At 43.0% G+C, this 72,089-nt stretch overlaps 1 protein-coding gene across 2 annotated transcripts; it reads left to right on the top strand.

Moving 5' to 3' along the window:
- Positions 1 to 45,391: 45,391 nt before the first annotated feature.
- On the top strand, positions 45,392 to 56,477 carry LOC101733552 (fucolectin-4-like). 2 transcript variants are annotated; one of them, XM_031901851.1, is made up of 5 exons: positions 45,392 to 45,672; positions 50,203 to 50,348; positions 52,696 to 52,768; positions 53,564 to 53,864; positions 55,803 to 56,477. In XM_031901851.1, the coding sequence occupies exons 3-5, from the start codon at positions 52,699 to 52,701 to the stop codon at positions 56,002 to 56,004; spliced, it is 573 nt and encodes a 190-aa protein (XP_031757711.1). In that variant the 5' UTR covers positions 45,392 to 45,672; positions 50,203 to 50,348; positions 52,696 to 52,698; the 3' UTR covers positions 56,005 to 56,477. The 2 variants fall into 2 exon arrangements, with proteins under 2 accessions (XP_031757711.1, XP_031757712.1); XM_031901852.1 differs by lacking the exon at positions 45,392 to 45,672 and having other exon boundaries at positions 49,989 to 50,348.
- Positions 56,478 to 72,089: the final 15,612 nt, after the last annotated feature.

Below are 72,089 nucleotides of genomic sequence, written 5' to 3'. Positions count from 1 at the left end.
CCCCCGGTCTGGCCTGTCCTACACTCACTCACCCCCGGTCTGGCCTGTCCTACACTCACTCACCCCCGGTCTGGCCTGTCCTACACTCACTCCCCCCGGTCTGGCCTGTCCTACACTCACTCACCCCCGGTCTGGCCTGTCCTACACTCACTCACCCCCAGTCTGGCCTGTCCTACACTCACTCACCCCCGGTCTGGCCTGTCCTACACTCACTCACCCCCAGTCTGGCCTGTCCTACACTCACTCACCCCCGGTCTGGCCTGTCCTACACTCACTCACCCCCGGTCTGGCCTGTCCTACACTCACTCACCCCCGGTCTGGCCTGTCCTACACTCACTCACCCCCGGTCTGGCCTGTCCTACACTCACTCACCCCCGGTCTGGCCTGTCCTACACTCACTCACCCCCGGTCTGGCCTGTCCTACACTCACTCACTACTTCATTCACAGGTTAAAACCCTAAAAAAATAATTGTTTTTTCTTTAGTAGTCACTACTGGGATCACAAGTAGACAAAATACTAAATATCATTTTTTTTGCACTATTGTAAGTTTTTGTATGAGTTTTCATAAATGGCCTTTAACCCTTTAAGTGCCATGGGACGTAGATTCTACATCCAATGGCACTGTCGGGTTTACAAGCGCTGCGCTCGCTTTTAAAGCAGCGCAGCGCTTGTAAAGCCTTCACAACCCCCTAGGCAACGAGCGAATGAAGACATACTCACCGATCCGGTCGCCCAGCCAATGACAGCAGTGGACACGCATTGATGATGTGTCCACTGCTGTCCCTTTAAATATCGCCGCCCCCGCGTCGCCTCTTCACTCCTGCTGCGCACGTGTGACTGCTGGAGCCCCCCTGCTGCCTTCCTGCTGGATTGGTCGCCCTGATTGCCTGCCTGCATTGTGTAAGCTGAACTACAACTCTCTAACCACTGTTTATTTTGCTTATTTCTATCTCAACTGTCTAAAAAAATTTTTTTTTTCCCATTTCTTCTTCTATCTTTGTCATTATTACACTTTTACACACATACACACTTATTTACAACTTTCCCAAGCACACACAGACACTTACACACACACTTACACTTAGAAAAAAAAAAATCTTTCTTTCTTTTCTTTTCTTTCTTTCTTTGCTTTCTTTGGCAGTCTTTTTTTTCACTAAAACTTTATTTCTGATCTTGCTCTATAATTATCTGATTTATTTGGTTGCATTTTAGTGTTTTTTTTGCATTTTCATAATTGATTTCTGTTTTTGAATTATTCTATTGCACTGTAACTTTTTTATTGCTATTGGGTGCTGAATTTGCAGTGACGTTGGTGGATCCAGGGCTCTGGCCACTGATTTCATTGCAATAATTGTTCTTTTGTTGGTTTGGGTGGTTTTATTTGAATTTACTGATTTTATGGTGTTTTATCTTTGCATTGTTCTTTATTGTGTATTTAGTGCCCCTAAAAGGTTGCTTTTGCAGTGACATTGGTGGATCCAGGGCTCTGACCACCGATTTCATTGTAATTATTGTTCTTTGATTGCTTTTAGTGGTTTTATTCCATTTGGTTTCAGTTGTTCTAGAAAGATCCAGAGGTGCTAAGTTCAGATTGTTCTGGTAGTTTCTATTGCCAAAGGTTAACTCCTGGTCATCCCTTGCTGGCTTGAGTTTATCAAAAGGTTACAGTGAGGTTTTTTTTTTCTAGCTTCTCCTATTACAAGTGTTGTCTTGCTTGCTGCTTTTTTTTTTTTTTTTTTTTTTTGCTTGCTTGTTTTCACTTTGCCTGCTGATTGCTAGATTTACAGTTGTCGGTATATTTCTGGCACAATGGCCAAACGGTTTTACAGCACCGAGGAAGCTGCTAGGTATTGCATGGACTCCAGCTCAGAAGAATTTAGCGATTCTGGGTCTGAGTATGTGCCATCTGACCACTCTACTGAGGAATCAGAGATAGACGATAGTGACACGGTTAGCGCAGAGTTTAGTAGTGGTGGCACGCTTACTGCTGAAGAGGCAGAGGCTGGTGGTAGTGCCCAAGATGTACCCATGGAAGTAGAAGAGGGTGAGGGTAGCACTGATGCAGCAGTTGGAGAGCCTGCGTGGGGGCCTCCCTGTAATTATGTCCCTGAAATTCCCCCTTTCACTGCAGTCCCTGGCATCAGTGTGGACACCACTAATTTTGAAATTATAGATTTTTTTAATCTCTATATTACAGAGGCCATCCTACAGGACATGGTCCGTTACACAAATTTGTATGCTGAGCAGTATCTTGCCAGCAACCCTTTACCGGGTTTTTCAAGAGCCCAGGCATGGTATCCCACAAATATAAACGAAATAAAAAGATTCCTGGCTCTTACATTGGCAATGGGACTCGTAGAACGTAATTCTTTAGCTTCCTACTGGGATACCAATACAGTCCTTTCCATCCCTCTTTTTTCAGCCGTTATGCCAAGAAACCGTTATCAAATTTTATTGCGGTTTCTTCACTTTAACGACAACACAACGGCTGTTGCCCCTAATGAGCCCGGTTATGACAGGCTTTATAAATTGAGGCCCCTTATAGATAGCCTGTCTCAGCGCTTCGCAGAGGTTTACACCCCCTCCCAAAATGTCTGTGTTGATGAGTCCCTTTTGCTCTTCAAAGGGCGCCTAAGATTTCGCCAATATATCCCTAGTAAGCATTCTCGCTATGGGATGAAATTTTACAAACTCTGTGAAAGCAGCACGGGCTACACTAGTTATTTCATGCTGTATGAGGGAAAGGACACTAATTTGGACCCCCCCGGTTGTCCCCCTGACTTGACTACCAGTGGTAAAATTGTTTGGGAGCTCATAACTCCACTGCTGGGCCGAGGTTACCACTTATACGTGGATAACTTTTACACAAGCATCCCTTTATTTAGAGCCCTAAATTCTTTGGACACCCCAGCCTGCGGCACAGTCAACCGTAACCGCAAAGGACTGCCCAGGGAATTGCTGGATAAGAAACTGAAGCGTGGAGAAGTACATGCTCTAAGAAGCAATGAGCTCTTGGCCATAAAATATTCAGACACCAAAGTTGTTTTTATGCTTACTACTATCCACGATGAGACCATGATTGTCCAACACAGAAGTGGCGGTAGGCCCTCAAAAACAAAGCCACTGTGTAGTAAAGAATATAGTAAGCATATGGGTGGTGTTGATAAATCTGACCAAATACAACATTATTATAATGCCACCAGAAAAACCAGGGCCTGATACAAAAAAGCAGCAATTTATATGATCCAAATGGCCCTTTATAATTCTTATGTAGTTTACAAGGCGGCAGTACCAGGCCCCAGATTGTCTTATTACAATTATTTGCTGCAGTTGCTCCCTGCCTTGTTGTTTGGTGATGTAGAGGAGGTTCCTGACATGCCAGGTAATGACAATGTTGCCCGAATGGTGGGTAAGCATTTTATAGCACAAATTCCACCAACACCTAAAAAAACATATGCCCAGAGAAAATGTAAGGTTTGCCGTTCCAAGGGTGTTAGGCGAGATGTCCGGTATTATTGTCCCAAGTGTCCTAGCAAGCCTGCTTTGTGTTTCCACCCATGTTTTGAAGTGTACCATACTGTGGTACACTATGAGAGGACTTGAATTTTGTGTTTTTATAGGTAGGTTATGGTTCTCTGGGTTTGTTGGTGGAATAAGGATTTAGCATATCAGAATAGTGGACTTGGCATGTTCTAGGTTTTTATGCACAAGGTTGCAGGCCTCCAAACTTAGCTGTGCTGGCAAAGTGACGCTGTTTTTTATTTATTGAATTTATCTATTCTGGCAGGTCCGTACTTTACTTATAACTAGGTTATAGATATATGTGATGAAAAGTTTGGTAAGGTGTCATATTATTGGCAAAAGTTTTTTTTTTTTTAGTAAAGTAGGGTTTTATGGTATGTGATTTTGTTTTTTGCACAGGTTGTCAGAAAAACAGTGTGTGCTTGTAGCTTGTGGTTGTTTAGACTTGTTCTTGGGCATTCAGATTTTTGTGTTTGAGCTATGGTTATTCAGGCTAGTTGCAGTGTTTCTTTGGTTATGGGGTAGGACTTGTATTGTGCTGTTGGTATAGCGAACTGAGGTGCTGGGTGACTGACAGGGCGCATGATAAAACTTGTGGTGTGTGATGAATCAATGAGATGTTTTTATCTCTAAAGCTGATGCCACAAGTCCTTTTACTGGCACCTCAAAAGCATGCCTGTCAGCGCAGTTATCTGTGCATAGTTTTGTATATTACTTTGTATTTCTGGGCAGCATTTAACTACTGTAAGTGTAGGCCTTAAGTTTTTTGCAAAGGTTCTTGAGCACAGGATGACAGATACATTACGGTTTTTTGTGCTTGTAGTACAAATTGAATATCTACTGTATGTTCTGGTTAGGTTACACAAGTTGCAGTGGCTCTCTAAATATAAAAACTTTGTGTAATACTGGTGTGCCACTGGTGACTGCTGCACGGCACGTAATTGTGCACATAATTTTATCTCTGATGCTAATGCCCCAAGCTTTATTGTTGGCACCTTTAGTGCAACTTCTAAGGACACTTGCATCATTTATGGGCCAAATTACTATGGATTTTTTTGGCAAATATCCTTCTAAATGTGGTGCAGATTTTGTCATTTCTAAAGTAGTGTAGGAAGAAGCAAAAAACTGGTATCATAACACCACAGGAAAGATGGAACTCAAATCAAAGATGCTCCGCTAAACTGAAATAGGTGAGTAAAGTACAATTTAGGGGTTTATTTGGGGGGGGGTTAAAGTAAAAAAACTGCAAGGGGTGCATAGAGTGCAGCCCCAATATTATGCATTTTCAGGTTTGGCGGCCATGTACTTATGTGCAACCAGACATATGGGGTGTAATTTTATTCAGGGTAACTTGCTAATTGATACTGAGCAAGTTTTTTGATAGTTGCCATTGAGATTTTGGGGAGACATCTAACTTTAGATTTTTTTTCAGACTAAAGTCCAGCTTGTATAGGGAACTGCATCCACAATTTTGCCTGTAGAAAACCAAGAATGGTGTTTCTAAATAGCTGAAGTTGTCTATTTCAATGTATAGTTTATATGGGTTTTTTCACAGGTAAGGGGCAATTTTGTCTGAAAAACTTTGAGATGTGCACATAAATTGCAGCCCCATTATTATGCATTGCCCCTGTTTTGGGGCATTTGGTGGCTGCATCTTTATGTGCACCCATACATATGGCATATCGTTTTATTCAGGGGAACTTGCAGATTGATGTTTAGTAAGTTTTTGGTAGTTGCCATGGAGATTTTGGGGAGAAATCTAGGTTTGTATCTGGTTTTTCCTTGATTTCTGACCAAAGCGCTGACTTCTGCAAGGGACCGCGGCCACAATTTTCCATGTAGAAAGAGGAGAGTGGTGTCTCTGAATAGCTGAAGTTTTCTATTTTTAATCAATGTATAGTTTATATGGGTTTTTTCACAGGTAAGGGGCAATTTTGTCTGAAAAACTTTGAGATGTGCACATAAATTGCAGCCCCATTGTAATGCATTGCCCCTGTTTTGGGGCATTTGGTGGCCACGTCTTTATGTGCACCCATACATATGGGGTATCGTTTTATTCAGGGGAACTAGCAGATTGATGTTTAGTAAGTTTTTGGTAGTTGCCATGGAGATTTTGGGGAGAAATCTAGGTTTGTATCTGGTTTTTCCTTGATTTCTGACCAAAGCGCTGAGTTCTGCAATGGACTGCGGCCAGAATTTTCCATGTAGAAAGAGGAGAGTGGCGTCCCTGAATAGCTGAAGGTGTGCACTTTTCAGAAATATATAGTTTGTGGGGGTTATTTTACAGGTAGGGGGGTTAACACTGAAAAACTGCAGGAAGTGCACATAGAGCGCAGCCCCCAAAATTTCAACTGAAATTGCCCTTATGCATTGCCCCTGTTTTGGGGCATTTGGTGGGCATGTCTTTATGTGCACCCATACATATGGGGTATCGTTTTATTCAGGGGAACTTGCAGATTGATGTTTAGTAAGTTTTTGGTAGTTGCCATGGAGATTTTGGGGAGAAATCTAGGTTTGTATCTGTTTTTTTCTTGATTTCTGACCAAAGCGCTGACTTCTGCAAGGGACTGCGGCCACAATTTTCCATGTAGAAAGAGGAGAGTGGTGTTTCTGAATAGCTGAAGGTGTGCACTTTTCAGAAATATATCGTTTGTGGGGGTTATTTTACAGGTAGGGGGGGTTAACACTGAAAAACTGCAGGAAGTGCACATAGAGCGCAGCCCCCAAAATTTCAACTGAAATTGCCCTTATGCATTGCCCCTGTTTTGGGGCATTTGGTGGCCACGTCTTTATGTGCACCCATACATATGGGGTATCGTTTTATTCAGGGGAACTTGCAGATTGATGTTTAGTAAGTTTTTAGTAGTTGCCATGGAGATTTTGGGGAGAAATCTAGGTTTGTATCTGTTTTTTTCTTGATTTCTGACCAAAGTGCTGACTTCTGCAAGGGACTGCGGCCACAATTTTCCATGTAGAAAGAGGAGAGTGGTGTTTCTGAATAGCTGAAGGTGTGCACTTTTCAGAAATATATAGTTTGTGGGGGTTATTTTACAGGTAGGGGGGGTTAACACTGAAAAACTGCAGGAAGTGCACATAGAGCGCAGCCCCCAAAATTTCAACTGAAATTGCCCTTATGCATTGCCCCTGTTTTGGGGCATTTGGTGGCCACGTCTTTATGTGCACCCATACATATGGGGTATCGTTTTATTCAGGGGAACCTGCAGATTGATGTTTAGTAAGTTTTTGGTAGTTGCCATGGAGATTTTGGGGAGAAATCTAGGTTTGTATCTGTTTTTTTCTTGATTTCTGACCAAAGCGCTGACTTCTGCAAGGGACTGCGGCCACAATTTTCCATGTAGAAAGAGGAGAGTGGTGTTTCTGAATAGCTGAAGGTGTGCACTTTTCAGAAATATATAGTTTGTGGGGGTTATTTTACAGGTAGGGGGGGTTAACACTGAAAAACTGCAGGAAGTGCACATAGAGTGCAGCCCCCAAAATTTCAACTGAAATTGCCCTTATGCATTGCCCCTGTTTTGGGGCATTTGGTGGCCACGTCTTTATGTGCACCCATACATATGGGGTATCGTTTTATTCAGGGGAACTTGCAGATTGATGTTTAGTAAGTTTTTAGTAGTTGCCATGAAGATTTTGGGGAGAAATCTAGGTTTGTATCTGTTTTTTTCTTGATTTCTGACCAAAGCGCTGACTTCTGCAAGGGACTGCGGCCACAATTTTCCATGTAGAAAGAGGAGAGTGGTGTCTCTGAATAGCTGAGGGTGTGCACGTTTCAGAAATATATAGTTTGTGGGGGTTATTTTACAGGTAGGGGGGGTTAACACTGAAAAACTGCAGGAAGTGCACATAGAGTACAGCCCCCAAAATTTCAACTGAAATTGCCCTTATGCATTGCCCCTGTTTTGGGGCATTTGGTGGCCACGTCTTTATGTGCACCCATACATATGGGGTATCGTTTTATTCAGGGGAACTTGCAGATTGATGTTTAGTAAGTTTTTAGTAGTTGCCATGGAGATTTTGGGGAGAAATCTAGGTTTGTATCTGTTTTTTTCTTGATTTCTGACCAAAGCGCTGACTTCTGCAAGGCACTGCGGCCACAATTTTCCATGTAGAAAGAGGAGAGTGGTGTCTCTGAATATCTGAAGGTGTGCACTTTTCAGAAATATATAGATTGTGGGGGTTATTTCACAGGTAGGGGGGGTTAACACTGAAAAACTGCAGGAAGTGCACATAGAGCGCAGCCCCCAAAATTTCAACTGAAATTGCCCTTATGCATTGCCCCTGTTTTGGGGCATTTGGTGGCCACGTCTTTATGTGCACCCATACATATGGGGTATCGTTTTATTCAGGGGAACTTGCAGATTGATGTTTAGTAAGTTTTTGGTAGTTGCCATGGAGATTTTGGGGAGAAATCTAGGTTTGTATCTGTTTTTTTCTTGATTTCTGACCAAAGCGCTGACTTCTGCAAGGGACTGCGGCCACAATTTTCCATGTAGAAAGAGGAGAGTGGTGTCTCTGAATAGCTGAAGGTGTGCACTTTTCAGAAATATATAGATTGTGGGGGTTATTTCACAGGTAGGGGGGTTAACACTGAAAAACTGCAGGAAGTGCACATAGAGCGCAGCCCCCAAAATTTCAACTGAAATTGCCCTTATGCATTGCCCCTGTTTTGGGGCATTTGGTGGCCACGTCTTTATGTGCACCCATACATATGGGGTATCGTTTTATTCAGGGGAACTTGCAGATTGATGTTTAGTAAGTTTTTAGTAGTTGCCATGAAGATTTTGGGGAGAAATCTAGGTTTGTATCTGTTTTTTTCTTGATTTCTGACCAAAGCGCTGAGTTCTGCAAGGGACTGCGGCCACAATTTTCCATGTAGAAAGAGGAGAGTGGTGTCTCTGAATAGCTGAGGGTGTGCACGTTTCAGAAATATATAGTTTGTGGGGGTTATTTTACAGGTAGGGGGGGTTAACACTGAAAAACTGCAGGAAGTGCACATAGAGTACAGCCCCCAAAATTTCAACTGAAATTGCCCTTATGCATTGCCCCTGTTTTGGGGCATTTGGTGGCCACGTCTTTATGTGCACCCATACATATGGGGTATCGTTTTATTCAGGGGAACTTGCAGATTGATGTTTAGTAAGTTTTTAGTAGTTGCCATGGAGATTTTGGGGAGAAATCTAGGTTTGTATCTGTTTTTTTCTTGATTTCTGACCAAAGCGCTGACTTCTGCAAGGCACTGCGGCCACAATTTTCCATGTAGAAAGAGGAGAGTGGTGTCTCTGAATAGCTGAAGGTGTGCACTTTTCAGAAATATATAGATTGTGGGGGTTATTTCACAGGTAGGGGGGGTTAACACTGAAAAACTGCAGGAAGTGCACATAGAGCGCAGCCCCCAAAATTTCAACTGAAATTGCCCTTATGCATTGCCCCTGTTTTGGGGCATTTGGTGGCCACGTCTTTATGTGCACCCATACATATGGGGTATCGTTTTATTCAGGGGACTTTGCAGATTGATGTTTAGTAAGTTTTTGGTAGTTGCCATGGAGATTTTGGGGAGAAATCTAGGTTTGTATCTGTTTTTTTCTTGATTTCTGACCAAAGCGCTGACTTCTGCAAGGGACTGCGGCCACAATTTTCCATGTAGAAAGAGGAGAGTGGTGTCTCTGAATAGCTGAAGGTGTGCACTTTTCAGAAATATGTCGTTTGTGGGGGTTATTTCACAAGTAGGGGGGGTTAACACTGAAAAACTGCAGGTAGTGCACATAGAGCACAGCACCCACATTTTTAGCTGTAATTGCCCTTGTGCATTGCCCCTGCTTTGGAGTGTTTGATGCCCATGTCTTTATGTGCACCCATACATATGGGGCATCATTTTATTCAGGAGAAGTTTGTCTTTCAAATTTGCCTTTGTTAGAAAATTTTTATGAGATTTTTTTTTGTAAAATCCACATTTGATCATGCGTCCAAGTTTACGTTTTAGAAAAAAAAAAATGTCAAAAAAAGTTCCAAATTTCACAATGAACTGACAAAAGGTATTTGGCTTTTGAGTGAAAACAACATTGCACCTAGAAACCTGAAGGTCTGTAGTTTCTAAAGATACCAAACATGAGGGGATATTCTAGATTTACATATAAGTTATGCTGCATCAACTGTTACAAGCGCTTTTCCGCTTTGTTCTGGTGTGATATTGTACTAAGTATTGCTTTAGTTTGGGGGTTACTTCTGGACAGGAACTGTGGGGTACCACCACATATTTGGTATCGTTGGACTTGGGAGTATCAGGGCTTTTACAAACAACAAAAAAAAGTGTGTAAAATTAACTTTTCTATGGAAAAAAAACTCAAAATATACAGAAATTTTTCATAATTTTATTTTTTTTTTACATATTTCACCCAAAATACACATCATATCTCCAGAAAAATTATAAAATTTGGTATGTATGTCGAAGCCCAATTAGTGACGAAAAAAACAATATATAATTTCCCTAGTTTCATGGAGGTTTTCCTACCAAAAAACATTTTTAAAGTGAATGAGTACAAAATGCTTAAAAAACGTCTGGCACTGGGGGGAACTGAAATGACGAATTCGGCTGGCACTTAAAGGGTTAAACTTCATTGCCCTTTTAACTCAAATTAACCATGTAACTATGTAATAACTAGCTCCCAGAGTCATAAACAAAATACAAAACAAAAGTAATGCTGACAATCTTATTTTATAGAGATATTTCTCTTCTTCATGCTCCCCATGATTTACAACAATTCTTAGCTATAAATAATTCTATTGTTTTCTAATAATGGTTTCTTTTGTGTTCAGTTCAGATCTTATAAATATAATATAGCACTTGGGAATGAATATACAGGCCAATAACCCAGCACTGGAGGATAAGATGGCAAATATCTCAACTGCCACCATTCTACTGCCCTTACTGCTCAGGTATGCAGGGACAAATGCCCCCCACACACTACAGAACCCCAACATACTGAAAGTGATGTTTTTAGCCTCATTAAATCGGTCAGGGAAATCCTTGGCTAGAAATGCAGCAATGAAACTCAGTAGGGCCAACGTTCCCATATATCCAATTATACAGAAGAAGAAAAATCCTGAGCCTTCATTGCACAGCAGAATAATATAGTCTGGGTCAGAGAGAGTATCAGCCTCTGGGAATGGGGGATTAGAGGCCAACCATACAGCAGAGATGACAATCTCACCCAAAGAACATACAATGACTAATATGATGGCCAGTTGGGTTCCTACATACTTCTTCAGCTTGCTCCCAGGCTTTGTGGCATTGAAGGCAATAATAACTGTGAGAGTTTTAGCCAACACAGAAGAAACAGAAATAGTAAATACAATCCCAAATGTTACTTGTCGGAGGAGACAACATATCTGAGTTGGGCACCCAATGAATAATAAAGTGCAGAGGAAACACAACATGAGAGAGATGAGGAGGAGACAGCTGAGATATCGGTTGTTGGCTCTCACTATAGGAGTCTTGCGGTACTTTATAAAGATTCCCAGGATTACAGCACAAGTGACGGATAATATTACAGAGATGGAGGATAAAGTAGCGCCCAGTTGGTCTCCATAGGAAAGATAATTTACATTCCTCTTGATGCAGCCATTTCTTCCAGAATTTGACTTTTCATATTTAGAGCATTTCATACAACTTGGGGCATCTGTAGGGAAAAAAGAACAGTTAGATATTAGATTTTTGGGTACGAGTTGGGATTATCAGCCAACTACCGTATATACTCGAGTATAAGCCGATCCGAATATAAGCCGAGGTACCTAATTTTACCTAAGAAAACTGGAAAAACTTATTGACTCGAGTATAAGCCTAGGGTGGGAAATGCAGCCGCTACTGCTAAGTTTTAATAATCAAATTAAATACCAATAAAATTACATAAATTGAGGAATCAGGGGAGTATGTGTTTTTAAATATATATTTCAAAGAAAAACAGTAAACTAGCTCTGTAATTGGAGAACCGGGTCAACAAAAACAAAAGACACTGGAGGGTCTGGTTGCAGGTGGTCTAATTTGCAAACAAAGGACAGAGGGTGCTAGTCTGGAGGGACCCATGGCACCTGACTTGAGTATAAGCTGAGGGTGACTTTTTCAGCACATTTTGGGTGCTGAAAAACTAGGCTTATACTCGAGTATAAACAGTAACTAATTAATCCCAAAGAAAGCCCAACTGATCTGAATGTTTTTGTGAAAGTTCAAGTGTTTCCAACTCCATTAAACTTGACTTTGTTCTTTGCTTAAAAAAATTTGACTGCAACCATATTTATTAAAAGTCACGACAGCTGCAAAAGGGGTGGTTAGGAATTTGGGATGGGAAAAGATGAAATTTCAGAGGGAGAGGAGGTTTGGGTGAATTTTTGGAGCCACAAAGGGGATCTAGAGGGGATTGGCCACTTGAGTCAGGCCTACATTACCTGCCCATCATTAAACTCATATCTGTGCATGGTTATAAACAGGTCACATTGTTAATAAATTACATTTTGTAAAAATATTCAATTGTTGCATTCTTGTTTTGTAAAGAAGGTGTTTGTTTGCCTGGAGGCAGGTAAGGTAAGGGGTATGCAGAAAGCCATTCTTGTGTCCAAACTCTCCTTTTCAAACTAATGGCATCTGGGGAGAGTTTTTATTGGTTATCCAGTATTTTTCCAACATTCTGTGCAGTCTTTAACCATTTCCTAAAGGAAAAGACAGTCAAGGTCAAATCAAGGTTTTTGAATAAAAAACTCAAATTTTTGTTGTCTCCAGGGAACTTTGGCACCTCAAAACTGATAAAGAAAATTTTTGAGTTGTGAGGGTTTTACTAAATATCAAACTTTCAAAATTCAAGTCTCAAAATTCGAATCTCCAGTTTTGAAAGAACATATGAATATATTGAATCTTTCGAACATCTCTGAGAGCTCTTTGATGCTGAATACTGGTCCAATGAATTGAAAAACTTCAATAGTTTTATTGAATTTTGCAGAACATGTACAATAGCTATCAACCTAAGGAACTCATGTTATTGACCAAACAAGGGACAAGTAGTGTTTATAAATAAAAAGTGAAGTGAAAAAGTTTAACATGGGAGACAAGAAAGAAAATCTTGATTTTGTAGCATAAAAGTAGGATGTCTATTTATGGGAAAACCACATCTCAAGGAGTCTTATTTTGCAAAGATGCTATTCTCCCTTCACACCCTATTGCTGTTAACCTGGTTCAGCACTTCAGCTAAAGGCTGGAAATGTTTGAAGGGCTCGAGGAATGGTCCGCCCAGAATAAAGCTTTTTGGATTCATAGTTAAGGAGCATTGTACAGTTTAATTAGTAATTCAGCTACTGTATATCATTCCATAAATGTTGTTTTATAGCAATAATACACCATCCATCATCTTCCCCACCCTCTCTTTTCTTCTCTGAAACAGGACTCACATTCTTTCTGCCCTCTGACTTCTCTCCTACTGGGTGACTTCAACTGCCACATTCATGACCACAAACTATCCTGGGCCTTCCATCTCGTCTCTGTAACTACCTCCCATGGCTTTCTACAGTGGACATCTGGTAGCACTCATGAAGATTGCCAATGTGTTTTTTACCAAACCCTAAACCCTGAATTTTCTGTGATAACATTTCACTGCTACCACTAAAAGGGTATTGCAGAGAAAGCTGCTTCCTACTATACTTCCACTCCTGGCATCCACACACAATATTTCACTCTCCTAGCACACTTCTTCCTTTGACCCTGATTATCTTGCCCTCAAATACAACACTGCCCTGACTTCCACCCTGGAACTTCATGCCCCTCTCCTCCCACACCAAAAACAAGCTTCTAATCCCAGACCCTGATTAAACACCACCACTCACCTGCTTTGCTTATGCACTTGCTTATCTGAATGACAATGGAGAACATTTCTTGCACTATCAGACTTTCTTCACTATAAGTTTCTCCTCTCTTGCCTTACCATTGCTCTCTTTCAGGATAAAAATACTACTACTCTAACCCATAGCACCATTTCTCTCTGATCAGTTCAATGCTCAAACCCCCAACTGTAACATAGTCACATCCTGTTCTCTCACCTCAACAATTTGCAAAACACTTCAAACCTAAAGTTGACCTGATTCACCAAAGCATTACACTGTCTCTTCGTATGACCCTCAGTACAAAGCTTCCTAGAGCATCCTTCCTCCCAGTCCCTGAATATAAAGTGTCAGAACTGCTCTCCTCCACCCTGGTCACCACCTGTCCTCTTGATCTCATTCCATCACACTTCCTAAAAGATCTGCCCTGTATTGTTATTACTGCACTAAAACACATTTTCAACTTCTCCATTAACCTTCAAAAACACAATTGTCATACCTATACTCAAGAAGACTTCCTCTGACTTTCCTTGATCACTATAGGCCAGTCTCACTCCTGCCTTTTACCTCCAATGTCCTTAAGCAGGTTATCTCCAAATGGTTGCTGAACTTTCTGCATACCAAAATCCACGGCAAAGGCATAGACTCTTCATTGGACTGAGGCTGCTTTTGTCCATTTGTCAGGTTCTTCATTGGGACATTTGGCCAGTGGACTGGGGGGGGGAGTTAATTTTGGTTGTAAGTTGTAATTATTGGCCGGCATGTCAGTCTGAGTTATGTTGATTCTTTATTGTGAAGTTTTTATTAAAAAACACATAAAAACCCTTTTAGCTGGGTTTCTGTGCAGGTCACTCCACTGAAACACTTCTAACAAAGGCCATCTATAATATCCATGCTGCTAAAGACCAGGGATATTATTCCATATTTACACTCCTGGATCTCTCTGCAGCATTTGACCATTGATCATTGTCTTCTTTTAAGGGGACCATTTTCAAAAAATTAAGATTGTGACATGAAGGCATCTAATTTTCCTTATAACCAAATGCAGAGTTAAGGTCGTCATACACAGACAGATTTCAGCTGCCAAATCGGGTTCTTTATACCAATTTAGCAGCCTATCTGCCCGTGTATGGGCACTCACAATGGGCCTACCTGACTGATATCTGGCCTAAATTTGGCCAGATCTCAGTCAGGCAGGTTTGATTTTGACTGGGAACCACAACAGCTCATTGATGTGGTCCTCAGTCAGACAGTGCCTATGTCTGCTGGTACAATTTGATTGTTTAGCCCTAGGGCCTAATAGTATCCCGATATCTCCCACCTTAGGTGCGCATATCGGGAGAAGATCTGCTTATTTAGCGACCTTGCCAAACGAACTAATCTTACTGTGTATGGCCGCCACCTTTAGGGTCCCAGTGGGACCAAGCAAGCAACTTCATAGTAGTTTGTATCAGTGGTTCTCCCAGATCCCATGGTGTATAGAGGAGGTCAAGATGGATTTTAAAAACATGTGTCTTTTATTCACCTAAATAAACTTGACAGTAGGTGGCAAGTCCTTGAATGTGGTGATAGGCAGGGGTACTAGTTATATCTCAGGTAAATGAATTTGGGAAGATTGCTAATTTTTCTGGTATTCTTAAGTACGATATTCTTCCATTGTCGTTTGTTCAAACCATGGGACGACATTGAATTCATAGAACTTATTATGTGAGGGAGTGATTTTGGTAGGTGACCGTTTTTCTTCCAGTTGTAGTTGAACTTATATTATATATTTGTCCAGGATGTTTGTCCAACAGATTTGCCGCTTTAGGTGAAGATGCTGGGGGGGCAGCTCTGAGCTGGCATGTATGGAGCAGGCTGACTCTCGGAGCCCCCTGGGAGCCGGCACCTCTAATACAGGTGGGGGGAGTAGTGCTAGGAAGGGAAGGCAGGCTATAGGGGATTCAATTATTAGAAAGGTGGGTAGGGATAGGGTAATTTGTTGCAACATGCCCAACTGTGTGTTGCTTGCCTGGTGCTAGGGTTCAGCATGTGGTGGAATGGGTGGAAAAATTATTGGGAGGGGCTGGGGAAGATCTGGCGGTCTTGGTGCACATAGGTGCTAATGACAATGTTAGAGGAGGGGGGGGTGGTCCACAAGAACGATTTTAAAAAAACTAGGCAAGAAGTTGAGGGCCAGGACTTCCAAGGTAATTTTCTCAGAGATATTACCTGTGCCATGTGCAACGCTAAGAAGGCAGCGGGAGCTTAGGGAGATTAATGCGTGGCTGAGAGATTGGTGTAGGGAGGAGGGCTTTGGGTTTCTGGACAACTGGGCTGATTTCTCAATCGGCTACAGGCTCTTTGCCAGGGATGGGGGCACCTCAATGATGATGGGGCAGCTGCTTTGGGGGAAAAGATGGCTAGAGGGTTGGAGGAGATTTTAAACTAGGAGTGGGGGGGGAGGGTGCAGTGGGAAATTCTGTGGGAGACAGGATAGATGAGGCAGTGGGCATAGTAAGGGAAAATGGGGGAGGAGACTTGCTTCGGGTACTGATAATGGCAGGGTGGCCCATAAGTTGTTCATGCAAAATGCTCATGCTGGTACCAGTATTAAATGTATGTTACTAATGCAAGTCTGACTGGTAAAATGGGAGAGCTGGAGGTACTGGCGTTGGAGCGGAAATATGATGTGATTGGTGTTCCTGAAACTTGGTTGAATGAGTCTCATGACTGGGCAGTTAATATTGGGGGGTATACATTGTTTCGGAGGAACAGGGGCAATAGAAAAGGAGGAGGAGTGTGTCTTTTCGTTAAGCAGGAACTAAAAGCAAATATTAAGGAGGAAGTGATGGGGGAACAGAGGGAGCTGAATCCTTATGGGTTGAGCTTCTCACAGATAGTAAAGAAACCACTACATTTATGATAGGGGTATGATATAGACCCCCTAATGTAAGCGAAGAGGAGGAGGCCCAGCTCCTGTTGCAAATAGAAAAGGCTGCTAGTTTGGGGCAAGTGATAATAATGGGGGATTTTAATTACCCTGATATTGTCTGGGGCAATAGTACTGCCAGGACAGTAAATGGGAACAAGTTTATAAACTTGCTGCATGACAACTTTATGTCACAGGTTGTTGAGGAGCCAACCAGGAACCATGCTATACTAGATCTAGTGATCTCTAATGGCCCAGAACGTATAGCAAATGTGCAAGTGGTTGAACCCCTGGGTAATAGTGACCATAATGTTATTTCATTTGATGTTTGGTGCAGGAAACAAATTTACACGGGGGCAACAAAGACGATGAATTTTAGGAAGGCAAATTTTAGCTCCTTAAGGGCAGCGCTTCAGGGCATAGATTGGGGCATTATGTTTTCTGCTAAAAACATGGAGCAGAAACTGGGTTCTATAGTGGGGCCACTTGTGTTTAACTTGTTCATAAATGATGTAGCGGAGGGTATTATAATCAGTGTTTGCAGATGACACAAAACTCTGCAGACCAGTCAATTCTATCCAGGATGTGACATCCCTGCAGCAGGATCTTGACCAACTGGCAATCTGGGCAGCTAAGTGGCAGATGAGATTTAATGTGGATAAATGTAAGGTCATGCACCTGGGGGGTAACAATCTTCCCCCACTTATACCCTTAATGGGACTGCAGTAGGCAAATCCATAATGGAGAAGGAGCTTGGAGTCCTTGTAGATAATAAACTTGGCTGTAGCAAGCAATGCCAGGCAGCAGCTGCAAGGGCAAACAAGGTTTTGAGCTGTATTAAAGGGGAATAGATTGTATCTGTGTATTTTTTTATTTTTGATTTGTTCCCAGCTGTTACCATCCCCCCTGCTTCTAGATTTATTAAAGACCCTTTGCCTTTGAGACCAGACGTACCTGTTATGTTAGACATCTCCCCATCGGCACACAGTACACAGGTATAACAGCAACTTGGCGCCCCTTCTACTTTAGCTTTCCTGAATCCAGGCTTACAGGGCTCGCTACAGCGAGAATGGGCAAACTGTGGGGCAGAATTGAAACATGAATTTAAAGCAGAATAATAATAATGAGCATTAGGCAATTGTTCTAATAAATGGATTATTTACATCACAAAAAGGGACCATCTTTTAAATTTTAATTAGTAAGTTTTGTGCCTTATCAACAAAATGTTTTAGTATCTATAACTACATAGGGGTATTCTTACTGGCTGGGATTTAGGGATGAAGATAAACAACATTGCCCCAAGTGCCTACTCTTTGCACACCAGGTGCAATCCTACCTGCTCTAATGTTGGAGCCATGAGTTGATCCCCTATCCTCAGCAGCCTATCAGTGTGTCCTGGAGAAGGGCATCCATGGGAACTAACAGTTCTGAGACCAACTGCAGGAATGCTCTGCCTGCACAGGCTTAATGGGGAGCCCCCTAACATGGCCTGCAAATCAAGAATGATGGCCGCATGGTACATAAATGGGCATCTAGCTTGGGTACCCCTAAATCTGAAACACTAATATAGAGCTTGAAACATAATATATAACATATTGCCCCTAGAGTAGTGGAGGGGAAACATAAACCTGAAAGAAATAAAGGGTTTGTTTCACCCCTGATATGTTTTGGTGAATTTTATTTTATATTTATCAAAGACAGTTTGTATCCAAATCCCAATGTGGCTTCCTTATACTTACACACAGGGGAAACAGATTGTATCGGTGCTGTTACCTCAGAAAAGTACGGGCCCCAGAGATTGGCGCTGTCATTGACAAATAGTTTCCCATCAGATTCAGATCCATCAAAGCTTCCAACCTTTATGCCTTTTTTGTTTACTATTTCTAAGAAATACAATTTCACTATATCATAACGGGCTTGTGGGTTTCCATTGTCTTTAAAGTAGATTTCGTCCCCAGAAGAAGTTCTGAATGTCACATGTGGCATCAATGCATTTAGCTTAAAAAGATTTAAAGGTACATATAGTTAAAAATAATTTTATAATCATTTTTAATAATATTATAGTATATATCAACATTGGGGTAACAGTCACCCCGCTATAGTTCCAGGGGTACCCAGGGCACAAATAAGCACTCACCCCAAATCCCCCCTAACTGGCCTTCAGGCTGGGCCCCCTTAGACCATAACAAGGTTACAGATATATAGAAACATTGGGGTAACAGTCACCCCACTATAGTTCCAGGGGTACCAAGGACAAAAATAAGCACTCACCCCAAATCCCCCCCTAACTGGCCTTCAGGATGGGCCCCCTTAGCCCATAACAAGGTTACAGATATATAGAAACATTGGGGTAACAGTCACCCTGCTATAGTTCCAGGGGTACCCAGGGCACAAATAAGCTCTCACCCCAAATCCCCCCCTAACTGGCCTTCAGGCTGGGCCCCCTTAGCCCATAACAAGGTTACAGATATATAGAAACATTGGGGTAACAGTCACCCTGCTATAGTTCCAGGGGTACCCAGGGCACAAATAAGCACTCACCCCAAATCCCCCCTAACTGGCCTTCAGGCTGGGCCCCCTTAGCCCATAACAAGGTTAAAGATATATAGAAACATTGGGGTAACAGTCACCCTGCTATAGTTCCAGGGGTACCCAGGGCACACATAAGCACTCACCCCAAATCCCCCCCTAATTGGCCTTCAGGCTGGGCCCCCTTAGCTCATAACAAGGTTACAGATATATAGAAACATTGGGGTAACAGTCACCCCGCTATAGTTCCAGGGGTACCCAGGGCACAAATAAGCACTCACCCCAAATCCCCCCCTAACTGGCCTTCAGGCTGGGCCCCCTTAGCCCATAACAAGGTTACAGATATATAGAAACATTGGGGTAACAGTCACCCTGCTATAGTTCCAGGGGTACCCAGGGGACAAATACGCAGTGAGTTAGTGAGTGTAGGACTGGCCAGACCGGGGGTGAGTGAGTGTAGGACTGGCCAGACCGGGGGTGAGTGAGTGTAGCACGGGCCAGACTGGGGGATAGAGAGTGTAGGTCTGGACAGACCGGGGGTGAGTGAGTGTAGGACTGGCCAGACTGGGGTCGAGTGAGTGTAGGACTGGACAGACCAGGGGTGAGTGAGTGTGGGACTGGCCAGACCGGGGTTGAGTGAGTGTAGGACGGGCCAGACTGGGGGATAGAGAGTGTAGGTCTGGACAGACCGGGGGTGAGTGAGTATAGGACTGGCCAGACTGGGGTCGAGTGAGTGTAGGACTGGACAGACCAGGGGTGAGTGAGTGTGGGACTGGCCAGACCGGGGGTGAGTGAGTGTAGGACTGGACAGACTGGGGGTGAGTGAGTGTAGGACTGGACAGACTGGGGGTGAGTGAGTGTAGGACAGGCCAGACCAGGGGTGAGTGAGTGTAGGACAGGCCAGACCGGGGGTGACTGTGATGTACTTGGGCAGCTTGACTATATTGCAATATATGGACAAACAATCCCTGTTTGGTTTAACCCTTTCATTGCCAGCCATTTTGGACCAAAGTGGAACTTCTACTGCCAGACAGTTTTTGAACATTTTGCACTGTTTCACTTTAGGGGCCTTTCCTCGGGGGGACTTTTAATTTACCCAGAAAAACAATATATTGTTTTTTTCAGGAGAAACTAAGCTTTCAAAATATGGAAAAAAAAATTTGGTTTAATTCCAATTCTGTAACAAGATATAGGCTTCTAAATGTCAAAGAATTTTAGAAAAATCATATTTTTCATAACACACATACCAGAAACAAAAATTATTTTATGCACAAAAATACAACTGATTTGGAAGTCCCATGTCTCCTGAATGTGCCAATACCAAATATATATAGTTTTATGGAGATTTCTCACTTGTATAGGTCACAAACTCCCAGCAGTACCCTACCAAATTCCCAAAGCACTGCTCCAGAAAGCTGCATACTTTAGATTTCAAGGCCAAAACTTCCACTAGCAGAAGGTTTATCCCAGAAAATTACACATTTCTGAAAAGAACTGATTCTGGGGAATACAGAATAGGCACAACTGTCTGTCTACTCCAAACTATCAAGACACAATGCTTTCCTAAAATTATAGGTTTTTATCAAAATTTGTGAAGTTTTTAAAAAATCGCTTCAAAGCTTCCAGTCTATAGTATCATATCTCCCACAGATCATAAAGAAAACAAATAAAACACCCTAAATATGAACGGCAGGGGCCCCCTGAACAGTTTGATGCCCAATATGTATAGGTTTACCTAAGTATGTGGCATGTAGGGGCCCCAATGGGAACATACCCCCATATGTACTGTCATTTGTCTCATTTTAGCTCCTGCAAAATCAACACATTTACATCATTAAAAGTGGAATAAAGCTACAAAAAAGTACGCTCAACTCAGAAAGCCATATATTTTTGGAAAGTACACATTCCCCTGAATTCAAAATGGGTACCCATGTCTTTCTACTCCAAAGTACCATGCCACAAAGCTTTCCTAAATATGGCAATTTTGATGACATTTCCAAAAATCCCCTCAAAGCTTCCACTTTGCAGCATCTTATCTCCCACATAGCATTAGGTACCAAGATAAAACACCCTAAATTTGAATGCCTGGGGTCCACTGAACAGTTTGATGCCCAATATTTATAGGTTTACCTAAATATGTGGCATGTAGGGGCCCCAATGTGAACATACCCCATATGATTAGTCATTTCTGTCATTTCAGCTCCTGCAAAATCAACACATTTACATCATTATATGTGGGATAAAGCTAGTAAAAAGTACACTCACCCCAGAAAGTCAGATATTTTTGGAAAGTACACGTTCAACTGAATTCAAAATGGGTACCCATGTCTATCTACTCCAAAGTACCAAGCTGCAAAGCTTTCCTAAACCTGCCAAGTTTGATGAAATTTCCAAAAATCCCCTCAAAGCTTCAATTTTCCAGCATCTTATCTCCCACATAGCATTAGGTACCAAGATAAAACACCCTAAATTTGAACGCCAGGGGTCCCCTGAACAGTTTGATGCCCAATATGTATAGGTTTACTGAAGTATGTGGCATGTAGGGGCCCCAATGGGAACAAACCCCCATATGATGTGTCATTTAAAAAAATCAACACCTTTACATCTTTTATGTGGAATAATGCTACAAAAATGTACGCTCACCCCAGAAAGCCATATATTTTTGGGAAGTACACTTTCCCTCAAATCTAAAATGGGTACCCATGTCTTTCTACTCCAAAGTACCAAGCCGCAAAGCTTTCCTAAGTTTGATGATTTTTATGATATTTCAGAAAATCGCCTAAAAATGTTGAAGTTTGCCGCATTTATCTCACGCAATTTCTTGCATACAAAGGCAACTCACCCCAAATAGGAACACCTAAGGGCTACTGAACAGTTTGATGCCCAATATGCATAGATATACCAAAGTCTGCGGTATGTACTGACCCCAAAATGAAAATAGCGCATATGGATTTCTCGCCTGCCAACTCAGCTTTTGCATACAGAGCCCCCTGTCAGTGTATTATGTGCTGTAACACCCCCTAACTATACAGAGACCCCTAGAAAACCATATATTTGTGGAAAGTACACATTCTGATGAATTCAAAATAGGTAAAATTATTTTTGTACACCAAAGTTACACCTGGCAAAGCTACACTAACAACAGATCAGGAACACTAATACAGGAATAAAAATGCAATAAAACCACAAAAATTGTGCAAATCAGCGAAACAACAAAATAAGTAACACGACAGTGTAATTAGTGGTCAGAATATCTGATCCAATAGTCACGCTGTCAAATAAACAGTTTTTAAGGGAAATAAACTATAAACAAGCAGTAAAATGGAAAAAAAATTATACAAAAAAAAGTTTGTGTATACACGTGTGTACATATGTAAAAGTATTGTGACAGTATGTAAGTGTGTATATGAGTGTATATAAGTGTATATTAGTGTGCAAAATAAAAAAAAGGGCTAAATTGTGTGCTGTATGTAGGTATAAATGTGTGTAAGTGAGTGTAAGTGTGTAAATACAACAAATAAAAACACACTTACCTGTCCAGAAGATCCAGATCGCATGGCTGGTTATCCTGCTGCAGTCCTGGTGAGTGGGCGGCTCTTGGGGGGGAAACAGGAAGCTGGGAGCAAGCAGCAGATGCGATGCGATCGCATCTGCTGCTTGGGGTGGGGCTTGCGATGATCACGTCGCAGGGCCGACATGACAGCCTCCTTGGCTCGTTGCCCAGGGGGCTGTCATGTGTCGCATGCGCCGCTTCTGCAGAGAGAATCGGTACCTGCCAAGCGATGTACGGCGTAACGCCGTTGGCAGATAAAGCCTTTTCCTGCAATGCCGTACGTCGTTGCCAGGTAAAGGGTTAACCCTTTCACTGCCAGCCGTTTTGAACAAAATGGAACTTCTACTGCCAGACAGTTTTTGAACATTTTGCACTGTTTGACTTTAGGGGCTTTTCCTCGGGGGACTTTTAGTTTACCCAGGAAAACTATATATCGTTTTTTTCGGGACATCCTAAGCTTTCAAAATATGGTGGAATTTTTGTGTAATTCCAATTCTGTAACAAGGTATAGGCTTCTAAATGTCTAAAAAATTTGTAAAAAAAATATTTTCCATAATATAAACACATACACCAGAAACAAAAATTATTTTATGCACTAAAATACAACTGATTTGAAAAGTCCCATGTCTCCTGAACGTGCCAATACCAAATATATATAGTTTTATGGAGATTTCTCACTTGTGTAGGTCAAAAACTCCCAGCAGTACACTACCAAATTTCCAAAGCATTGCTCCAGAAAGCTGCATACTTTAGATTTCAAGGACAAAAATTCCACTAACAGAAGGTTTATCCCATAAAATTGTACATTTTTGGAAAGAACAGATTCTGGGGAATCCAGAATAGGCACAACTGTCTGTCTACTCCAAACTATCAAGTCGCAATGCTTTCCTAAAGTTATTGGTTTTTATCAAAACTTGTGATTTTTTTTAAAAATCGCTTCAAAGCTTCCAGTCTATAGTATCTTATCCCCTACAGGTCATAAAGTAACCAAATAAAACACCCTAAATATGAACGCCAGGGGTCCACTGAACAGTTTGATGCCCAATATGTATAGGTTTACTTAAGTATGTGGCATGTAGGGGCCCCAATGTGAACATACCCCCATATGATCTATCATTTCTGTCATTTCAGCTTCTGCAAAATCAACACATTTACATCATTATATGTGGGATAATGCTACAAAAAAGTATTCTCACTCCAGAAAGCCATATATTTTTGGAAAGTACACATTCCCCCGAATCTAAAATGGGTACCCATGTCTTTCTACTCCAAAGTACCAAGTCGCAAAGCTTTCCTAAAGTTGGCAATTTTGATAATATTTCCAAAAATCCTCTCAAAGCTTCCAGTTTGCAGCATCTAATCTCCCATGTATCATTAGGTACCAAGATAAAACCCCCTGAACTTGAACGCCAGGGGTCCACTGAACAGTATGATGCCCAATATGTTTAGGTTTACCTAAGTATGTGGCATGTAGGGGCCCCAATATGAACCTACCCCATATGATCCGTCATTTCTGGCATTTCAGTTTCTGCAAAATAAACACATTTACATCATTTTGTGTGGGATAACGCTACAAAAAAGTACGCTCACCCCAGAAAGCCATATATTTTTGGAAAGTACACATCCCCCCGAATCTATAATGGGTACCTGTGTCTTTCTACTCCAAAGTACCAAGCCGCAAAGCATTTCTAAAGTTAGCAATTTTGATGACAATTCCAAAAATCCCCTCAAAGCTTCCACTTTGCAGCATCTTATCTCCCACATAGTGTTAGGTACCAAGGTAAAACAACCTAAATTTGAACGCCAGGGATCCACTGAATCGTTTGATGCCCAATATGTTTAGGTTTACCTAAGTATGTGGCATGTAGGGGCCCCAATATGAACATACCCCCATATGATCCATCATTTCTGTCATTTCAGCTTCTGCAAAATCAACACATTTACATCATTTTGTGTGGGATAACGCTACAAAAAAGTACGCTCACCCCAGAAAGCCATATATTTTTGGAAAGTACACATCCCCCCGAATCTATAATAGGTACCCGTGTCTTTCTACTGCAAAGAACCAAGCCGCAAAGCATTTCTAAAGTTAGCAATTTTGATGACAATTCCAAAAATCCCCTCAAAGCTTCCATTTTGCAGCATCATACCTCCCACATAGTATTAGGTACCAAGGTAAAACAACCTAAATTTGAACGCCAGGGATCCACTAAACAGTTTGATGCCCAATATGTATAGGTTTACCTAAGTATGTGGCATGTAGGGGCTCCAATGTGAACATACCCCATATGATCTGCCATTTCTGTCATTTCCGCTCCTGCAAAATCAATACATTTACATCATTTTGTGTGGGACAACGCTACAAAAAAAGTACGCTCACCCCAGAAAGTCATATATTTTTGGAAAGTACACATTCCCCCGAATCTAAAATGGGTACCCATGTCTTTCTACTCCAAAGTACCAAGTTGCAAAGCTTTCCTAAAGTTGCCAATTTTGATAATATTTCCAAAAATCCTCTCAAAGCTTCCAGTTTGCAGCATCTAATCTCCCATGTATCATTAGGTACCAAGATAAAACACCCTGTACTTGAACGCCAGGGGTCCACTGAACAGTATGATGCCCAATATGTTTAGGTTTACCTAAGTATGTGGCATGTAGGGGCCCCAATATGAACCTACCCCCATATGATCCGTCATTTCTGTCATTTCAGCTTCTGCAAAATCAACACATTTACATCATTATATGTGGGATAATGCTACAAAAAAGTGCACTCACCCCAGAAATCAATATATTTTTGGAAAGTACACATTCCCCGAACTCTAAAATGGGTACCCATGTATTTCTACTCCAAAGTACCAAGCCGCAAAGGTTTCCTAAGTTTGCCAATTTTATGACATTTCCAAAAATCACCTCAAAACTTCCAATATGCAGCATCTTATTTTCTATAGGTGATCAGGTACCAAGATAAATCACCCTAAATATGAACCCCAGAGGTCTACTGAACAGTTTGATGCCCACTGTACATAGGTCTATCAAAGCACATGGCACTTAGAGACCCCAAAATATACCTAGTGCACACTAATTTCATGGCTTACCTTTACCTAATTCATAAACACATGGCAGTTTTTATGTGGGATAGAAACTGCAGAAATGTAGGGTTACCCCTGAAAACCATATATTTTTGGAAAGTACACGTTCAGACAAATCCAACATGGGTAAAGAGTCCTTTCTACACAAAAGTATCAATCTGCAAAGCTTTCCTAAAGCTAGTGGTTTCTATGACATTTCAGAAAATCGCCTAAAAATGTTGCAATTTGCCGCATTTATCTCACACAATTTCTTGCCTACAAAAGGAAAATCACCCCAACTAGGAACACCTAAGGTCTACTGAACAGTTTGCTGCCCTATATGCATAGATTTACTAAACTATGCGGAGTACAGGGGCCCCCAAATAAAAATAGTGCATATTCATTTTCACGAATGACGCTCCGGCTCGTGCAGTTTTTGCACCCGGTATGTGTATTATGTGCCATAAGAACCCCTAACAGTACAGAAACCCTAGAAAACCATACATTTTCTGAAAGTACACATTCTGACAAAACAAAAATGGGTAAATACATCTTTGTACTGCAAACCACCAAACTACAAAGCTATGCTAAACAGAACGGTTTTTATGACATTTCTGAAAATCGTCACAAAGCTTGCATTTTACCTCATTATGTACCCCCACAATTTGTAACGTATAAACATAAAACACTCTAAATATGAATGCCAGGGGTCTACTGAACAGTTTGATGCCCTATATGCATAGATTTACTAAACTATGTGGAGTACAGGGGCACCCAAGTAAAAATAGTGCATATGAGTTTTCACGAATGACGCTCCGGCTCGTGCAGTTTTTGCACCCGGTATGTGTATTATGTGCCATAAGAACCCCTAACAGTACAGAAACCCTAGAAAACCATACATTTTCTGGAAGTACACATTCTGACAAAACAAAAATGGGTAAATACATCTTTCTACTGCCAACAACCAAACTACAAAGCTATGCTAAACAGATCGGTTTTTATAACATTTCTGAAAATCGTCACAAAGCTTGCATTTTGCCCCGTTATGTACCCCACATTTCATAACGTACCAACCTAAAACAGCCTAAATATGAATGCCAGGGGTCTACTGAACAGTTTGATGCCCAATATGCATAGATTTACTAAACTATGTGGGGCACAGAGGAAACCAAATTGAAATACAGCAGACAAAATGTCCATGTGCTAGACAAGTAACAAAGAACAATATGAAATGCAGTAAAATTGCTAAAATCCCCCCCAAAAAACTAAAATCAATGTTTTTTTTTTTCAAGTAACTGCAAGTAACTGCAAGTGCAAGTAACTGAGTGTAATAAGTGCTATGAATGTGTGAAAATGTATGTGTGTGTGTAAGTGTGAGTATAAGTGTGTATTAGTGTAATATGTGTGTGTATGTGTGTTTGTGTGTGTAAGTAGCACACACCTGGGGTCCATGGAGCTGCAGATCGCTGGAATCGCTGGAGATCAGACGCAGGCAGAAGATGCAGCCACAGCAGCAGAAACAGTGAGTAACAGGAAGCAGGGGGGCGGAGGGGGGCACGCAGGAAGGAAGGGAGAGAGGAGAAAAAGTCGGGCACATAGAATATACGTGCCCGACTTTTTCTATGGGGCCCCTGGGCGATCGCGCTCCAGGGGCCACTAGTAACCCCCCTCTGCGCGTTGTCTAGGGGGTTCCTTACCTTTCGCTTGTTCTCTGCGCTCGGACTAAGCAGCGAGTGCAGAGAACAAGCGAAAGGTAAATAAAACGTAGCTCCTACGTGCTGGGCATTCAACGCCTTTTTATAGCAGCACGTAGGAGCTACGTGCTTGGCGCCCAAAGGGTTAAAGGGGAGGGCACCTTAGTAGCTGTGGGCACAACATGTTACTATTCTATGATATGGGTAAGTGCAGAGAATCTCGTGTCTGTATCAATTAACACACAGTATAATTCCCATAACTGTACAAAGGTACGTACCTGCCATTGCTTAAAGTACATGTGTAGGCTCTCTGCTGATTTAGGGGAACGTGTCATTGTGCCGTACAGTTCATGGAGAGTGTGAGCCATTGTGTAAACTGCAGTGTAAACCCCATAAGCTATTCTGTAATTAAATGTTCCGTAGGATTCCAGAACTGTATCATCAAATGTTTCATTCCCGGTACATTTTTTACGTGAGATGTCGGTCTCAAAAAAGGTGCAATCAAGTAATAGCCCCCAAATTTGTTTGAATAAAGCATCCCGTTGATATGTATATGGATTTAAGGAATAGAAAAACTGCTTAAAACCAGGAATCTCCCCTTGTTGCAAGGAAAGTACCAAAGTGCCATTGAAAGTTACTAATGCCGGTAAATATTTGAGCTCAGATATAAGGGAGAGAGATGAGGATGCAATCCATATTTTATGAGGAACTTTATCAGGATCAAATAATCCAACAATATGGTAAATAGAATGTGAACTGAGAAAAAGAATGACCACCTTAGCCGTGCTTCTGTAGATTGTTTTTTTGATTTCCGTGGAATATGCGTGATCTGGTTTAGACCATACTTTGAGTATAATGAGGAAGGCCAAACAGACGCCATCTTTGCTCATTGCTTCTTGCAGCCTCTTATTGGCCCTGTGCCCAATGTCATCATCCATTACAACAAGCCCAACCCATTTCCAGCCAAAATGCCTAATCAGGCTCATTATAGCGTCAATTTCATTTAACTCATTGGGGCCCATTCGGTAGAAAGACGGAAACTCTAGTCTGTTATTAAATATGGGATCAGCAGAGCCGTAACTGATCTGTAGATACAAGAAAAATACCCATTTCTTCCAAAGTAAAATAAGAAGCAGATATGGGAATAGCAAATTTCATACTTATTACAGGTATGGGACATGTTTTTCAGAATGCCCAGGACCTGGTGTTTTCTGGGAGCAGGTGAATATCAAAATGTAATTGCCATGATATGTACAGAGTGATGACATTTTATACCATAATACACTGACTGTGATTGGATAGGATTTGGCCGATCAATATACAGGCTTGTTGCCCATTCCCTACTTTCCATACATGCAGTTTATCTCACATGGGTTGAGAAATGAGCACTGGTTGGTTGTTAAGCCTCAATACCACATTGACTTGCTTGGAATGGAAGGTTGGTCTGTACAAATCACCAGGTTTCAAACAAAGAAGTGGATTAGCCAATAAGGTATATAATATATAATATGCCGTTATTCTATGGTCATAAAGCTGGGCCTCCTAGGTAAAGGATTTGGTAGTAGGTGCCAAATAATTTATTAGAATTTTGGGTGATATATGGGTGTGAACATGGGTTTAGTAATGATTAGTACCCAGGTATACTTTCTTGGCAGGAGGTGTCTGTGCATGAAAACTATTCAAAACAATGAATGGCACCAACTTTATCATAAAAATAAGACTATATTGTACCCTGAGATATAGAAAGGCAATGAGCAGTAGTTACTTTAGGGTATAGCATCTTGGTAGTAGGTGCTTGAAACACTAGAATAATATACACTCCCATTCAAGTTAGGTAGGAACCAGTGTGCGACCGCTGGATGCAAAGTCTGACTCTTACGGTATAACAGGAACTCCCAGCCCTTCCCGGTCTTCACCGACACCCTTTTGGGGCCCCGGAACTTTCTGCTGCGGTCCAAGCTGGGGTCCTGCAAACTTTCAGAGTTCAGACACAAACAAGGTACCGGCAAGGCAAAGGCAGAACCGTAGTCATGGTACGGCAAAGGTCGAGGCAGGTAGCAAGAGTCGTAGTCGGGCACAGGCAAAAGGTCGAGGCAGGTAGCATAAATCATGGTCAGGGTACAGGCAAAGGTCAAAACCGGAACAACAATCAAAATGCTTGAGTGGGTACTGATAATAAACCAGAAGCCAGCTTGGGCAATGAAACACTGAAGGAAGGGGTTTAAATAGCAGTATTTTGGCGCCAAAACAAAAAGGAACCGGAAGAACTAAAAATCTGCACCAAGATGGCGCCCAAAGCTTCAAGGCGCGCAACTGCGCATGTGCGCGCGTCATCGCGCATTCGCAGTACCGCCGCGCCGTCCCCGCTGAACCCGGAAGTGTGAGCCCATACCAGAGTGCATCTGCCGGCTGGCGCGAACTAAGGTAGGAGAACGCAGCGGCCCGGCAGAGCGCCTTACAATCCCATAGTGAAACAGGTGACTGAGCTAAAGTTCCCTATAACTGACTGCTTTCATCAAACTGTTGTATATATATATATATTTTTTTTTTAATTTGACAATTTTTATTATTTCTTAATTACAATAGACATAACAATTTTGTAACAGGGGCATAGCCTTTCTACATGCTGATCGCCTTATATATCTTGCCTTCAGGCCGTACAACTTTTTATTAACCATACTCTATACTCAATATAGAGTAATATTTGAAGGGTAGAGAAAAGAAAGAAAGGAAGAAAAGATGGGAAAGGAAGAGAAAAAAAAAACATAAGTAAGTTAAAAATAGGTATTGAGAGAAACCGGGCCCAGTAATACTGAATTAGCAAATACATTCATTAGATAGCCTTATCATTTTCCCAGCTTGACCATTTTTTATGATGTGTGCTTACTGAATTTCTGTTTCTAGCATAAAAAAATTTAAATTTGTTAGTTCTAGTAAATTTACCATTTCGGTCAAGTCTGGGATAGTGTCTGATTTCCATCTTTGCGCGATTAAAAGTCTAGCCACTTCCAGTAGTTTTTTGAGCGAATTTTAGGAGATCAAGTTCCAGGTTTAGTAGAGCTGTAACAGGAGTTTTAGAGACTGGGATGTCCATGACTTTGTTGATAAGCTCGGACACTTGTGTCCAAAATGGGGCGAGTTTAGGACAATCCCACCATATATGTGTATGAGTGCCTTCTTGAGCGCATCCTCTCCAGCACTCCTTAGATGATGTTCGTGGGTAGATTTTATGTAGTCTCGTTGGGACTAAATACCATCGGTACATCAATTTAATACTGGGTTCCAATAGTCTGGCTGATTTTGTTGTAGCTGTAATCAAAGCAAAAGCAGAGTTCCAGTCTATTGGATCTATTTCTGTACTTAACTCCTTTTTCCAGGCAGAAAGGTAAGTATCTGGAGAGTTGGAATGCTGGTCATTTATATTGGCGTAGAGTTGAGATATCCAACCAGAGTTGTGAGAGGTGGGGCACAGGGTATTGCTAAACTAGATTAGGGTAAGCCTCTCTAAATAAATGTGTTTTTAGAGATTTCTTGAAGGCAGAGAGATTGGGAGAAAGTCTGATAGTTTGTGGGAGCGAATTCCAGAGAAGGGGGGCAGCCCTTGCAAAGTCTTGAATGCGAGCGTGTGAGGAGGGAATGAGAGAGGAGTTGGGGAGCAGGTCAGTAGAGGAGCGTAACAAGCGGGTTGGATGGTACCTAGAGATGAGTTCAGAGATGTAGGGTGGGGCAGAGTTATGGACTGCTTTAAATGTGAGGGTCAATAGTTTGAATTTTATCCTGGATGGTAGGGGAAGCCAGTGCGGGGATTGGCAGAGCGGCACGGCAGGAGGATTGGCAGAGCGGCACGGCAGGGGGACTGGCAGAGCGGCACGGCAGGGGGACTGGCAGAGTGGCACGGCAGGGGGATTGGCAGAGCGGCACGGCAGAGGAGGAGCGGTTGGAGAGGTGTATGAGCCTGGCAGCAGTATTCATTATGGACTGGAGAGGGGACAGTCTTTGGAGGGGAAGGCCAATTAATAGGGAGTTACAGTAGTCCAGGCGAGATATTATAAGAGAGTGAGTAAGAATTTTGGCAGCATCTTGGGTGATAAATGATCGGATTTTGGAGATATTTCTTAGGTGAAAGTGACATGATTTGATAAGTGATTGGATATGAGGGGTGAAGGACAGGGCAGAATCAAGGATAACCCCAAGGCACCGGGCCTGGGAAGATGGGGTGATGGTAGAATTGTTAACCGTTATAGATTTCAGTTTTAGAGAGGTTTAATTTGAGGTAACGTTGGGACATCCAAGTGGAGATAGCGGACAGGCAGGAAGAGACAAATGGTGGAATGCTGGGTTGGATAACTCCTTTTCTTGTAATACCCATTAGGGTTGAGCTGATGTAGTAAAGACGTGTTGAATAAAATTTAAATGGGCTGCTTGGTAATATTTTTTGAAGTTAGGAAACCCAAGACCTCCTTGTAGTTTGTTTCTCGAGAGTGCAGCAGTCAGAATTCTAGACTTTTTGGCTTTCCATATATATTTTGAGATTAGTCTTTGTAGTAATGTGAAAAATTTGTTTGGGACCTTTATTGGAATTGTCCGGAAAAGGTAAAGAATTTTAGGAAGTATCATGGTCTTTACAGCGGATAGTCTTCCTAACCATGTGATTTCTTTAAAAACCCAGGTTTACAGATACTGTTCTGTTTTTGCTGGCATAGATTTAAAATTCGCATTATAAAGAGTGGATATCGAAAAACCAACCTTTATACCCAGATATGAAATAAGAGATTGCTGCCATATAAACGTATATGATGATTTTAGGTTTCTTATGGTGTTCTGAGGTATCCATATTGGAAGAGCCTCTGTCTTAGTTGTATTGATTTTATAATATGAAATTTCTGAGAATTGGGTAAGTAGCTCAAGTAGTGCTTGAAGTGATTGTGTTGGGTTAGAGAGGGTTAAAATGATATCGTCTGCGAACAATGATATTTTATAGATGTTTTTTTCCTATCTGGAAACCAGAAATTTGGGGGTGTTGACGTATTGCTTCTGCTAACGGTTCCATTAGCAAAACAAAAATGAATGGTGAGAGGGGACAACCCTGTCTAGTACCATTTGAGAGTGAGAAGCTAGGGTACTTTAGGCCATTTGCTCGAATTACTGCTGAGGGGAATTTGTATAAAGTGAGAATGTGTTTGAAAAATATGCCTGAGAATCCGTACTTTTCTAAAACCTTTTGTAAGTAAAGCCATGATACCCTATCAAAAGCTTTTTCTGCGTCCAATGCTACTAAAAGGCAAGGGGATCTGGTTTGATAAGCACGGATAGCAATGTTAATGACCTTTCTTGTATTGTCTGGAGCCTGCCTTGAAGGGACAAATCCAACTTGATTATTAGATACTAAATATTTAAGGATAGGGTTTCAAACTGTTGTATATTTTAATGGTTATCTGATTTAGTTACTTTAATGGTAACATTCAATGTGCCCAATGAAATTTATATATACACAAACACGCACTTCTTCATATAGCCTTCAGTAATTCTGGTATTTGCGAGACAGATCTATATCATTCCCCCCTTTTTGTTTTGTGTGTTTGATAAATAACCCCAGCCCTTTTCAAATATATCAACTGTCATGAGTGTGAATAGGGTTAAACTGGCATCGGGTCAACCCACAGTGGGCCCAAGCTCTAGTGGGATCCAGACAAGGACAATTAATACATAACACATTGAATGTTTAATGATCTTGATGTTTAGTTGCTGTGAGTGTGAGCCCTGGCTGTCTGGTTCTTTGGCAGCTCCTATTGGGCCCAGTGTTATACTGAATCCAATTCATCCTCCTACTCAACGACTGAAGAAGGAAAAAAACAGTAATTAGTTGAATTTACTAGCAGTCTATGGAATATTTTATTTCAGCACAGACCTGAGGGTACCTGTAGATCCCTGCGAGCCGCGCGATGGACAGAGATGATTCAAAAGACAAGTCTCCTATGAACCCCACAACCTTCCTGTTATTCCAGCAGCTGTAATTTGGGATTATTTGTTCTGTTCCAGACAGGATACTCAGAGCGCTTGCAAAAGACCTCATTCCCGAGGCACAGGAGTCATACATCCGATAGCCCAAAGTCACATTAGGCAGTATCTCCGGATCCTTATTGATCTCCTCAATCGTATAAATGAAAACCAGTAGGTGGCGATAGCGTCTGAATGAGTATCTGTTTAAATATTTAACCAATTAATAGGTTAAATACAGAGATAATGTGAGTATTTCTAGTGCATTTACAGTGCATCTGTCTCCTTTCCAAGGTTCTGTGCAAGATTCAGGCTGAGCTTCAGGCAAAGACACTTTCATGGGTGTAAAAATGTACTGAGAAAATGCAAAGATCCTAAATATACGGGAATGTGCCCTCTGGTACCCAAACTGTCAGGCTGACAATTAACCTGCCCTAACCTTCTATTCCTTAGTCTGCAGTTCCCAGTGCTGGAATCCTGTCCCATAAAAATCTACTGAAACCAAATAAAAAATCTAAAGGGTTCAGAACATTTCAATTGTTATTTAAAAACGCAGTGCAGTGTGGAAAGTGCAACTTTTAGCCACAAATTGCCACGTTTTTTATTAACTGCAGCCCCCCCCACCCACCTTACTAGCACCCTGAAGGGGGGGGCTGCCTACTAGCACCCATCATGCCCTGCTTCCCTTCATTTCACTACAGATCATTTTATCCCAAGAGTTATGTACATGTTACAAGGAGTGGGGAGGAGAAAGTGCAGTTTTGTCCCTATAACTACTCCAAGCGCTTGTGTTGATCTGTTAGTTAGTAGATAAGCCCTAAATAAAGTGAATATATAAAGTAAATGAATTTGTGCCTTTCTGTCCCACTCTCCCTATAACCCATAGTGACCCAGGCAGCCCATGTCACTCAGTAATGTATAATGGCAAATGGCACCGAGGGGGAAGGTGAGACCTTATACAGGGTTTGTGAGACTGAGAATAAACATTTTGTCTGGGAGTTTCATTTGTTTCTACATTTACTGTATTTTTCCCTCCCACAACTGTTATCTTCTAAAACAAAAACTATTTTATATATTAATACTCTCTATTCAGTACAATTATATTTTTTATCCTGACATTAAAAACAAAAGTTACTTGTCCTTACGAGATACAATGCAAGTCCTCTATAGGATTGCCAGACAGATCATTTATCTGGAGAATTCCCCCAATGATCAAGTCCCCATCACTAAAGTAGTTCATACTGCTGATACTGCTCAGCCGGCACCCAGAGCTGGGACTGGGCATTTCAGCTGCAGAAGGGAGTACCTGGAACATCAGAACCAGTAGCAGAACCTTGAGTCTGGCCAGAAACAGAACCTCCATTGATCCACAGAACTGAGCAACAACATAACACAGGTTCCTGGCAGCCAAAGTGTGTCCTTCTGGCATTGGAACAGTAACAGTTCCCTTAGTTATATATCTTCCCTGAACTGCAATCTATGAGCAGCTGCAGCCACTGACATATTTTAGCAGCACAGTTATAGAGTTTCCTAAATCAGCCATAATAGCCGGTGTCCTGCTCTTCCCAATACAGCAGCCGCCTTGGGATTTATGGACTTTGTTTTGGAACGTTTCATTTTTTTTTATTTATGGAGCTGACATTTAAAGCTGTGTTTTTTGGTCTTTTCAAAAATAAATAAGTGTTCAACCCAACTCCAACTCCCAAGTGTCTTGTGTGCTGGACTTTAGGGATTATCTAAGAGAAATAATAATAATTCTTCCTAGTTTTCATATGTTCCTCAGGCTGCCCCTCCAGGTTGAGCAAGAAACAGAAGAGATATGGGTATGCTGGTGAATTCCCTTATTCCACATCAGGCTGACCTCCCAGCCTCTACAAAGCTTAGAACATAAAAGGGGAGCCTTTTAACCCTTTCACTGCCAGCCGTTTTGAACAAAGTGGAACTTCTACTGCCAGACAGTTTTGGAACATTTTGCACTGTTTCACTTTAGGGGCCTTTCCTCGGGGGGACTTTTAGTTTACCCAGGAAAACTATATATCGTTTTTTTCAGGATAACCTAAGCATTCAAAATATGGTGGAATTTTTTTTCCAATTCTTTAACAAGATATAGGCTTCTAAATGTCTAAAAAATGGGAAAAAATTATGTTTCCATAATCTAAACACATACACCAGAAAGAAAAATTATTTTATGCATGAAAATACAACTGATTTGGAAAGTCCGATACCAAATATATATGGTTTTATGGAGATTTCTCACTTGTATAGGTCACAAACTCCCAGCAGTACAGAAGGTTTATTCCAGAAAATTATATATTTTTAGAAAGAACAGATTCTGGGGAATCCAGAATAAGTAGAACTTTCTGTCTACTCCAAACTACCAAGTTGCAATGCTTTACTAAAGTTATTGGTTTTTATCAAAATTTGTGAAATTTCTTAAAAATTGCTTCAAAGCTTCCAGTCTATAGTATCTTGTCGTACAGGTCATAAAGTAACCAGATAAAACACCCTAAATATGAATGCAAGGGGTCCCCTGAAGAGTTTGATGCCCAATCTATAGGTTTACTTAAGTATGTGGCATGTAGGGGCCCCAATGTGAACATACCCCATGGGATCGGCCATTTCTATCATTTCAGCTTCTGCGAAATCAACACATTCACATCATTTTGTGGGGGCCAACGCTACAAAAAAAGTACACTCACCCCAGAAAGTCATATATTTTTGGAAAGTGCACATTCCCTGAAATCTAAAATGGGTACCCATGTCTTTCTACTCCAAAGTACCAAGCTGCAAAGCTTTCCTAAAGTTAGTAATTTTGATAATATTTCCAAAAATCCTCTCAAAGCTTCCAGTTCGCAGCATCTTATCTCCCACATATCATTAGGTACCAAGATAAAACACCCTAAATTTAAAAGCCACGGGTCCACTGAACAGTTTGATGCCCAATATGTATAGGGTTACCTAAGTATGGGGCATGTAGGGGCCCCAATGGGAACATACCCCCATATGATCTATCATTTCTGTCATTTCAGCTTCTGCAAAATCAACACATTTTCATCATTTTGTGTAGGATAAAGCTACAAAAAAGTTTGCTCACCCCAGAAAGTCATATATTTCTGGAAAGTACACATTCCCCCGAATCTAAAATGGGTACCTGTGTCTTTCTACTCCAAAGTACCAAGCCGCAAAGCATTTCTAAAGTTAGCAATTTTGATGACATTTCCAAAATCCCCTCAAAGCTTCCACTTTGCAGCATCTTATCTCCCACATAGCATTAGGTACCAAGATAAAACCCCCCCCATGAATTTGAATGCCAGGGTGCCACTAAACTGTTTGTTACCCAATATGTATAGGTTTACCTAATCATGTGGCATGTAGGTGCCCCAATATTAACATATCCCCATATGATCTATCATTTCTGTCATTTCAGCTCCTGCAAAATCAACACATTTACATCATTTTATGTGGGATAAAGATAGTAAAAAGTACCCTCACCCCAGAAAGTCATATATTTTTGGAAAGTACACATTCCCCAAATCTATAATGGGTATGCATGTCCTAAGTTAGACGATTTTATGACATTTCCAAAAATCAAACCTCAAAACTTCCAATATGCAGCATCTTATTTTCTACAGGTCATCAGGTACCAAGATAAAACACCCTAAATATGAACCCCACAGGTCTACTGAACAGTAATGCCCACTGTACATAGGTTTATCAAACCACATGCACTTAGAGACCAAAATATACCTTGTGCACACTAATTTCATGGCTTACCTTTACCTAATTCATAAACACATGGCAGTTTTATGCGGGATAGAAACTGCAGAAATGTAGAGTAACACCTGAAAACCATATCTTTTTGGAAAGTACACATTCTGACAAATCCAACATGGGTAAAGAGTCCTTTCTACACCAAAGTACCAATCTGCAAAGCTTTCCTAAAGTTAGTGGTTTCTATGACATTTCAGAAAATCACCTAAAAATGTTGCCATTTGCCACATTTATCTCACACAATTTCTTGCATACAAAGGAAAATCACCACAAATAGGAACGCCAGGGGTCTACTGAACAGTTTGATGCCCTATACGCATATATTTACCAAGCTATGCAGAGTACATGGGCACCCAAATAAAAATAGTGCATATGAATTTTCACATATGACTCTCCGGCTTGTGAAGTTTTTGAACCCGGTAAAATGTATTATGTGCCATAAGACCCCCTAACAGTAAGGAGACCCTAGAAAACCATCCATTTTCCAAAAGTACACATTCTGACAAAACAAATATAGGTAAATACATCTTTCTACTGCAAACTACCAAACTAAAAATGCTAAATAGAATGATTTTTATGACATTTCTGAAAATCGTCACAAAGCTTGCATTTTACCTCATTATGCACCCCCACAATTTGTAACGTATCAACATAAAACACTCTAAATATGAATGCCAGGGGTCTACTGAACAGTTTGATGCCCTATATGCATAGATTTACCAAACTATGTGGGGTACAGGGGCACCCAAATAAAAATAGTGCATGTTAATTTTCACATATGATGCTCCGGCTCGTGCAGTTTTTGCACCCGGTATGTGTATTATGTGCCATAAGAGCCCCTAACAGTACCGAGACCCTAGAAAACCATACATTTTCCAAAAGTACAGATTCTGACAAAACAAAAATGGGTAAATACATCTTTCTACTGCAAACTACCAAACTACAAAGCTATGCTAACCGGAACAGTTTTCATGACATTTCTGAAAATCGTCACAAAGCTTGCATTTTTCCCCATTATGTACCCCCACAATTTGAAACGTATTTACATAAAACACTCTAAATATGAACGCCAGGGGTCTATTGAACAGTTTGATGCCCTATATGCACAGATTTACCAAACTATGTGGGGTACAGAGGAAGCCAAATTGAAATACAGCAGACAAAATGTCCATGTGCAAAGTAAGAACAAAGAACAATGTGAAATGCAGTAAAATTGCTAAAATCCAAAAAAAAACCTACAATCAATGATTTTTTCCCCCTAGTGATATCTGCAGTCAGAATCACACTTTGAGTATTTTGGCTTGGGCAAATTTGTTTTACAGACAAAGTCAAGCGAACAACAACTATGCATAACTGAAAATGCAATAAAATGACTAAAAATGCACCAAAATAAAAGAAAATGTAATAGAAACACAAAAATAGTACACAAAAGGTATTGTGCAGTGCAGTTAGAGAAAACACTATCCACAATGGCAATAAAACGTTTTTTTCAGGCAAAAAAAAAAACGATGAGATAAAAAAATACTAAATTGCATAAGTGTGTAAGTGTGTGTGTGTGTAAAACATGGCAAAATGTGTTTTGTCTGCATGTGTGTGAGTGTGCAAGTAATTTTGAGTGCTGTAAGTGCTGTGAATATGTGAAACCCCCAACCCCCCCAAAATTGTAAGCATGTGTGTATAAGTGTAAGAATAAGTGTGTATTAGTGTAATTAGTGTGTGATTGTGTGATTCTGTGTTTGTGTGTGTATCTGGCACTAACCTGGGCACAAACAGCTGGAGATCACAGAAGGGAGACAGAAGATCGCAGGGACAGCATCAGCAGCAGTCGGCTCCAGTGTGTTGGAGGCACAGGAAGTGAGGGGGGAGCACAGGAAGGGTGGGGAGAGCAGCAAAAGCCTGACACATAGAATCCACATGTCAGGCTTTTCCCATGGGGCCCCTGGGCAAAAGCACCCCAGGGGCCACTATTTACCCCCTCTGCTCTTTCCCTAGGGGGTTCTTTAGCATGTGCTCGCTCTCTGCACTCGGATTAAGCAGGTAGCGCATAGAACGAGCGCAAGATAAAGAAAATGTAGCTCCTATGTGCTTGGCATTTAACATCTTTTTATGCCAGCAAGTAGGAGCTACATGCTTGGCAGAAAAGGGTTTAAGGTGTCTGCTGGTTTAAGAACCGCATGGTGTCAGCAGCTCCCAGCCTCTACACTTGGCCTACCTGGGAGGGGGAATACCTACAATTAAGGAATAATAAATAAAAAAATGCATAATTTGAATCACCAAAAGGATCTATTGTTAGTTTTGTGCCTCAAGTCAGAAGTATAGATTAGTGTAAGCTGTGACATAAACTATTCCTACTGCCAGGGATTCAGAAATGAAGATGAATAACATTGCCCCTTTGCAACTGGCGTCCCGGCATTTGGTGCCTCTACATGTACAAGTGCCTACTATTAGTGATGAGTGGAATTTTTCTCCAGGTTTCCCTGTGAAAAAATGCCCAAAGACTCCAATGGCCACAAAAGTAAAGTTAAAAAAGTTGCTCTTTAGCCATGAAAAATATGCTTATTAAATTCAAGACTTCAGTGTATTTCATGAATTTTTGCTCTTTTGTGAATTTTTCAGCAAAGGGAAACCGGACAGATTCACTCATCACTAACTACTATTTACACACCAGTTGCAATCCTACTGTAAGGAGCACCGGGAGGCCGGCGCGCATTCCTACCTTCAAGCGCGCCGGTCCCCGGGCTCCTCTGGTACAGCGCGCTCCTGCGCGCACCTCTCTTCGGCGCGTCCCGACGCGCAATGGCAAAGGGCGCGCGCGCGCATGCGCAGTAGCTTTAGGTCCTCCCGGCGCTGCGCGATGACGTCAGTGGACGCGCTGACGTCACCTTGGCGCCAAATTCAAACTTAAAAAGCGGTTCCTTGCTTGTTTTCATTGCCCAAGCTGGTCCTGATTTCCTGGTGCCTTGCTAAGCTATATTATATCTGATTCTCTGGTTTTTGACTCCCTGCCTGACTTTTGACTACGATCCTTGCCGCCTGCCACTGACCTTGCCTGACTCTCTACTACGATCCTTGCTGCCTGCCACTGACCCTTGCCTGACCACGACTCCGATTACAGCTTTACCCTTGGTACCGCGTTGAATAACCTTGGCCGTAAGTAGGATCCCTGCCTCTCCCGCCGCAGAAAGTCCGGGGCCCCAAAAGGGCGTCGGTGAACACCGGGGTCGGCCGGGCTCTCCTGCTTATCTAAGGGGTTATTCCGGGCAGTTACCGGGCTCCTAAGCATACAGACTGTAACAGTTAGCTTGGGCCAACATGGAGCCCTCTCACGCTGCCCCTACTGGTTCCCTGGAGAACGTCCTGGAAGCACTCCTCAAGCGCTTGGAATTTCAAGAGGCTCAACAGGCTCATCTCTCCCAGTCTCTCCAGCACTTCGCCGCCCGTCTGGATTCCCTCCAAGGAGCGCAAGGTGGTTCTGCTTCACCTCCACAGGTTCCTGTCTCTGTTGCACCCTCGGCTGTGGTACCGCACTCCGAACCTAAGATTCCTGCTCCTATGCGCTACGCAGGGGATCCTGAGGTTTGCCGTGGTTTCTTGAACCAGTGTCTCATTCAGTTTGAACTGTCTCCCCTCAGATTCCCCTCTGAGAAATCCAAGGTGGCATACATCATTGCATTGCTCCAGGGTAAAGCACTGGCCTGGGCATCACCTCTGTGGGAACGAGACGACCCTTTAGTCCACAACTCCTCGGCTTTTATTGCTACGTTTCGCGAGATCTTCGATGCCCCTGGCCGAAAGATCAACGCCTCTACCCGCCTTCTAAAGATAACTCAGGGCACCTTGTCTGCTGCTGAATACGCCATTGACTTCCGTACCTTGGCGGCCGAGGTTGCTTGGAACAATGATGCCCTAGTCGCAGCCTTCTGGCAAGGTCTTAATGAAGGCATCAAGGATGAATTGGCCGCCAGAGATTTGCCCACACAGTTTGAGCAGTTGGTGTCTCTCGTCATTCGCATTGACTCCAGGATCAAGGAGAGGCAGTCCCAGAAGTCACGGGTCCGCAGATCACCAGTTTCCTCCGTGCTGCTTCCAGAATCTTCATCTACCCCAAGTCTTCTGGCTGAGGAGCCCATGCAACTAGGGGCCACTCGTTTGTCTCCAGAGGAGAGAACCCGAAGACGATCTGCCAGACTCTGCTTCTATTGCGGTCAAAGTGGTCATTTGCTCAAAGCCTGTCCCGTGAAGCCACAACGTCAGGGAAATGCACCCGCCTAGGTTCGAGTGGGGAGTCTCCCCTAGGCAGAATCGTTTCACTCCCAGATGCTCAAGCTGCTAGAATTTTCGTCCCTTCTACTCTGTCTTATGGCACTGAGTCTTTCCTGTGTCAAGCATTCCTGGACTCCGGGGCAGCAGGAAACTTCATTGATTCCTCCTTCGTCAAGAAGTCTCGCTTTCCTGTTGTGTCTCTCCAGGTGCCACTCTCTGCTCAAGCGGTTGATGGTCGCCCAGTGTCTCCTGGGTTATTAACTTCCTCCACTGAACTGTTGCAACTTCGTGTGGGTTGGTTACACTCTGAAGAAATCTCCTTCCTAATTATTGAGTGTCCCAATACCCCACTTATCCTTGGTCTTCCGTGGCTCAGACTACACAATCCTACTATCAATTGGGCCACCGGTGATCTTACTGCTTGGGGTTCCTCCTGCCGTTCTAAGTGTTTGCCAGCTCCTGTCGTGCCACTCCATGTCTCATCCGTCATGCCAGACCCTTCTCCTTTGCCTAAATGCTATGATAGCTTCCGTGATGTCTTTGAGAAGAAGAATGCTGAGACTCTCCCTCCACATAGGCCTTATGATTGCCCTGTTGAACTGATTCCTGGCACCATGCCTCCGAGGGGCAGAACGTATCCATTATCTGTCCCGGAAACGCAGGGCATGAAGGAATATATCCAGGAGAATCTCTCCAGGGGCTTCATCAGGAAATCCAGTTCTCCTGCGGGCGCTGGCTTTTTCTTCGTCCAGAAGAAGGATGGGAGTCTCAGACCATGCATCGACTACCGGGGTCTTAACAAGATCACTGTTAAAAACCGTTATCCACTCCCCTTAATTCCTGAGCTCTTTGACAGATTAAAAGACGCAAAGGTTTTCTCCAAACTTGATCTGCGAGGTGCCTACAATCTGATCCGCATCCGTCAGGGGGATGAGTGGAAAACTGCATTTAATACCCGTGATGGCCACTATGAGTATCTTGTCATGCCCTTCGGCCTATGCAATGCTCCTGCTGTCTTCCAAGACTTCATCAATTACATCTTTCGTGATATGCTGCAATCCTGTGTCGTGGTTTACCTCGATGACATCCTGGTGTTCTCTTCTTCATGGTCGGAACACATTCCTCAAGTCAAATCTGTGCTTCAACGTCTCAGAGAAAATAATCTCTACGCTAAGCTGGAAAAGTGCGAGTTCCATAAATCTAAAATTTCCTTCCTTGGGTATATTGTCTCTTCCTCCGGTTTTGAGATGGATCCTGCCAAGGTCTCTGTAGTGACTGAGTGGCCTACCCCTGTAGGCCTAAAAGCCATTCAACGTTTTTTAGGCTTTGCCAACTTCTACAGAAGGTTTATAAGAAATTTTTCCCAGGTCGTTGCTCCCATCACTGCCCTCACTCGTAAGGACTCCAAGTCACCTTGGTCTCCTGTGGCCCAGAAGGCCTTTGCATCTCTAAAGTCGGCCTTTGTCGCTGCTCCGGTTCTGATCCATCCAGATACTTCGCGGCCGTTCACCTTGGAGGTTGATGCCTCTGATACTGGGGTAGGTGCTATTTTATCCCAGCGGGTGGGTTTCCAAGGCCCTCTTCACCCCTGTGCCTTTTTCTCCCGGAAGTTATCATCCGCCGAGAGAAATTACGATATTGGCAACCGTGAACTATTGGCCATTAAGCTAGCTTTGGAGGAATGGCGTCATCTCCTAGAAGGTGCTTCCCAGCTAGTCACAATTCTTACTGACCATAAGAATCTAGAATATATTTCCTCCGCTAAGAGACTGAATCCACGACAAGCCAGATGGGCGTTATTTTTTTCGAGGTTCAACTTCTTTATTTCTTACAGACCTGGCTCCAAGAATGTCAAAGCTGACGCCCTATCCAGATCCTTGTCTCCAGAAGAGTCTCCTTCAGTTCCCCCTTGTTCTATTATTTCCCCTGACCGAGTGTTGGCTCCGATATCCTTAGCTCTGCCGGCTACTGAAGCTACACCTGTGTGCCCACCTGGTAAGACTTTCGTCCCTCAGGCTAAAATTTCTCAAATTCTCTGGTGGGGTCATTCCTCTAAGATTGCAGGCCACCCAGGGGTTAAAAAGACACTTGATCTAATTTCCAGATACTTCTGGTGGCCTTCCCTTGTTAAGGATGTTTACCAGTTTGTTTCCGCATGTTCTGTCTGTGCCCAGCAGAAGATTCCTCGGTGTCTCCCCTGTGGCCTTCTTCATCCACTGCCTGTTCCAAGCCAACCCTGGACAGATATATCAATGGACTTCATCGTAGATCTACCTAGATCGGCAGAGTTTACTACCATCCTGGTAGTTGTAGACCGATTTTCCAAAATGGCCCACTTCATTCCTCTAAGAAAGCTCCCGTCTGCAGTTCTCCTGGCAAGTATCTTTATAAAGGAGATTTTCCGACTCCATGGTTTCCCGTCATCTATTGTTTCTGATCGTGGGGTTCAATTTGTCTCCCGCTTTTGGCGAGCCTTTTGCAAATTGTTAGGAATTGGGCTAAATTTTTCTTCTGCATACCATCCCCAGAGTAATGGTCAAACTGAGAGAACCAACCAAGTCCTCGAGCAGTTTCTTCGCTGTTTTATTTCACAAAACCATGACAACTGGGCCGAACTTCTCCCTTGGGCTGAATTCGCTCATAATAATCTCCAGCATGAAGCCTTAGGTTCCTCTCCGTTTGCTTGTGTTTATGGACAGAATCCTCTGTCCCTACCTCCCTCTGTACTCAAGGTGGATGTGCCCGCTGCTGAGGCTGCCGTTCATGACTTCAAGTCCGTTTGGTCATCTGCTCATCAAGCTCTGGTAAAAGCAGCCCTCCGTCAAAAGAAGGCAGCAGATAAACGCCGCAGACCGGGCCCCTGTTTCTCAGTTGGAGATTCCATCTGGCTGTCTTCTAAGAATATCAAGCTTCGTGTTCCTTGTCCTAAGTTAGGTCCTCGTTACATTGGTCCTTTCAAGGTCAAGGAGGTCATCAATCATGTTTGTGTTAAGCTCGAACTTCCTCCCAGTATGAATATTTCGAACTCCTTCCATGTCTCCCTCCTCAAGCCTGTGGTGTGTAATGCCTTTTCTTCTGCTTCTCCTTCCCCTACTCCGGTTTTGGTTGATGGGCGTAAAGAATTTGAGGTTCAGGAGGTTGTAGACTCCCGCAAGAATAGAGGTAACATTCAATATCTTATTCACTGGAGGGGGTTTGGTCCTGAGGAGAGATGTTGGGTGGCAGCTAAGGATACTCATGCTCCACGATTGGTAAAGCTATTCCACAAAAAGTTTCCCGGGAAACCTTGGGAGCCCCCAGTGGGTGCTCCTGAGAGGGGGGGTACTGTAAGGAGCACCGGGAGGCCGGCGCGCATTCCTACCTTCAAGCGCGCCGGTCCCCGGGCTCCTCTGGTACAGCGCGCTCCTGCGCGCACCTCTCTTCGGCGCGTCCCGACGCGCAATGGCAAAGGGCGCGCGCGCGCGCATGCGCAGTAGCTTTAGGTCCTCCCGGCGCTGCGCGATGACGTCAGTGGACGCGCTGACGTCACCTTGGCGCCAAATTCAAACTTAAAAAGCGGTTCCTTGCTTGTTTTCATTGCCCAAGCTGGTCCTGATTTCCTGGTGCCTTGCTAAGCTATATTATATCTGATTCTCTGGTTTTTGACTCCCTGCCTGACTTTTGACTACGATCCTTGCCGCCTGCCACTGACCTTGCCTGACTCTCTACTACGATCCTTGCTGCCTGCCACTGACCCTTGCCTGACCACGACTCCGATTACAGCTTTACCCTTGGTACCGCGTTGAATAACCTTGGCCGTAAGTAGGATCCCTGCCTCTCCCGCCGCAGAAAGTCCGGGGCCCCAAAAGGGCGTCGGTGAACACCGGGGTCGGCCGGGCTCTCCTGCTTATCTAAGGGGTTATTCCGGGCAGTTACCGGGCTCCTAAGCATACAGACTGTAACACCTACCTTCACTAATATTGGTGCCATGAGCTGTGCTCCGATCCTCAGTGTTATATTGGACAATGTTCATAAAATAATATTGGTCAAAAAGACATTGATAGGTATCCAAGCAATCTTTGGAAATCAGCTTCCAACTGTCACTGTCACAAACAATAAACAAAGAGATGTTTGGGAAGATGGTGTCACTAAACAAACAAAGGAGAGAGTCACCTTCCCTAACTGAATCCATGTAAACAATACTGACCATCTCCAAGAAAACTGGCTTAACAAGAATATGGTAAGCTTGGAAATCCCATGGGACAGTGACAGCTATGTGTGACATTCAGTATAACAGGTCATTGGAAATGAATGGAGACCTATGGTAAGGGAAATATCCCTTGGTCTACAGCGACTACTACTGGGCAGTGTTTCATCCTAGTTACGGGATGTTTACAAGCAAACATTGAGGGGCTGGGGCCTGGTTGTCATGGAGGGCAAGTGGATATAACTTGAAGCCCTTCCACTTGGTGTGGCAGCAGAAGAAGAAAGAAAGGAACAAGGAACAGGTGATGTATCTGGAAGAAACACCTTTAAGAATAGCTGCACAGACATCCCACCTTATACATGCACACACAGACAGTAGCGCAGTATAGTTAGAATATATTTATTAGAAGCCTTGTATGCTGGATGCTTCTCTTACTATAGGATTCAATGTAACTGTGATAATATTGTTTGATTGTACTGACTGTAGTAATTAAAGTTCTATGTTTATAAGATATTAGAGTCATGGATATGTTATCACAGGTTGATAGAATATATGTGTTATTAAACAAAGCCTGACAGGTTAAAGTCACTAACCCGGTACTTAGGGGGGCTTATATACATATATATAGTTGTTCAGAGTCAAGGAAAGCCTGACAAGTTATAGTCAATTACCCAGTATTTAGGGGGGCTTTTTACACTCAGCAATCAGTGTCTCCTGGAGAAGGACAGTACAACATGTTAGGATTTAATAATAATAATAATAATACTAATAATAATAAAATAATAATGGCACACCGATAGAGTGATTAATCTCTCTAATATATTTGTTCCATATGTTTCCTATAAATCACATTCCAGACTCAAGGAGCAATAGGGTATGTGAGGTATGGTGTGAATGGCAAGTCAATTACCCATTCAGGCCTGGGGTATAACTTATTTTCCAATACCCAATACAGATCCAAATTAAATATTTTGCTTATTTGGAAAACTCCCAAGCATTCTGAATATATTCTGAACAGTATGATATGTATAATAATATGTAGTGGCAGACAGTAATCTAAATTCCAACACTGAGGGGGGCAAGGTGTGCCATCATAACATCAGAATTGCATCTTGTTTTATTTGTAGCATAAATGCATGATGGGCTCTCAACATAAGCTATTTACTGTCTGTAGCCTACTGTACTTTTATCTGTGAAGAGTCTAAGATAAGACCCAGGAACTTTACTTTGGTAGATGGAATAAGATTTGACTGTTCCAGATTCAGAAGCCAACCTAGTGATGTCAGAAACTGAATGACAAGATTCTTGTGTTCTAAAATATGATGCATGGAGGAAGCTTTCAACAGCCAGTCATCGAGATAAGGCACTATGAAGACACCTTTTTGCCCTAAAGCAGCCATAGCAGATATGGTGTCCTTTGTGAACACTCTTGGGGTGGTTGTAATGCTAAAAGGTAAGGCTTTGAATTGAAGAGGAAGTATAGATGCATGGGAACTGCAACTCTCCGGAAACGTCTGCTTGCAGGATGGATGGGAACATGGAACTAGGCATTTGACAAATCTAGAGTAACCAAAAGGTCATCTTGCCTGGATGGATTCCATACAAAAATGAGATTTTTGGATGAATTGATTCAGGTATCTGAGATCTATAATCATCCTGAATTTTCCCCCAGGTTTTGGAACTAGGAAAATCTGGGAATAAACTCCTCTTCTTCTTTCTTTTAGGGGAAAAGGTTGCAGAGCTTCCAAAGCTAAGTATTTCTGAATTGCACCCTGAAGATAACTGAATTTTTTCTTTATTGTAGTGAGGCAAAATTTGTGCACAGGTGTCTGTACAAATTCTATGTGATAACCTCCTCTTAGAATCTGTAGCACCCAAGCATCTGAAGTTATTGATACCCATTGGTGGTAAAACCTTGGAAGTCTTCCACCCACAGGGTGAGGAAGCCTGATGTCAGAAATCTTGTTTCTTAGCAGAGTCTGGCTTCTGTTTGGGTGTGAAAGAATTGGTTCTAGATCCAGGGGGTCTAGACTGTCTATTACGTCTGTCAGGCTCTCTATCTCAGAATCGGAGTCTTGATCTGTTGTTTGAAGGAGATCTTCTTGTTTAAGGATGAAAGGAAGATTTTTTTTTTAGAAGATTTAGTCTCCTGTACCAGGAGCCATATATTCAATAACTTTTTCCAAGCTGCAACCAAAGAGTTTTCCAGGTTCACAAGGCAGATTACAAAGAGTGTTCTGAGAAGCAAGGTTCAAGCCTTCAATATCTTCCTCAAGATTTGATAAGAAGCATTTGAGAGATCTTGAAACTAATACAGAAGCCAAGGAAGTTCTGAAATGGCAGAACCTGCCTTATAAGGTCTACTTGGTGCACACTCAGCATGATAATCTAATGGGTCTTTAATCCCTGAACAAAACAGAAGTAGAGACTGCACTCAAGCAAAATTTCAGCTGGGGAGCTTACCCCATTTATTATGCCAATGTACCCCTCAAAAAATCAACGTTTCAGGGGGGCACTCCCTGCCTTCATCAGGTAAGCTCCCCAGCTGAAATTTAGCTTGAGTGCAGTCTCTACTTCTGTTTTGTTCTATACATTGTTGGGGCGCTGCCATACGCCTAGGAGACTTTGCACCACAGAAAATCGCTTAAGGTGAGTGCAGCTGTGAATTTTTTGTTTGCTACTCTTTAATCCCTGAACCATCCTCAACAGTAACAGTACTTCTGTTTGAAAAATGAGCCACTGGAATATCCATCTTGTTTCTTCTCTTCCTGGCTCCTGGATCGCCGGATCCTGCAGAAAAAAACCAATTGGCAATCACTGTATATGCATGCAAAGGGAAATTGAATAAGTACACTGGAGTAAAGAGTTGGTGGGAGAAGGGGAGACAAGGAGGGAGGGAGACAGATCAGCACATAATCAGGAGAAACGGGAGGGTAAAATAAGCAAACTCAGAGGCAGCATTACTCACAGGTAGTGATGTTTCAAAAGATCCACGAAACGGTGAAAAATTTGCGAAACGGTGAAAATGTTGTGCGGCAAAAAAAATTGTTTGCGGCTATTCTTTTGTCGCCCGCAGCTATTATTTTGTCGCCCGCAGCTATTATTTTGTCGTGCGGCTATTCTTTTGTCGCCCCCAGCTATTATTTTGTCGCCCGCAGCTATTATTTTGTTGCCCGCAGCTATTATTTTGTTGTGTGGCTATTCTTTTGTCGCCCCCAGCTATTATTTTGTCGCGCGGCTATTATTTTGACGCCCGCGACTATTCTTTTTTTACGCCGGCGACAATTTTTGGACGTGCGGCGAATCCATGCCTGGTGAAACATTTCGCCCATCACTACTCACAGGCAGTCGGCAGTCTCACTCTAAAGTTCCCGAGAGAAGATATCAAGATCGCGTCAGGGTCACATGATCGATGACGCTACTGAGAGGCTTAGAAGAGACAGTTGGGTTTGTCTCACTGTCGGGTCCAGGATCTTAGGAAGCGTTTATTTATTAACAAGGGCTTTCTGGAAAAAACGGTCCACAAGAGTTATAGGTATGTTTGGAAGTAGAATCATTTCATGAAAAGTTTTATTTTGCTGTCAGTATCACTTTAACTCTTTGAACCTTGTCATGGCCCTTTTGGCTTTAGCTTGCTGCTTTTCTCAACTTTGATTCTCTCTTGACTTTTACACTTTGCCAAAGTATTTCAAATTTTTTCAGCCAAGTCACCTGTGGCCCAAATGAGCCTGATCTTGATAGATCTGGAAAGCTAAGCAGGGCTGACCCTGGTAATTACTAGGAAGGGAGACTGCTGTGTATAGCAGGTCTCTGAACCCTTTTAATTTTGGCTTTAGCTTGCCGCCTTTCTCATCTTTGATTCTCTCTCTTGACTTTTACACTTTGCCAAAGTATTTCAAACACTTTCAACCAAATCACCTGCGGCCTGAATGAACCCAATCTTGATAGATCTGGAAAGCTGAGCAGGGCTGGCCCTGGTTAATACTTGGAAGGGAGACCGCTGCATATAGCACATCTCTTAACTCTTTGAATTTTGTCATGGCCCTCTTGGCTTTAGCTTGCCGCCTTTCTCAACTTTGATTCATTCTCTGGACTTTTACTGTAGCTCTAAGAATATTTAGAATGTGATGTAATTGTTCCTCCAAAGTTTTACCCTAACCAGTCTCTTAAACTGCGCTTTTTAGGATTAACTAGAAGAACGAGATGGCCCCTAAACCTCTTCCCAACTGCTCTTCAATTGCCTTGGTGGCTGACACCCACAGCTTCCAAATTGCCAGATGATGAGTAACTTTCTATTATCAAGTGGGAGAGATTGTTGGCGGTTCCAGTGAATGGGGTTTTGGAAAAGATCTTTCTAATTTATAATCTTTTATTTTTTTATGAGACAGCTGCAAGAAATTTAATTTCTTAATTAACCTTGAAGGTGCATTTTGGAGTTTGTTGCTGGATAAGCCTATGCCTTGGCACAACATCCAACTTCTTCACCCATTACCCAGAAGCCCCCTTCACCATCATCTATTTAAAACTGCTCCCCCAAAGACTGCACTGCTATTATGGAATTAGAAGTAGAGATAAAGAAACAGTGCAGGTTTATGGCTTTAAGTCTCTGTATTGCAGCCCGTAGAAAGGAATTGGTTATAGGATTTACTCCCTGGATCCAGAGAACAATGAGCTTTGGTTGGGCAGTGAGGGAAAGGGGTTATTGGCATAAGGCTGATAAGCTACTCGCACTCCCTGAGCGAAATGTGTCAACGCCCGGCTTTAAATATTGATTGGGTTTCATTCAAATGATTAAGAAGTTTTCATTGTTTCCTATCATTGTTTTCCATAGAATATAAATATTATCATTTGGTGCCCGCCCCGTCTGTCAGAACTTTCTTAGAGATTCCTGCGATGATAAATGTGTGAATCCTATAAAGTCAGGGCTTGTCTCGCGCGCAGTCAGTTCCTGCATGACCGAATAGCAGAAACATACAGGTACTGTACATTTATTAATATGGGGGGGAGGCAATTATGGGGAACTCATCCAAAAAATCAATTTTGCATAATGAAAGAAATTGTCTTTCTAAGAAACTTCCCAATATCCATTCATTGACAGTGGGTTTTTAGTTATTCGTGAATGCAATTGCTATTGAAAGCAGTGTCTGTTTGTTCCTATTGGGCTCTCTCTAGAACAGGGGTGGCCAAAATGTCCATTGCAGTCCATAGTCAATCCCCTGTGGATTCATAGTGGGCCGCGATGAAGCCAGGAGATGCGGAAGTGCGGCGTGAATGTGTCGCGTACGTAAGGTGCATCATGGGGGAAGAGTCAATGATAGATCGACGATGGACGAAGTCTGCCCACCCCTGCTCTAGAACCCCCAGTACAAAGAATATAAACAACAAGAGAGGTTCTACTTTTAATACTGATTAAAAAAGGCCATTATAACCACTGACAATGAGTAGTTAATGTGCAGTATATTGGGAAGTTGCTAATAAGCCTAATAAGATTCAAGATGGGGAGCTGCTAATAAGCCTAATAAGATCCAAGATGGGGAGTTGCTAATAAGCCTAATAAGATCCAAGATGGGGAGCTGCTAATAAGCCTAATAAGATCCAAGATGGGGAGCTGCTAATAAGCCTAATAAGATCCAAGATGGGGAGTTGCTAATAAGCCTAATAAAATCCAAGATGGGGAGCTGCTAATAAGCCTAATAAGATCCAAGATGGGGAGCTGCTAATAAGCCTAATAAGATCCAAGATGGGGAGCTGCTAATAAGCCTAATAAGATCCAAGATGGGGAGCTGCTAATAAGCCTAATAAGATCCAAGATGGGGAGCTGCTAATAAGCCTAATAAGATCCAAGATGGGGAGCTGCTAATAAGCCTAATAAGATCCAAGATGGGGAGCTGCTAATAAGCCTAATAAGATCCAAGATGGGGAGCTGCTGGGGGCAAAGTTCATGCCTGGTTCATTACTGTTATAGGGCTGCGGAGCCTCTGGGCCAGTACAATAAGTACAGTATATAAATACAGCATTTCTAGTAAGATTGTTTGATAAGCCTTAGCTCTCCATTATAATGTCTTTTAAAGTCTATACAGGACCAGTGGAAGGGAATTTGGCACGGGGGGGAAGTCCAGTAAGAATATGGAACTTGCTTGGGAGCCAAACAGTAAGACCCACCTTCTGACTTTTTTCCCTATGGGTATTTGTAGTTATAGAAATGGGGAGAGGCATTTGCTTGGATTAACCCCACAAGGTTTGATTCCTAAATCACAGAGCTGGAGTGGTCATCAGTGCTGCAATTAATGGACCTTCTTTCTCCTTCTTTCTAATTTTTGTTACTCTGTAATTTGGATCCTGCATGCTTACATACATATTGCTGTAGGATAAAGGGAGCCCAACTATACAGCCGGCACCCAATCTGAACTTTCTTAACACTGACACCCACCCAATGTGGTACAATCCCAACAAGAGGGTTCAAATAATCATGCATTACAGTCCAGCCCACCTAGGAACTTGCTCTAGGCTGCATTAGCTGGCCTGTAAGGCTAACACCACACTTAAGTTGGCCATACCTGGGCTTAGCTGCCTATGTTTGGGTACCAATAACGGGTCTCCCCGACCAACATTTGGCCTGGTTTAATCATTTTGCCAAATGATCAAATTAGCCCAACATCGCCCACACGTAGGTGGCAGTGATGTGTGGGCCAGGCCGATACCCAGGGGACCCATGGGTCTGGCAGGTTCAGGTCGACCTCGGCATATCACTTATGGGTTGCAAGTGGGTTTGGGTTGAGCTCTTCCATTAACCCTCCCCGTCTGTGAAGTAACACTCCTGACTGCCTTTTCCAGCCTGTGAATTTATAGGCGTGTGCGGGTGTCATGCCATGCAACCTTTTGTGATGTCATTGTGGGGCAGGGCAGGTGTGGGTCTATAAATATAGGGGAGCAGCTGGGTCAGGTAGGGTTAGGTTTGGGAGTGGGTGGGTTAGGGTCGGGTGTGGGTTGACCCGCACATCACTAGTAGGTGGGTATATCAGGAGAAGATACGCTTGCTTGGTGACCTCGCCAAGGGAGCAGATCTTACAGTGCATGGCAACCTTTATTCTCGGGCTGCAGAAAAACTTACATCAGCCCCTTACGTGGAGCCACCGCGTTGCCCCAGGCTGCAGGCACACATAGCAGATTTCGGCACTGCAATCCCCTGCATGTTCTTACACCCAGACCGATGCAGTGGCTCTTGGTGCAGACCCTTGGGTTGCATTTATCCGCCAGCTAAGGATCAGCCTTGAGTGGCACTAGCCTAATGTTGCCCCCAAGAACAACATTTGCTCTTTTGCAGAAAATGGGCTTTCTACTCACTGCTGCCCTCTTGTGCATTGTGTCTGGCATTGCGGCTCAGCACAGTAATCAAAGTAAGTCGCATTAGTGATATTTTCTACCATGATAGAATATTTCCAGCAAGATAAAGTAAATAATATGTTTTGCTGTCCTTTGATTTAGGCAGGTGGGAATAAGGCCTTTGCTAATGTCTGATGTGTGTAATTGCATTTGCTTCAACAGGAAATTATTGGACTTTATTGGAAATTCAATTTATTACAAAGGACTTTCTGCAAAATTAACATGGACTTAGTTGAGGACTTGTTCTGCTAATTAAGCACAACTGCATTGTGAATGAAGGGGGAGGGCACCTGGCTATTTTGGGGTGTTTCTAATAGTTATTTGATATCACTTGACTCATCCCTCCTAACTGCTGATTTTAGCAGGACTGTCCCAATTATAACAGCTCAGGCCGCAGTCCCGGATTCCTATTGAAAAGTTCCTCATTTCCCTTTGATCTCCTGCACTGAGCTCCCAAAAAAGATACAATGTTTCTAAAACTTAATTAGATAAGTAGCTTTTGGCAGAGCCCAGAATACTCACCCCCTGCACTGAGATATGAGTGTAACTAATAAGCTAAACAGGTCTCTTGGGGAAACTGTTCCAATGTATCCAAACAATCCTTACCCCAAAATAACAGGGGCCCCAGCCCTACCTTAGGTGTTACTCCAGGATCTGCTGACTATAAAAACAATATTATACCATTGATATGTATATGAGGGCGTTAAAATACATCACGATACATAATTCCCCTTTAATGTCTAATTGGGCTACTGACCAACAGTAGGTGCCAATGGCTTATCCTCTGTATCATTATCTTTCCTCTATAGGGCAGAACCTTGCCCTCCGGGGCCGCGCCACTCAGTCCTCTACTTACTACAATTACAACATTGGATATTTAGCCCTCGCTGCTAATTCTAATGATGGAAACTTGGATTCTAACTATTACCATGGCTCCTGTTCCCTCACCGGCAACGACATGTCCCCCTGGTGGCGAGTGGATTTACTGCAGCCCAATAAGATCTCTCAGGTTGTAGTGACCAATAGGGGCAACTGCTGTTCAGATGGCCTCAACGGTGCCTTAATTCTCATTGGTGATTCACTGAATAATAATGGCAATAACAACCCAAGGTATATGTACATTTTTTAATATATGTTCTGGTTCTTTTATAAAGTGATTTTCAATACCTTTTGTAATACCTGCAGGACTCTATTCCTCTTCCTTATATAGGCCTGGCTTGCCCCACGCTATACTGAATCTCACACACCCTGCTACAGTTCCAGGGGTACCAAGGGCACAAATAAGCACTCACCCCAAATCCCCCCTAACTGGCCTTCAGGCTGGGCCCCCTTAGCCCATAACAAGGTTACAGATATATAGAAACATTGGGGTAACACTCACCCTGCTACAGTTCCAGGGGTACCCAGGGCACAAATAAGCACTCACCCCAAATCCCCCCTAACTGGCCTTCAGGCTGGGCCCCCTTAGCCCATAACAAGGTTACAGATATATAGAAACATTGGGGTAACAGTCACCCTGCTATAGTTCCAGGGGTACCAAGGGCACAAATAAGCACTCACCCCAAATCCCCCCCTAACTGGCCTTCAGGCTGGGCCCCCTTAGCCCATAACAAGGTTACAGATATATAGAAACATTGGGGTAACAGTCACCCCGCTATAGTTCCAGGGGTACCCAGGGCACAAATAAGCACTCACCCCAAATCCCCCCCTAACTGGCCTACAGGCTGGGCCCCCTTAGCCCATAACAAGGTTACAGATATATAGAAACATTGGGGTAACAGTCACCCCGCTATAGTTCCAGGGGTACCCAGGGCACAAATAAGCACTCACCCCAAATCCCCCCTAACTGGCCTTCAGGCTGGGCCCCCTTAGCCCATAACAAGGTTACAGATATATAGAAACATTGGGGTAACAGTCACCCCGCTATAGTTCCAGGGGTACCCAGGGCACAAATAAGCACTCACCCCAAATCCCCCCTAACTGGCCTTCAGGCTGGGCCCCCTTAGCCCATAACAAGGTTACAGATATATAGAAACATTGGGGTAACAGTCACCCCGCTATAGTTCCAGGGGTACCCAGGGCACAAATAAGCACTCACCCCAAATCCCCCCTAACTGGCCTTCAGGCTGGGCCCCCTTAGCCCATAACAAGGTTACAGATGTATAGAAACATTGGGGTAACAGTCACCCTGCTATAGTTCCAGGGGTACCCAGGGCACAAATAAGCACTCACCCCAAATCCCCCCCTAACTGGCCTTCAGGCTGGGCCCCCTTAGCCCATAACAAGGTTACAGATATATAGAGACATTGGGGTAACAGTCACCCCACTATAGTTCCAGGGGTACCCAGGGCACAAATAAGCACTCACCCCCCCTAACTGGCCTTCAGGCTGGGCCCCCTTAGCCCATAACAAGGTTACAGATATATAGAAACATTGGGGTAACAGTCACCCTGCTATAGTTCCAGGGGTACCCAGGGCACAAATAAGCACTCACCCCAAATCCCCCCTAACTGGCCTTCAGGCTGGGCCCCCTTAGCCCATAACAAGGTTACAGATATATAGAAACATTGGGGTAACAGTCAACCCGCTATAGTTCCAGGGGTACCCAGGGCACAAATAAGCACTCACCCCAAATCCCCCCCTAACTGGCCTTCAGGCTGGGCCCCCTTAGCCCATAACAAGGTTACAGATATATAGAAACATTGGGGTAACAGTCACCCTGCTATAGTTCCAGGGGTACCCAGGGCACAAATAAGCACTCACCCCAAATCCCCCCCTAACTGGCATTCAGGCTGGGCCCCCTTAGCCCATAACAAGGTTACAGATACATAGAAACATTGGGGTAAGAATAATATTACATAGTAACATTTCTATACATTATTTAGTAACATTTGTGTAACAGTGCCCTTGCTGTTGTTGAACTGTGACTCTAATTGGCCTGGGCTACCTACCCACGCATTGAGCTTGAATAGACAAATGCTAAAGGGAAAGTAAGTTTATTATAGTACTTTGGAAACCTAATTCTGCCATATTCTCTGCCCCCCCCAGCTGTTCGCAGATCACTTACATTGGAAATGGCGCCACTCTGACCTTTGAGTGCAATGGGATGGTCGGGCGCTTTGTCAACATTGTAAGACCAGGGATGGCGATTGTGCAGTTATGTGAAATTCAAGTGTATGGGGAACCCTTGCTGGGCCCCATCTGCCCCACCAACAATCTGATCAAAATAGACAATCAAAAGAGCCGTTGACCCATTGATGGAATTGAATGGAAATCCCAGGAATCAGGTCCTACTGCCATTCAACACAGTTACCTCTAATGAGTAATAATAGAGAAGGGACCTCCAGGAGATGAAGCACATGGAACCTCATCCAAGTTGTCTCTTCTATCATGTGTTTGATTTATCTTAATAATAGTAAATTTGATTACCCAATGGTCTTATGCTATAGTTGGCCATGCATAATTGTCTTTGTGTATTCATTTTTATATCTACCCAGAATGCATTAATATGTGATTGAACTGTATGTTGGTGATTATGAAGAGACTAATCATCCAGTTTACCTGAGGAGACTGATCAAAGCTTGGAGAAGGGACCTCCAGGAGATGAAGCACATGGAACCTCATCCAAGTTGTCTCTTCTATCATAATAAGTCAAAAAGGGATTCTGGGAACAAATTCCTTTAGGCTCTTAAAAAAGTCCCATTTACATGGGTTTATCCTATAGACCAGGGATCCGCAGCCTTTCTTACTCGTGAGCCACATTAAAATATAAAAAGACTTGGGGAGCAACACAAGCACCATAAAAGTTCATGGAGGAGCCAAATAAGGGCTAAGATTGGCTATTTGGAAGCCCTTGTATGGACTGGAAGCTTACAGGAGGGTCTGTTTGGCAGTACATCTGTTTTTTTGCAACCAAAACTTGCCCCCAAGCCAATAATTCAAAAATAAGCACCTGTTTGAAGGCCACTGAGAGCAACTGTATAAATAGAACCACTGGCACTCTGTGAGCTGGCTTACTAACAGGCTGGTGGCTGACTGAATCAACTGCTTTTTCAATTCAACAAAAAAAAGGGATAAGTATTTTTTATTAACTTTATTCAGAATCACTGTGTTTTCTAACTGTTGGGTTTAAATTTTTTCAAAAGTATTTGCTCTTTTTGGTGCCAATTTACAAAGTTTGGTTAACTATAAGGCTTACAGCAGGTTTGCCAGAGTTACATTCCTTTGTAATTACCCTCAGTTTGAGGGGGTGGGGTTTGATTAGTTCACCTTAACAGACTGTATAAATAGAACCACTGGCACTCCAGTGGAGCTTGCTCTGGTGGTAGGTGCTCTGTAAGTGATTGCTCTTTAAGTGGGGGCTCTATAAGTGGAGTTATAATCACAGGAGTGGGGGCTCTATAAGTGGAGTTATAATCACAGGAGTGGGGGCTCTAAGTGGAGTTATAATCACAGGAGTTACAAACTAAGGGAGTTAAAACAAGGTAAAAAAAAAAAAAAAAAATTTTTTTGTTTATTTAATAGCCTTTTTTCACCAATTTTTGTTTAACTGTTTCTGTAACTGGGAGAATGAGTGGCAGCAACATTGAAGGTATGACACAGTGCACAGCCTGCCGCATGTATGCAGTTGTGGAACAACAGTTCCAAAGTGCATACCTCTGTTGTGGATGTGAGCGAATTGCCACTTTAGAGGCTCGCGTTAGAGCACTAGAGGAACAAGTTGCAACACTGCGTTCTATTGACAATCTTGAAAGAAGTCTCTTGCTAACTGAACAAGAACTAGCGGGGTCAGATAGTATGGGGGGAGGGGAGCAAGGAAAGGATGATAGGGCAGTAAGCTGGGTGACAGTTAGAAAATCGAGTGTGGGGAAAAGAAAAAGGGAGGCTGCTCCAGGGTTTGCGCATCCCAACAGATTTGCCAGATTGTGTGAAGAAGATGGGAGTGTGAACTCTGGACTGGCGGTTCTAGATGAGGCTGATCTCTCTAACAGCCGGGAGACCAGTTTCTCTAGTAGTGGTGGGGAGGAGAGCAGAGCTAGGCCTAAACAGATGGTGGTTATAGGGGATTCAATCATTAGGAAAGTGGACAGGGTAATCTGTCGAGCGGATCGCTTCAACCGGACAGTTTGCTGTCTTCCTGGTGCCAGGGTTCGGCATGTGGTTGATCGGGTCGACACATTATTGGGAGGGGCTGGGCATGACCCGGCTGTCTTGGTACATATCGGTACTAACGACAAAATGAACGGTAGGTGGGGGACCTTAAAGAGTGAGTTCAGGGATCTAGGCTCTAAAATTAAGCAAAGGTCCTCCAATGTAATTTTTTCGGAAATTTTGCCGGTGCCGCGTGCTAGTTTAGGGAGACAGCGGGAGCTTAGGGAGCTAAATGCGTGGCTAAAGTCTTGGTGTAGGAAGGAAGGGTTTGGGTTCCTAGAGCACTGGGCTGACTTTTCTTTGGGGTACAATCTATACAGCCCTGACGGATTGCACCTCAATGGAAGGGGGTCTACTGTGCTAGGGGAGAGAATGGTTAAGAGGCTGGAGGAGTGTTTAAACTAGACAAGGGGGGGTTGGTAAGCTAGATTCTTATGGGAGAGCTAGTGTAGATGGGGCAGTGGGACCAGTAAAGGGTTGTGGGGGAGGAGTGAGGGGGGCATATAGTTTATCAGATAAGGAGCTTCCATTGTTACAAGGGAAACAGACTAATTTTCACCTTAGCTCTAACTGTCCTTTAGCTAATGTAAGCTGTAGAGGAAGAAGTAGTAATCTCCGCTGCATGCTGGCTAATGCGCGTAGCTTGTCGGGAAAAATAGGGGAGCTGCAGGCTATTGCATGTATTGAAAATTATGACTTAATTGGTATCACTGAGACCTGGTGGGATGAAAAATGCGACTGGGCAGTGAATTTAAATGGGTATACGCTTTTTAGGAGGGACAGAGGGATTAAAAAGGGTGGAGGGGGTTTGTCTTTATGTAAAGTCAGATTTAAAGCCATGTAATAAAGACATTACCAATGAAAACGTTGAATCTCTTTGGGTAGAAATTTCAGTAGGGCTGAAGGTCACAAAGAAAATGATCATTGGTGTATGCTATAAACCACCCCGTATAGATGAGGGGGATGAGTCCCAGCTACTTTTGCAAATGGAGGAGGCTTCAAAATTGGGTCAAGTTGTTATTATGGGGGACTTTAATTATCCGGACATTGACTGGAGTAATGGGGTGGCTAAGTCAGAAAAAGCTAGTAGGTTTGTAAATATGCTAAATGACAACTTTTTATTTCAGGTGGTTCAAGAACCTACTCGGAATGAGTCTATTTTGGACCTGGTAATATCTAATAATACTGAACTTATCTCTAACATTTGTGTGGGTGAGCATTTGGGGAACAGTGATCACAACATGGTCTCCTTTGAGATAATGCTACAGAGACAGCTCTATAAGGGAGTAACTAAAACGCTCAATTTTAGACGTGCAGACTTTGCCAGTTTAAGGGCATCTCTGCAATGTGTCAACTGGGAAAGGCTTTTCATGGGGTTAGACACAGAAGGAAAATGGAACATCTTTAAAACATTGCTTTGCAGGTATACACAACAGTATATTCCCCTTGTAAGCAAGGAGAGGCATCGCAAAGCAAAACCCTTATGGCTGAATAAAAGAGTTAAGGTCGAGGTTGGTAATAAAAAACGTGCTTTTAAAGCATTCAAGTTAGCTGGGACAGCGGAAACTTTCATCAGGTACAAGGAAGCAAATAAATCAGCAAAAAAGCTATCAGGCAGCTAAAATAGAGATGGAAAGGGATATTGCAGCTAGGAGTAAAAAGAATCCAAAATTATTTTTTAATTATGTGAATAGTAAAAAAATGAAGCAAGAAGGGGTGGGAACTTTATTATCACGGGGAGGTACGTTGGTTGATGAGAACGGGGAAAAAGCTGAAATTTTGAACTCTTATTTTTCATCTGTCTATACATCTGAGGAGCCAGATAATGAAGGCTTCCCTTGTAATATGCCCAGTTCTAGTAATTTAGCTACTGGCGCATGGGTCACTCAGGAGGAAATTCAAAAGAGACTTGAACATGTAAAGGTAAACAAAGGTCCAGGACCGGATGGGATTCATCCCAGGGTATTAAATGAGCTGAGCGCTGTGATTGCCAAGCCTCTTCACATAATTTTTCAGGATTCGTTGAGGTTTGGCATGGTGCCGAGAGACTGGCGGATTGCTAATGTGGTGCCGTTATTTAAAAAGGGATCTCGTTCTCAGCCTGAAAACTATAGGCCTGTTAGTCTGACATCAGTAGTAGGAAAGCTTCTGGAAGGGGTAATAAGGGATAGGATAGTTGAATACATTGCAGTTCACAATACTATTAGTTTGTGCCAGCATGGTTTTATGTGTAACAGATCTTGCCAGACTAATTTAGTTGCCTTTTATGAGGAGGTGAGCAGGAACCTTGATGCTGGAATGGCAGTTGATGTCATCTACTTAGATTTTGCTAAAGCGTTTGATACAGTACCTCACAGAAGGTTAATGATCAAATTGAGGAATATTGGCCTAGAACATAATATTTGTAATTGGATAGAAAACTGGCTGAAGGATAGAGTACAAAGAGTGGTGGTAAATGGAACATTTTCTAATTGGGCCAGTGTGGTTAGTGGAGTACCGCAGGGGTCAGTCCTTGGTCCTTTGCTTTTTAACTTGTTTATTAATGACCTGGAGGGGGGAACAGAGAGTACTGTTTCTATTTTTGCTGATGACACTAAATTGTGCAAAACTATAAGTTCCATGCAGGATGTGCCGCTTTGCAGAGCGATTTGACAAAATTGGAAAACTGGGCAGCAAACTGGAAAATGAGGTTCAATGTTGACAAGTGCAAAGTTATGCACTTTGGTAGGAATAATATAAACGCAAACTATCTACTGAATGGTAGTGTGTTGGGGGCATCCTTAATGGAGAAGGATCTAGGGGTTTTTGTTGATAACAAGTTGTCTAATTCCAGGCAGTGTCATTCTGTGGCTACTAAAGCAAATAAAGTGCTGTCTTGTATAAAAAAGGGCATTGACTCAAGGGATGAGAACATATTTTTGCCGCTTTATAGGTCCCTGGTAAGGCCTCACCTTGAGTATGCAGTGCAGTTTTGGGCTCCAGTCCTTAAGAAGGATATTAATGAGCTGGAGAGAGTGCAGAGACGTGCAACTAAACTGGTAAAGGGGATGGAAGGGTTAAACTATGAGGTTAGACTGTCGAGGTTGGGGTTGTTTTCTCTGGAAAAGAGGCGCTTGCGAGGGGACATGATTACTCTGTACAAGTACATTAGAGGGGATTATAGGCAGTTGGGGGATGTTCTTTTTTCCCATAAAAACAATCAGCGCACCAGAGGTCACCCCTATAGATTAGAGCAGTGCTGTCCAACTGGCGGCCCGCGGGCCACATGCGGCCCGCGACCCCCCTCTGTGTGGCCCCCCACCTGTCTGGCTGCTTTGATGGCTTACTCTTGTGTAAGCTTTAAATTGTAACAGTACTGTGATTAACTGCCCCCCTGCATGGTTCTCACCTCAGATTCAGACTGTAATCAGGCTGTATTGTTTAAAAATGTTTTGTTCACACCTTTTAATCTCTGCATTGTTCACCCCCTGCAGTGTTCACACCTCAGGCTCAGGCTGTAATCACCCCCATTGTTCCCCTGTTCACACCTCAGGAGCAGTAGAAACCCACAAATAATCCCTGCATACTACAAAAAGAACATATACTGAGGTGGTACTGCAATTAAAAAGTTTTTTTAATATATAGTTATTGTGCAGACTGTAGGAGCAGTGCCAACATTGTGTCACTGTAGGCTGCCTGTGTGTGCCATACACACAGGCAGCATAGGGCAAGCAAAGTATGGCACACACAGGCAGAGTAGGGCAGACAGAGTATGGCACACACAGGCCAAGTTTGGCACAAACCAGCCAAGAATGGCACACACAGTGAAAGTATGGCACACGCAGGCAGGGTAGGGAAGGCAGAATATGGCACACACAGGCAGGGTAGGGAAGGCAGAGTATGGCACACACAGGCAGGGTAGGGCAGGCAGAGTATGGCACACACAAAGGCAGGGTAGGGCAGGCAGAGTATGGCACACACACAGGCAGGGGGCGGCAGAGTATGGCAGGTTTTTGCTGTACTACAACCATTAATATGGGTATGGTCATGTGATAACATGGGTGTGGTTTTAAGTGGGTGCAGTTTCAAAAAGGGGAGTGGTCAAAACTGGCTTCCATTATCGGCCCTCCACCACGTAGGTCGGAAAAATTCCGGCCCTCGGTACAACAGAAGTTGGACAGCACTGGATTAGAGGAACAGAGCTTCCATTTGAAGCAGCGTAGGTGGTTTTTCACGGTGAGGGCAGTGAGGCTGTGGAATGCCCTTCCTAGTGATGTGGTAATGGCAGACTCTGTTAATGCCTTTAAGAGGGGCCTGGATGAGTTTTTGAACAAGCAGAATATCCAAGGCTATTGTGATACTAATATCTACAGTTAGTATTACTGGTTGTATATATATAGTTTATGTATGTGAGTGTATAGATTGGTTAGTATAGGTTGTGTGCTGGGTTTACTCGGATGGGTTGAACTTGATGGACAATGGTCTTTTTTCAACCCTATGTAACTATGTAACTATGTAACATCCAAGGGGTTGGAGAGCAACATTTTGCTCACGAGCCACTGGTTGGGGATCACTGCTATAGACTAATGCTTACCCACTGGGTTTTCAATGCAAGAGCCTAAAGGAATTTGTTCCCAGAATCCCTTTTTGACTTATTTGCATACGTATGAGGCGGTCTCCTCAACCCTTTTAGCCTCTTCTATCATGTGTTTGATTTATCTTAATAATAGTAAATTTGATTACCCAATGGTCTTCTGCTATAGTTGGCCATGCATAATTGTCTTTGTGTATTCACAGCTTGTAATAAAGACACAAATAAAGACATTTCTGGGTGCCCCAGGAATATTTTGGTCTTTTTCTTTTCTGGTATGTCCAGTATGTGGGATTAGGGTTCACCAGTACTATAATACATATTTATTCCCCAGAGCCAGGGAGGCAGGAGCAGATGTATGGGCAAGGCACGTTGAGTGGGTAATGTTCCAAAGCAACAGACGTGTATAATGTTAAAGCACAAGTAACCAGTGACTTGACTGCTGTACCTTGGTCTAATAGGAATTAAGGAGCCTACAGTGTGTAACCATCTTGACTAAGTCAGTACTAAATTACTCTACAGAGGTAATGCAGAGCTGAGTTATTCCTATGTTTGATTTCATAAATCCAAAAAAAGATATTCAGCTATTTTTGTATTTTGGATTAGTAGCTTGGGTGACCTCCTCGGTTCCTCCGTTGGCCTCCACATCTGGCATCTTCCTGTTCTGCTCTTGGTGTTTTCTTCTTCCCAACTTTCCACCCATGTCACAGCCCCACACCAGTCAATTGAATAACCTTCTAAAAGGATAGACCAAACATTACAGTTGGGCATGGAGACCTCTGCCAACCTACACTCTTCCAATGGACAAATCAGAAACATCCCAGGCTGACGTAGTCTGACCCCTAAGGATACTATGCTTTTCAATACTCCATTTAAAACCTGTAGAGATCATGTAGAAGCCAATGGCAGATGTTCCTTCCCTTCCCTAGAAGATCTTCCTTTGCTTTGGAATTTTTAGATGTTTTTGGATTTTTGACATTGGCTTTTGTGCAACAATACAGAAAAGCTCCAGTTGCAGTGAGGTCCCCAAACAGGAATGGTTCAGTCAAACATGAACTTTTTTGACATTATTTAGATTAAAGGGCAGGAATAGAAGCTGTAAACCTGTTCTTACCTTGTTGAAAATAAGAAACAGCCACTTATTATATAGAGACAGTTCTTACCTAGTAAAACAGATGACTTAGTGGTATAGTAGTGAAGGGGATTTGTGGATGCCTCCAGTATGGTTCCCATACAGAGAAGCATTCCTTACTTTGACAGCATGGGCTTCAGGGTTATATGGTGTAGTCAAGGTTCCTGTACATAGGAACGGTACGGATCCAAACGATGCTTTGGCTGATACTTTAGCTAAGGACGTTGCCTTGACTGGAGATATTGTAATCCCTTTACAATTCAAGTCCATGTCACCTATTGAAAACCCCAAAAATATATACAGAAACTAAAAAATCATGACATTTATACTAGGGATGAAACCAAACCCACCCCGACGATTCTGCCGAATCCTGAATCAAATCCAAATTAGCATATGCTAATTAGGATCGGTAAGGGCCAAAAATTTGTGTGCGCAAAGCACACAGAGAAAATGTTTCCTCCCTATCATTTAACCCTTCCGAATGCTAATTATGATATGCTAATTTATGTTAATTAGGATTTGCTTCGGCTGAAACCGAATCCTTCAAAAAAGACTGGATTCGTCCCGAAGCCAAAACCGAATCCAGGATTCGGTGCATGCCTAATTATACGCATTAGAACAAATGTTTTATAATCATTCCCATAGATACTGACCAACCCTCAGCCAGATTCCTCTGTAGAGATTGATGTAATTAGTCATTAGCGTTGCAAGGTGACGGAAGTCCTGAGTCAAGTGTAAGAAAGTCTTTTGAAGTATGCAGAGCTAAAAACCCCCTAGCCAATAGTGATGAGCGAAATTTTTGTTTTGGCATTGGTGGAATTTTTCGCGAAATGGGTAGAAAATTTTGGCACGATAAAAATAAATTGCTTGGAAGGGCATCATTTTCACAGTTTTGCGAATTTTCCACCGTTTCGCGAATCTTTTCAAAGATTTGTGAATTTTTCCTTGAAGCGAATCAGGAATATGGTTATTAACCCTTTAAGTGCAATAGGATGTAGAATCTACGTCCTGTGTACAATAGTAACTAAGTGCCACAGGACGTAGATTCTACATCCTGCTGCACTTTCGGATTTGGGAGTTGAGGAGCGACTTTTCAAGCTGCTCCTTTGCTCCCCGCTTGTTCCCCAGCCTCTAGACAACGAGCAGAGGCGGGGAACAAGTGACCCCTGGGGCACGATCGTTTAAGGGCCCCACAGGAAAAGCCAGACACATGCATTCTACGTGCCTGACTTTCCCTGCTCTCCCCCTCCCTTCTTCCATTCCACCCCCCTTCCTGCACCACCCACTCACCGGACCTGACCCGACTGCAGCTGCTGTGCCTGATGTCTCTCCTGTCTCCCTCCTGCGATCTCCAGCTTCTTGACCCTTCATCTTCTCACAGTAAGATGACTGTATTATTTTTATTATTATATATGGGGCTATGACTTGAGCCAAGTGGTAATTGCTCCCTATGGAATAATACATTTTTTCAACGTGGCCAAAGGAAAGTCACGATACTGAAGCTTGAATGAGTGAATGAGTACTTTTGTACTCGTTGCGTCAAATACGATTTTGTTGCACAAATTGGCGCAAAGTGTGAAAAGTTGTGGAAATTAATGAAAATATCATTGAAAATACGCACAGTTCTAAAAGTTAGAAAAAATATGAATTTTTTGTAATCGTACCCAATCGTACTTTGAGAAATGGGCCCATAGTGTGTGTGTATGTGGTACCCTGAGTTGAGAAGAACTGAGCATGCTCAGTGAGCCAAGGAGGTCCCTGAACTGAAGTCCAAAAATTAAGCTTCAAGTTTCAGCTCCATGAATGGAAAAAAGTTCTCTGAGAAGTTCTGAGCAAAGTCCATAAATCCCAAGGCTGCTGCTGTATTGGGAAGAGCAGGACACCGGCTATTATGGCTGATTTAGGAAACTCTATAACTGTGCTGCTAAAATATGTCAATGGACTCAGCTGCTCATAGATTGCAATGCAGGGAAAATGTATAAATAAGGGACGTGTTACTGTTACAGTGCTAGAAGTATCCACTTCAGCTCATCTCTTTACTCTGTTCTGTAGATCAATGGAGGTTCTGTTTCCTGCCAGACTCAAGGTTCTGCTACTGGTTCTGATGTTCCAGGTACTCCCTTCTGCAGCTGAAATGCCCAGTCCCAGCTCTGGGTGCCGGCTGAGCACCGACATCAGGATGAACTACTTTAGTGACGGGGACTTGATCGTTGGGGGAATTCTCCAGATAAATGATATTTACATCAGTTCCCATCCTATATTTTATGGAATGAAGGAAGCAGACTGTAGATCGTAAGGGCAAGTTACTCTAGTTTTCCCTTTGCCTGCAGAATACACAGTATTATATAAATGAATAAACAGTGAGTCTTGACATAAAGAAACATATTTCTTTTTTCTATTTGCCATTATACATTACTGAGTGACATGGGCTGCCTGGGTCACTATGGGTTATAGGGAGAGTGGGACAGAAAGGGACATTCATTTACTTTATATATTTACTAGAACTAGGTGCTTTGTGCTTTTTTCTGCACTATAGAGTAAAAGATACTACGTCTTTGTGTTGCACATAAAGCACAAGTGGGAGTTGCCCAATAGCTTGCCTAGGCCGAGGCATTCTCCATCGTATCTAAGATCTACAAGAAGGTATTTCATTGGCTTCCATGGGTTACTGTGCAATAATATGAATATAACATTAATCCAGCTCTTCTGTAAGTGTAATGGGGCCGGATTCCAGCATTGGGAACTGGTTAAGAGATACAAGGTTATGGCAGTTATATATTTAATAGGATCTGTGTAAATATTTGCAGATATAAAAGTGACAGTGAAGCTGGGAATCTTGTGCAGAACATTGGGAAAACATTATAGAGACTCACTACTATCACTGTATGTAACCTGTCTCCCTACATAACAGATACTTGTGGACAAAATATGACTACCCACTGATTTTTATTTATTCGATTGGGGAGATCAATAGGAATCCAGAGATACTGCCTAATGTGACTTTGGGCTATCGGATCTATGACTCCTGTGCCTCGGGAATGATATCTTTTGCAAGTGCTTTTGGCATCCTGTCTGGAACAGAACCACCAATCCCAAATTACAGCTGCTGGAATAACAGGAAGGTTGTGGGGTTCATAGGAGACTTGTCTTCTGTTTCTTCTCTGTCCATCGCGCGGCTTGCAGGGATCTACAGGTACCCTCAGGTCTGTGCCGAAATAACACATTCCATAGACTGGCAGTAAATTCAGCCCATTACTGATTCCTTTTCTTCAGATTTTGTATATGTGGGGTGGAAAGTCAGGCTCAGGGTCCAACAGAAACTTATAGGACCAACTAGAGAACCACTGTCATAGCAACTGCATATAGATGGAATTAAATGTCAATGTGTAATTGCCCCTGGTGGGGGTCCGTAAGCGCTTGTGCCCACTGGGTTTCCCCTTGTACTCTGGCAGTGCCAGTTTGATAATAGTCAGGCTAAAAGAAGACAATGTATAATAGAAGGGTTGGGGTCAAGTGTAGACTTATTGCCAATAATTACCAGTGCTAATGGATGAGTAAGGGCACTCAGTAAAGTACTCAGAGAGTAGGGACAGGCCTTACATCAGCTCTGTTATCCGATAAACAGGCCAAGGTCAGGGCAGGCTGGAAAAGTCCAAAGAAAAGGCTGAGGTTATTGGTTGTTTTAACTACCAGAAGGTTATCTCATATAACAAGACTCAGAGATACGGTGGTTGGCAGAAGAGGCTGCTTTATTGTAAGAAAAGAAATTTATTTTATAAAATTGCTTCCATTAAACACTCTACTTGCTTTAATTGTCTTCCAGAAGCCAAGGTTTAGCAAAATTTTAAATTCTGTTAAAATTCTGCTTACATTACATTACATTAACATTTATTTATAAAGCGCCAACATATTCCGCAGCGCTGTACAATAAGTGGGTTACATACATTGGACATACAGAGTAACATATAAAGCAACCAATAACCGATACAAGAGGTGAAGAGGGCCCTGCCCAAAAGAGCTTACACTCTACAAGGAGTAACATATAAAGCAATCAGTAACCGATACAAGAGGGGAAGGGAGCCCTGCCCAAAAGAGCTTACAATCTACAAGGAGTAACATATAAAGCAATCAGTAACCGATACAAGAGGGGAAGAGGGCCCTGCCCAAAAGAGCTTACACTCTACAAGGAGAAAGGGTTGAGACACAAGGTGTGGGAATGGACATGACCAGAGTTGTGAGAGGTGGGGCACAGGGTATTGCTAAACTAGATTAGGGTAAGCCTCTCTAAATAAATGTGTTTTTAGAGATCTCTTGAAGGCAGAGAGTTTGGGAGAAAGTCTGACAGTTTGTGGGAGGGAATTCCAGAGAAGGGGGGCAGCCCTTGCACAGTCTTGAATATGAGCGTGTGAGGAGGGAATGAGAGAGGAGTTGGGGGGCAGGTCAGTAGGGAGCGTAACAAGCGGGTTGGATGGTATCTAGAGATGAGTTCAGAGATGTAGGGTGGGGCAGAGTTATGGACTGCTTTAAATGTGAGGGTCAATAGTTTGAATTTTATCCTGGATGGTAGGGGAAGCCAGTGCAGGGATTGGCAGAGCGGCACGGCAGAGGAGGAGCGGTTGGAGAGGTGTATGAGCCTGGCAGCAGTATTCATTATGGACTGGAGAGGGGACAGTCTTTGGAGGGGATTTGCACTCACAGCTTTAGGGGTGCCACCTTTGCTCTGAATGGCAGATTTACATTTGGTAAACACCAAGTTGTCATTGGTTGTAGACCAAAGGGATTCTGGGAACAAATTCCTTAAGGCTCCTAAAAAAATCCCATTTACATGGGTTTATCCTATAGGCTAAAGCTCACCCACTGGGTTTTTGAAGCAAAAGCCAAGATAATAGCTGATCAGATTCCCAACTACAGACCGGTTTTGCCCTTATTGAGGCTCATCAGTGTAGTGCAGGGTTTTCTGATCAGCTTAGGGAGAGCCAGGAGTAGGGATTCAAGAACAAGTCAAAAGGGTTAAAAAGTCTGCCTCATACGTATGCAAATAGACCAAAGGGATTCTGGGAACAAATTTTTAGGAGCCTTAAGGAATTTGTTCCCAGAATCCCTTTCATCTATTTTGCATACATATGAGGCAGTCTCCTCAAGCCTTATGTCAGGAAACACTGCACTACACTGATGAGCCCCAAGAAGGGCAAAACCAGTCTGTAGTTGGGAATCTAATCAGCTATTATCCCGACTTCTGCTTCAAAAACCCAGTGGGTGAGCTTTAGCCTATAGGATAAACCCATGTAGATGTAATTTTTTAAGGAGCCTTAAGGAATTTGTTCCCAGAATCCCTTTGGTCTGTTTTGCATATGTATGAGGTGGTCTCCTCAACCCTTTAGACTTGTTCTTGAATACTCACTCATAATGTTAATCACAAATAACAAATAACCCAAAGTAATCATCAGCTAAATCATTTCCCTACTGCCCACACCAAGTTGCTTCTGCTGTTCCTGGTACAATGAGTATGATGTTATATAAAATGTAGCTACTCTGATCTAAGATAATTTACTGGAATACGATGATTTATTTTAAATCTACAGATCAGTTACGGCTCTGCTGATCCCATATTTAATAACAGACTAGAGTTTCCGTCTTTCTACCGAATGATCCCCAATGAGTTAAATGAAATTGATGCTATAATGAGCCTGATTAGGCATTTTGGCTGGAAATGGGTTGGGCTTGTTGTATCGGATGACGACACTGGACACATGGCGAGTAATCGGCTGGAAAAAGTAATGAGCAAAGATGGTGTCTGTTTGGCCTTTCGCTTTAAAATGAAGAGAAGGTGTTTGAGTAACGAGGCAGACATCAAGAACATCAGAGAACAGATCTATAGAAGCACGGCTAAGGTGGTCATTCTCTTCTCCAGTTCCAAGTATTTCACCTGCATCGGGATATTATATGAGAGTAAAAAACTCCCAAAATTATGGATCGCGACATCGTCTTTCTTCCATTCAGTCGAGCTGCAACATTTACGAGTATTATTCCCTTTCAACGGCACGTTGGTACTTTCCTTCCAACAAGGGGAGGCTCCTAGTTTCAAGCAGTTCTTCCTCTCCGTAAACCCATTCAAATATCAACGGGATGTTTTGTTCACGAAGATTTGGGAAACATTATTTTTTTGCACCTTTTCAGAGACGGCACCCAGAGAAGGCACCTCAATTAATAAATGTACCGGCAACGAATCGTTTGATGATTCAAATTTGCCATCTTATGAGACATTTAATTTCAGAACATCTTTACAGATTTACACTGCAGTTTACACAATGGCTCACACTCTCCATGAACTGTACGGCACAATGACACGTTCCCCTAAATCAGCAGAGAGCCTACACATGTACTTTAAGCAATGGCAGGTACGTTCCTTTGTACAGAAAGACCAGCACTCAATAAATTTGCAGATGTTTACTCATTGGACACAGGGAGGCCCATTTATCAACATTCTGGTTTTAGTAGTTTTAGAGTTCAATGAAACTAGGGATGCACAGAATCCAGGTGTAACGTACTAGTTAGGCAGGAGCCAATGAATGATACCGCTGGTTAAAATCCTTCTGTAAGCAGAGACACTCAGCTAGTTCCAGTTTTCACCGAGGCCCTTTTGGGGCCCCGGAACTTTCTGCTGCGGTCCTAGCTTGGGTCCTACCAACTCCAGAGAGCAGATACTAAATACAAGGTACAGGATCAGGCTGGTTCAAAGTCAGGAACAGGCAAAAGGTCGAGGCAGCAATAATCATAATCAGGAGACAGGCCAAAGTCAAAAACACAGGAAACAATCAAAAACAGGCGTGAGCAGGAATCGGTACAACCAGAAGCCAGCTTGGGCAAACAGAGAGTGAGGGAAAGGGTTTAAATAGGGAGTTTTGGCGCCAAGCAATAAAGGAAGTGAGGGCAAGTGGTAACAAAAAACCTTAACCAAAGTGGCGCCTAAAACTTAAATGCGCGCAACTTCACGTCACTAGGCCAATGCGCATGCACAGTTACGCCGCAACGTCCCCCCTTAGTGTGTGCGTACCCGGAAGCAGAGGCTAAAACAGGAGCATGTCTGCAGGCTGGCGCAACCTAAGGTAGGAGAATGCACCCCACTGGCAGAGCGCCTTACACCAGGATTCAGTTCGATATTAGGCCAAGATTCGGCCTTTTTCAGCAGGATTCAGATTTGCCTCAATCCATGCCTCTGGCTGAACCGAATCTGAATCCTAAAAATCCAAAAAATCAAGTCATGGAAACACAGAAGTTGAAAATTTTCCTCATTTTCCCCAGATATAACCCTTCCAAAACCTAAGGATTCCGATTTAGTTCGGTATTCGGCCGAATCCTTTACGAAGGTATTCGGTGCATCCCTAATTGAAACCACAAGAAAACTCATTTCCACTACAACCACAAATGTCTAGTCATTTATTAAAAGAATTGTAATCGCATGAATTAATTAAAATGTGGAATGGAAATGGAAAGAACAGAAAAGTTTCAATTGTGTAAGAATTTTCCTGCCCTTAAAAATAAACTAAAAAAAAACCCTGAAAACCTCTAAAGCAGTGATCCCCAACCAGTGGCTCCAGGGCAACATGCTGCTCCCCAACCCCTTGGACGTTGCTCCCCAACCCCTTGGATGTTTCTCCCCAACCCCTTGGATGTCGCTCCGCAACCCCTTGGATGTCGCTCCCCAACCCCTTGGATGTCGCTCCCCAACCCCTTGGATGTTTCTCCCCAACCCCTTGGATGTCGCTCCCCAACCCCTTGGATGTCGCTCCCCAACCCCTTGGATGTCGCTCCCCAACCCCTTGGATGTCGCTCCCCAACCCCTTGGATGTCGCTCCCCAACCCCTTGAATGTCGCTCCCCAACCCCTTGGATGTCTCTCCCCAATCCCTTGGATGTCGCTCCCCAACCCCTTGGATGTCGCTCCCCAACCCCTTGGATGTCGCTCCCCAACCCCTTGGATGTCGCTCCCCAACCCCTTGGATGTCTCTCCCCAACCCCTTGGATGTCTCTCCCCAACCCCTTGGATGTCGCTCCCCAACCCCTTGGATGTCTCTCCCCAACCCCTTGGATGTCTCTCCCCAACCCCTTGGATGTCTCTCCCCAACCCCTTGGATGTCTCTCCCCAACCCCTTGGATGTCTCTTCCAAACCCCTTGGATGTCGCTCCCCAACCCCTTGGATGTCGCTCCCCAACCCCTTGGATGTCTCTCCCCAACCCCTTGGATGTCTCTCCCCAACCCCTTGGATGTCTCTCCCCAACCCCTTGGATGTCTCTCCCCAACCCCTTGGATGTCTCTTCCAAACCCCTTGGATGTCGCTCCCCAACCCCTTGGATGTCGCTCCCCAACCCCTTGGATGTCGCTCCCCAATCCCTTAGATGTCGCTCCCCAACCCCTTGGATGTCTCTCCCCAACCCCTTGGATGTTGCTCCCCAACCCCTTGGATGTTGCTCCTCAACCCCTT

The sequence above is a fragment of the Xenopus tropicalis genome, chromosome 5 (assembly GCF_000004195.4).
Source record: "Xenopus tropicalis strain Nigerian chromosome 5, UCB_Xtro_10.0, whole genome shotgun sequence".
In the NCBI taxonomy this organism is placed as follows: Eukaryota; Metazoa; Chordata; class Amphibia; order Anura; family Pipidae; genus Xenopus; species Xenopus tropicalis.
Note: the sequence above shows the minus strand (reverse complement) of the source record. Positions and strands in the feature narration are given on the sequence as shown.

What these genes read in the sequence shown, in the direction of transcription:
- LOC101733552 (XM_031901851.1), top strand. Translation starts at nt 52,699, where the DNA reads ATGGGCTTTCTACTCACTGCTGCCCTCTTGTGCATTGTGTCTGGCATT. An exon ending in GGCTCAGCACAGTAATCAAA is followed by an intron (nt 52,769 to 53,563) that starts GTAAGTCGCATT and finishes TTTCCTCTATAG; the next exon opens with GGCAGAACCTTGCCCTCCGG. An exon ending in AATGGCAATAACAACCCAAG is followed by an intron (nt 53,865 to 55,802) that starts GTATATGTACAT and finishes TGCCCCCCCCAG; the next exon opens with CTGTTCGCAGATCACTTACA.